Here is a 72,089-nt window from a genome sequence, read left to right as displayed (position 1 = left end):
GCTATTATATTTGAATAATTCCTTTTATACCATTCTTTCTATTCACTCATTATGGAATTCCATTTTACTTGTAATGCTGTACCCTTTCATTCTTTCCTCTATTTCTTTTAACAATACTTTTAATCTTCTTTTCCTTTTATTTCACTGTGACATATTGAGTATAATTTACTTGAATATATATCCTGCTTTACTATTGTTCTGTTCAGCTGGGCCTGTTCTGTGATTTATTTTTGTGCATTTAATCTTTGCTTTCAATAGCTTATTTGTCTCTTTCTTTGGTAGAATCATTTTCCATATTCTATGATTTTTATTTCTAAATTTAAGTTATACATACTATTTGATAGACTTTTATGTTGAGGATAGTTCTATTATGTGATATTCTTGAGATTCTAATTCTCCTACATGCTATTTCCATTTATTCTCATTGCTGGCAGATGGTTATCTCATTTGTTTTGCAATGGGAGATGGTGTGCTCAGAGACACAGGGCTTTTTTTTTTTTTTAATGGGAACAACCCAACTTTGTTTGCAGGAGTGAACTTCAAGTGAAGTTTACATGTGCTTTGTCAGGCATCCTAAAATTATCACCAGCCCAAGACCAAGCCTTATGATAATTTCTTAACTTCTGCATCCCAGAATCTATGAGTAGTACACAGCCTGTGTGAAAGATGGGCTACTCTGTTTCTGACATGAGGTTTTTGTGTGTATGCTTCTGCATGTGTGTTTTCCTAGAGCCCAATAGAAACAGATGAGGTGCCTTGCCATCTTTCTCTACGTTAGGTGGAATTTTTCCTTTCACTAATAAAGCAATTGAATGATTTCAATGTTATGTATAAAGGCTTAGTTACAATTTCTTCAAACTTTCCAGCTCAAGACATTGTCTTTTTCTTTTCTTTTCCTTTTTATTTTTCATATTAATAGCCCACTCCAAGGGTAGCTGTAATGCTAATTCATGAGGGTAATACATTTCTTCAAGTTCCGTTTTTACTTCTTACCTCCTGAGGATTTAATTTCCTATTGAACTCAGCTATGCATTCATATTTTTTATTGTTGTTACATATCATCTACCATGGCTAAAGATTTATTTCTGGAGTGATTTAGGTTAACTTAGTCTGCCATCCTGACAGATTCCTGTGCTATTCATTTGACATATTATTTTTCATTTAATCCTCTGAAAAGTCATGTGAGATGGGTAAATTGTCTCCACTTACAGCCGCAACGTTTTAATCTGCAGATAAATGTGGCATCATATTCTAAATTTTACAACTAGAAAGTGGCAAATTTGGGATTGGGACACTAATCCAGCAGACTACATTGTTCAGGTTTTTATTCATACATCAACAGGTTTCCCACTGCAATGAACTAGAATCATAGGCACAGATTATTAAGTTATAAACCTGGCAATTTTTATGGGTCTTTCCAATATTATGCTGAACAAATGATAATATCAATGCCCAGTGAGAAGAAATTATTTGCCCCATGTCCAAAATCTATTAATTTTAAAACCCTGAAATGAATAGGTTTATTCTTTCTTTCAAATGCTGGCATTTTTCTCCACCTCATCTTGTTTGCAGTTGACAAAGTACAGATGCTATGAAATACAATTCAGACACCAGAGATTTATGCCATCTACCTTTACATTCTCATAAGCAAGATTGAAAGGCGTAGTCACAACCTCCCTAAGTGCATGTTTCAGCTCTCAGATGTCAACACTTGAAGCTCCCAACAAACAAGAAGAAGAAATTGTAGGCAAGAGGTGTCTTTTCTTGAAAGGGTCCCATTGTGTGTCAGTCCTAAAGGCCTTAAAAATGATATCTACGGATGTGGTTAGAAATATCAACAGAAGAGACTGGTGCTGTAGAAATGGAAAATAATAGTTTATACACAATACACAACATCACAGTGTATGACTCAGAGTTTTCTGAGTAAAACAAATGTGTTTTCACTTCTCTATGGGTGGGGCCATTATTCATGGTGAACATAGAGAGTCTTAATAACAGTTTATGAACAAAGAGGGAACAATATCTAAACTGGTAAGCTAAAGCTTTGGTAAAATAATGCAGTCAAATGCAATGTTTCTTAAAAATCGCAACTACATTAATAATAATGTTCATGAGAATTCTATTCACTTTATTAAGGTTGTGGTGGTATGGAAATTAGAGAAATTGCAGCCATGTCGCTCAATCCTTGAAATAATTCAAACAGAGATCACAGCACAGATTGATATCTTCATTTTTCAGATGAAGAAATGAGGTTCATAGAGGTTAGCATCATCTCGTATAGATATAGACCGAGCCAGGCTTGGAACTGGCATCTGCACCAGGCCAGGGCTTCTTACTGCCTGGTGCACAAATTGATCCCCAATTCATGTCTGCTGTGTTTCAATAGGCCCACAGGAGCTCTCACTTACATCTACAAGATCACACACACACACACACACACACACACACACACATTGTTCATTCATTCATTATTTTATTCACTCAGTAAATGTTGAATTCCTACTATTTGTCAGATTGCTAGGTAATTTACATATATTTAATATATATACATTTATTCCATCCTTACCACTACTCTGACAGTTACTATTAATATACATACTTTACTTAGGAGAAAACAGGAGTCACAGGGTCCTAAGTTTGCATCACAGCTAAAACAGGCAGTGGGGATTCAAGACTATGCCATGGAAATATATACATTTCGAAATGCACCCTCCTTGTGGGGAAGTTGTGTGGATTAAATGGTATAACGCATGTTTAAGCTTGTTGTTATCACCCCATTATATTCCTAATGTATCTTCTGGAGCTCATGTCCCCACACAGGCTGGTGCATACTCAAAGTAAATCCATGTTCCCAAATATTCTATTAGCAGCCTCACATAAACATACCGTGCTTAAACTAAAACAGCATTTGCCTTCAAGGAGCTTACCCTATAGTGAAGGTGACAGAGAAGTACATGAATATTACAAGGACAGGAACACAGCAAGTCAGCGGCTATGCTTTATTTCTTCCTGATTCTATACGTCCTCAGCCACTGTGCCCTGATCTGCTACACAGCAGTCAATAAATATTTGTAAATGATTGAATGGATAAATGAGTTGCATTCTGATCAAATTTGGATTTTCTTACATCTTGAAATTTGTAAGATTCTTTTACTAATAGATTCCATGATCTTAAGTCAACCGTATTTTATCTTCATTCATAAAATGAGGTTTTGAAATAGATGGTTTTGAATACCTTGTACAGTTTTGACTTTTTAAGTTTCCTTTGGTCCTTAAATTCTGTGCTTCAGAAATATCAGCCCTTTTTTCAATTCCTCAAATATGCAAAGCTCTATCTCACACAAAGAGTTCTCTTTGCCTGAATATTCTTCCCCCCTTTTATAAAGAAGCCATCTATATTAACTTCCTATTATTGTTTTAACAAATTACCACAAACCTGGTGGCTTAAAACGGGATACATTTGTTATCTTACATTTCTGGAGGTCAGAAGTACCAGACATCTAAGGAATGGCAGGGCCATATCCTTTCTGGAGCCCCTGGAGAAGAATTTTTTTCTTGACTTCTCAGCCTCCAGAGGCTGCCTACATTCCTTGGCTCATGGCCCTTCTCCTTCCTGAGTACCAGCAGTCACATCATTGTGCTTCCCTCATCACATGGCTTTATCCACCTCTGCTTCTAGCATCACACTACCTTCTCTCCCTCTGCTTTTATTGCCCCATTGCTGTCTCTGACTTTGATCCCCCTCACTATTCTTGTTAGAAACCTTGTGATTACATTAGACCCATCTTGCTAATCCAGGAACATTCCACCATCCCAAACTCCTTATCTTAATCACATTAGCAAAGTCCTCTTTGTCAAGTCTGTAATGTATTTATAGGTTCTAGGGATCAGTATGTGACCACACGGAGGGACTGTTATTCCATAAACCATACTATCCTTAACCCCCTTCTCCATATTAACTCCTGCCCACCTTTCAGATCTCAGCCAAAGTGTTTCTTTCTGGAGGAGGCTTTCCTTAACCACTAGTGTCAAATGGGTATTATTGGCATATGTTCTCATAGAACCACCTTTCTCTCATCTATAGCACTGCTATTAGTTTTTTATACATTGAGAATCAGAGAATGTGTTCAGTTTTACTTACCCTACATCCTAAAGATACTCAATAAGTATTCCTTCTGTGAATGAGTGAACCATTAACAACTATATTCCTTATATTCCTTTTTTTTTTAGGAAGGACTTATAATTTTTGAGAAGGGTCTCCAAAGCAGAGGTGAGAGGTCAGATTTTAATAGTACCAAAGTATCAATAGTACCAAAGAACTATTCATAAACCGTTATCAAGTTATAGATCAATAACTTATTTTGATCAATACATATTATTAAAATATGTAGTTATTTCCTACATTTTCATAAAAAGCATATTAATCAAGAATCCATTAAACATATTATTCTTCCTCTAAAACTTGAACTTGCCCTCCCTATAGACAAAAATGCATTTAATGAAATAAATACAGCCTCTAGCTATGGTGTGTAGGTCTACAACATTAAAAATGCACACTATTCTATTGCAGCTTTTAAAAAACATACAGCTGCTTTTTACTTCTAGTTGTCCTTCTCTTTTTCCTTGTATGTGATGATGGCTGCAGCAAGTTGGAAAACAGATTCCTGTAGCATTTTGCATTATTTAGTGTGAATTTACATACTGTTCTGTTTTAAGTGCTTCACAAGTGTCCTATAAATACAGAGAATTATTTGACTGTCTAGGCAGAGAGGAAAAGCAAGTTTGGAAAAGGAATTTGCAGGAAGATTCAACGTGTCCTCTGGACAATTCTGAATTCTATTGTCTTTGCATTGATTGGAAAGTTTTATGGATTAAAACTGTACATCATACAGCTGTTTTATAAATATTCAGGATTTTACATAATATTTATATTGAGATATTTACATAGATAGATATAGATACAGTCAACCCTCCCTTGCAGCTTTATATTTAGTATTTTGTGATTATGTTAAATTATATTATGAAACAACCTATATGGAAATTATCTTCCAAAAGTAACCCATGGAAAAGAAGGAGGTAAACATAATCAAGATATTTTGGGATACATGCAGAAAAGCAAAATAATATTAGATTATAGATGGCTTTAAATGCCATCAGTAAAGTAATTGACTATTTTATAAAGAAAATCGGGTTATATTGATGGATTTTTAGGTAGGGAATGGCCAAAAAAAGAGTTGAGTTTTAGAAAGATAAGCATAATTGGCAGCGGATTAGAGGAAACCATTCAGGAAGCTATTACAAGCATGCAAGCCAGCTTTTTTAATTAGTGGCAATAGGATGGAGAGGAGAAAGTAACACTTGAGATGTTTTGGGGAAAAAAAAATTTTGCTTTTATGTAAAAGAAAACTCATCACTTTAATCCAAAGAGAACAAATTTTAAAAATTTACTAACTTAGAATTAGTTATTCTGGACCAATTAATTTTAAAGATAATGAAGATATATCTGGAAAATCACTGTTTAGTGTGAGGTCAAGTATAGAAAGTAAAATATTTCTGGTATTTAGCAATGAAGATAATATCTTGCCACCATACTCAAGGTACAACATTATGTATAATATCACCCTAGTCCCAAACCCCTCTCTTTGTCTTGATGCCCTAAAGCTTCCCTTGCTCTGTCCATGGCTAAGCATAAAGGCTGATGCCTGCTTTACATAACGTGGCAGATGGAGTTGTCTTCTTACTCTGTACCAAGATAAGATGATCAGCTCTATGTCTAATTCATAAAGCAAATATTTAATAAAATGTATATTTTATTCAACTCAAGCCCAAGACTTAGCTCAGACTTTGTCCAGAAGAATTCTCCATCAGAGAATGAAGCCAGACCCAGAAGGACAGGCACTGGCCATCTGACAGTGATGTGTGCTGGAAAGACAGGAATGAATCCCTCACTCACCTTTGATTCCATGACACAGTATTTGTACTTTTGAAAGGAACCACTGATTTCTTTCCAAAATCTAACTCCTTCATCATTTCATCCCAGTGCCTTCCAATCTGCCACAAATTATTTTGCATCTACTGTTTATTAAAAACATAATTGTTTGTTAATCCATTCAATGAAATATTGAGGAATTAAGTGACTGTGTATATTAAGTAGGATTCTCTTTACCGTAGAATGTTTAGAACTTAACCAAATAAAGAATGCTGGAAAAAACAAAGGTCTGTGAAGACATGAGCTATGAAAATCCTCTTTGGTCTTCCTTTACTATCTCACACAGTATATAGTGTACATCACCACCCATGTGGTTGCTGGAATGAATCAAACGGAACTGAATTGAATGGAGTGGTTGATAGATTGTAGGAACAATCTGAACTTCTGATAGCACTCTTACTGATGTGTATTACTGCTGTTGCTGGTGTATACAATTTAGATAGCAATAAAAATAGTTTAAGAGGCCCTAAAGAGATATGTGCTTTGGTTTGAAGCCCTCTGGGTTTCTAAGTGAATAGATTTGTTCGGGTAATTGTGAGTGAGGATTTTCTTGTAAACACGAGGGACTGACTGTTCAGTTTAATTGTGTTGCATCTGGTGCTGACTCTGTTTTTTTCCAAAATATTTTCCTCTTTTGTATTGTGTGCCTTGGATAAGGCCAAAGGATTCACTTCTGTTTTTCATCTTTCATTATGTAGGCTATGTTACTTCTATAATTTTATTATCTCTTTGTGTTCAATTATAATAACCTTTGCTGGGTTTTGATTATATGCTAGACTTATTTAATGTTATAATGAACTCATGAGGTCAGAATCATTATAATTCTCATAATACAGAAATGGAAACTGAGACTCAGAAAGGTTAAGTGACTTGCCCAGGTCACATAATGAGTAAGTAATGAAATCAGTTTAAAATTCCAAAGGTCATATTTTTCTCTATTAAAACAATTTTTTTCAACCTTTATTACCTCTTTACATCTACTAACCACATACTATAATATCATTTATCTAAATTATTTAATAAACTCATTTAAGTTAAAATTAATTTTGAATGCTGTGTTACTACCAAAGATGTAAAATTAATAATATTTGTCAGAAATAGAGATATCTCATAAATATTAATGCAATACATTAAAACAATTAGATTATATTTTGATAGGATATTGTTGACTATGGGCAAGCTCTAAACTTGACACTTGTCAAGATATAGGCTTATATAAAGGTAATTTTTTAAATGTTAGGTGTTAAAGATATTGTTATCATTGACACAATCTCCTAATCAAGAGAAAAATATAATTGAAATGAAAATAATTTACTTATGATTTAACATTTCTTACTGCTATGTATATGAGCCAAAATGTTCTTCCATCTAAATCTTTAATTCTCCCACCCACCCTTTGGAAGACACAACATACAACTTTCAGGCAAAGCTCATTAGAGGAGGCAGTGATTTGTTGGTTCAAACCATGTACCTCCAGTTAGAAAAATAATGGCTAATTCTGAAATTGAAATGGCTGATAGATTAATCTTTTGCTCCATGGATGTATGCTAATATTTCTATACAACCATCTAACTTCTGAACATTGTATTCCCTTAAAATAACAGCAAATAAAATAGGCAAAGTGATGGATGAACACAAGTAGAGTTCAACCAGTTCATAAAAAATTTACAGGAATTATAAAATTTTTTATTCATATTTGTTATGTGTCAGAAGTGAGACCTTTCCTAAGTAAAACCTTTCATTTCTATAGAGACTTTGACTCCCTTTAACTCCACATCCTGGACCTTGGGATGTGGAAAACCCCTGGAGAGAACTGGAGCCCAGTCCCAAATTTGCTGTGTGTTTCTGGGCACTTTTCTCACCCTCTCTGTGCTTTAGTTCCTTCACCTGTAAGATTGGGGAGGAGGCTCAATCAGTACAGCAAAGGACTTTTTAGAGTCAGAAATCTATTATGGCGGCCGGATATGGTGGCTCATGACTGTAATCCCAATATAATATTTCTACAGCCAATATTATAGCCTAAGATTTACCTTTTAATTTTATCTGACAAATATAGAAATATTTTCATAAATTATTAGCTTGAAAATAACATTTTACAGGAAATCCAAAACTCATACATTTACTGTGGACATTCCGTTTATACCTGTAAGTCAATGAGTCCCTTTACAAAGTCAGTCAGACTCTCTTTCTTTGAATCTCTGTCTCTATCTTTGTCTCCTTCTCTGTCTCTGTCTCTTACACACAGAGACACAATTTGAATAGAATTTTGTGAAATCAGTAAGGGTCTCTTCCTCCAGCTTGCTCATTCTTGGATTGTTCAAAGTACTGTTGATTTAAGTGTGCATTGAGTTGCCTTCAGTCTCTTACTGTCCTGTTTTGCAGTTTTCATGAACAAATTCTGGCTATGTGACAAGATTCTGGATTCAGGTTCACGCCACTAAAGATGTTTAGAGCACAAATGCTCGTTCTCTGATGGACTCATATCCTGGAGAGAAAATTCTCCAACTCCATCCATGTCTAAATCTGATATAGTTTTTGGGCCAACCAAATTGGATTACTTTTCTATCATATAAGGATCATTTCTGTCCATTCAGGAGCCTTCCCTGAATCAGATAAGACATTCTTGCTTAAAATATTTTAGAACATTTGGAAAGAATTCGAATATTAGCTTTTTAGCAGGCTTTGGAAAACCCATTCACTCTCTAGTCTCACAGCATTAGGGTCTGCTTACTCTGGGTTCCATTCACACAGGACTTCCTGTTGTTCTTTTGGTTTGCTTTGCTGCAGAACTGTTCTATTTCTTTGGTCTGGAATTTATGCATTGACTCAATCACAACTCCCACTACCTTAGGAGAAAGCAGTCCACAGTAGCATAAACTAGGTAAGGTCTCTGTGTTTACCTTTCTTTTTTTTTTCTTTTTTTTTTTTTTTTTGAGATGGAGTCTCGCTCTGTCACCCAGGGTGGAGTGCAGTGGTGCGATCTCAGCTCACTGCAGCCTTCACCTCCCTGGTTCAAGTGATTCTCCTGCCTCAGCCTCCCGACAGCTGGAACTACAGGTGCATGCCGCCATGCCACGCTAATTTTTGTATTTTTAGTACAGACGGGATTTCACCATGTTGGCCAAGATGGTCTTGATCTCCTGACCTCATGATCCGCCCGCCTGGGCCTCCCAAAGTGTGGGGATTACAAGTGTGAGCCACTGCGCCCAGCCTATTTTCATATTGCCTTTTACATTGCCTCCCTTGAAGACATTAAACCGCAATCACCTAATTATGTAACTTAATTAATATATTTCTCTCCTAGTAGACTGTAAGCCCATGAAAGAAACACCAATTGCATTTTTCTCTATTACCTTATTCCTAGTGCCAAGCACAGTGTCAGGTACGTAGTAGATTATTATTTCACTTAAATGAATGCACAAATGGATATGCAATCGAATACAGTTATTTATATTTAGAGAAGAAAGAACATTTTTCAGGTTACCACAATAGTTTACATAACTAACACAATAGATATTAAAGAAGGCATATTTAAAAGTGGCATCTTGGCCGGGCACAGTGGCTCACGCCTATAATCCCAGCACTTCGGGAGGCTGAGGCAGGTGGATCATGAGGTCAAGAGATCGAGACCATCCTGGCCAATATGGTGAAACCCCGTCTCTACTAAAAATACAAAAATTAGCCGGGCATGGTGACGTGTGCCTGTGATCCCAGCTACTCGGAAGGCTGAGGCGGGAGAATCGGCTTGAGCCCGGGAGGCAGAAGTTGCAGTGAGCTGAGATCGTGTCACTGCACTCCAGCCTGGGCGACGCAGCGAGACTCCATCTCAAAAAAATATGTGGCATATTTGGAGACAATGAGGAGAGATACAGGCAGCTATGTTGAAGCTGCAATTTATTTATTTATGAATTTATTTATTTATTTAATTATTTACTTCCCTTGTAGAGTAACACCTGTGCACTGTTCAGGCTAATTAGCATCACCTGGTGGTGATTGCTTAAGGAGACCCTATGAATTAAGCTCTTGATTGAATGACTGTTCAAGATATTTTTTTCAAATGTTTTGTTTTTCCTTTGTAAATAATCGGTAATTTTTTTTATATTTTCTCATTTATAGAACTTGATGATCTGCTTTGTTTTACCTTTGAATCAGCCCAAAAGATGCTATCAGTCAAAATTATTTGGCAAAGTATGATGTTGGCCATGGAACAGTAAGAAAGGTTTCAAGGTGAAGGAAGGCAATCATGGGGTTTTAAGGCCTAGGTGCTTGTCATTCCTGTGCCCTTCATCCTCTGTGACGCTCCTGCACTCCACCCCTCCCTTTCTCAATTTGCAACTTGCTCACCCACTTATCTCACATACCCATGTGTTTTGGACATTAGGTGAGGAGGTGGAGGAGGGGGAATGGGAATGTAATAGTAGGTTTGGGAGTGCAGGGGAATTGCAAAGCCAGAAAATAGATGAGAGCAGCAGGCGGCAGTGGGAAGGCCTGCTGAGAGTGGAGACAGGCAGCATTTATATCCCAACCTTATGTCTCCCAGGCCAGTTTTGGCTCTATGTTCTTCCTTGCCAGGCTGATGTTCCCTGTCTGGCATGTCCTTGTCACTTGAAATATTCATATTGTCCTCCAAGACCCAGCTCAAAAATCACCTGACACCCCCACACGCATCAATCCTGCTTCTTTGTTCCATTCTGTGTTTACATCAGTTTTGATGTGTGTGTTTACATGTCTCATGCCTAGTAGACTGTGAGTCCCTAAGAGGTAACAGTTTGAGTTTAATCACATACCTATTCTAGGAAAGTGCCTGGCTTAGGGTAGATGCTGAGTAAATATCTGTTGAAAGAATGAATGAATGCTATTTATGTCATATATTCAAAAATATATATTAGAGAGTGGAAGGGCCATGAGGTTTAGAAACAGATGGAGTCCCAATTCTCCTCTAATCACCTTGTTTTGTGCAATTTTCGTAAATGCCTAAGCTTCGGTTTCCTCGTTTATAGAGTAAATAAAATAGGTTATCCATATATATATACAAACACACACACATATGTGTGTGTGTGCATGTGTATGTGTGCTTGGGGGTGTGTGTATACTTATATATACACATATAGAGTAACTTATGTAGTCCGCAGGACAGATTTAGACTCACTTCCTATTTGTGTCTTTTCTCTGACAAGCATGTGGACCTGGAATTATGTATAGAGTTATGTTGACAACTCAGGTAATTTACATTACATTTATTTGATGCTTTTATCTTTTTTTTCTAAGTCACATTTGCACTCAATGGTTACAGGACTTACCACCAAAAAAAAAAAAAAGCAATTCATGAATATAGCCATTTAATTTGATAATTATTTTGAAGATATTGATCGTCCCTTCCAAAATCAGCTCATCTTTAGAAGCTGTCAGAAGTCCCCTAAACTCTCAAATGAGATTTGCATGAGGTTCCTCACCTAGTGGTTAACAGGTTCTACATTCTTTGCCAAAAATGTCACAGTTACTTCCAATGGCAATGAGTCCTACTAACGATCCGTAGCTTCCCCATAGCCACTAAACTTAGAAACAGAAATATGGAAACTGGCAGTGCCAGTGTGAGTAAGAAGCTCTCTCTATGCAGCCTCTGACTTCTGCTTCAGCATCTTATGCCTATTCCCTGAGCCTTACTTACCTCATCCTTTAAACTGGGATGATGTTAATACCCTTGCATACTTACAATGAGAAATAAATACTCAGAATATAAACACAGGTCCTGCCTGGTACATAGTAGGTGCTCAGTAAATATAAATTTTCTCTTATCTGACCTCTGACTGCACTGCTTTTAACCTTGCCACCATCATGTGGTCATAACCCATCCCTTCACGTCCTTTAATTATTTGAAAATCATTTCTCCATGCACATTTGTAGAGCCTAGGTGATTTCTTTTAAGTGTTAGAAACACACACACTTATTAAGGGTAAGGAGAGCCTGAGAATGATTATAATTAAGCTACTTATTCACAAATTTCATAAAAAAACACCAAACGATTTCTCTTTTAAGGCCACTAACGGATTAGCTATACAAAAATGCTGATTTTTTTTAACCACACAAAGACTAAGAAAACAACAACAGAAAGACTAACTTGCAGCACTCCTGAAAAATGGCAAGGATTTTTTTTCTGTTGCTAAAACAAGTATTATTTATTAAATATTAGTCATAAAATTAAATATCACAGTCCCAAATGGAAATAGCCCCTCTACCTATTGTGATACAGAAAATTATGATTTATTGATGGTGCCTATTCTAGGCATTCAGTTAAGGGTTTTAGATATATTAATTCACTTAGTTCTTACAAAAACCCTGTAAGAGAAGTATGATTATCCACACTTTCAAGATTAGGAGACAGACTTAGATAGTTTAAATGTATACCCAAATACGAAATGATAGAATATACTCTCAGCAAATTTTGAACCCATTTTTAAATTACTTTATAGCATTCAGCCTAACCAAATATTCAAAAATTGGGCTCAAAAAATCCCCTAGTGTATTTGTCTATATAATATGTGAATATTTGCATGCTCTTGAAGAAAAATATTTTACTGGCTGTGGAAAAAGCATAATGAATTCTCAGATGAGTAACTACCAGATAATTGTCATTTCTTGAAGATTCCCTACATAGCTCTATCTATCTATCTCTACCTCTCTCTCTGTTTCTCCTCCACCTGAAAAAATTCTTTGCAAAATTGAAAGACCTTTTATATGAAACTTCCTAAATCCAATCTCACCCAAGAGAGATTAAATCTATTGCAATTCTATAATCGTATAGTACATATTACTCTGTTAACATTTATTACCATGTAGATATTAATACTCTATATATAAATGTTACTCTCAATTCTACTAGATTACTAGATTTTTAGTTATTTGAGGGTAGATTTTAGGTTGAAGTATATAAATCTGTTATTTTTAGGTCAAAATGCTGAAATGGCAATAATTTTAGTAGCTCATCTTTATCCTACTCATATTTGTATCTATCACAGACCCTAGAATAATGCCCGAAGAAAAACATGTTTAAAGCAAACCAACTAATCCACCTGACATTTTAAACATTATCATCAGTCCGACCATTTAATCATCAGTACAACCACCTGAAGTTTTATTATAACAATTTTATAGATAATAACCATGTAGCTGAAAAAATTTAAGTAAACATTTTTAATTGTATATATTAGATGTTTACTGAGTTACTTGCCTTTGTTTTACTCCCAAACTTATTCCATTTCTACCATTGAAGCTTCCTAGATGTATCCTCATTGAATGACACCAAACACTATTGTGTTGAAGCAAAAGTGGGAGTTATTTTGTGAAATTAAAATATCATTTTTACATTTTTTTCTGAGATCTGAGGTAAAAATATAAATTCATACAGAATTTAGTTTCTAATATATGAACACAAGATAAAAAATCACTATTCTTCCTTAACTATTAAGATAGAAAATCCTGTTTTAACATCGTTTATCTTAATATTACTTCTGTAGGGCCTTAGCTGCTTCTCAATACATGGCATTTTGATGAAATTTTAATCCAAATGGGTAGCATAACTCGGCTTCCTGGTTCCACAATGACAAGTGTGTTTATTACTCAAGGGATGTGGCCATTACCCTCACACATCTATTGCAAGTGTCTCAACGTGTGTCTGAGGCTGTTTCAAAAGTCAGAGGTTTCTAGGGAAGAATTATCTCCATAAAGCTATATCCTACTCTCTCCTTACTGCTGCACCTCATACAAAATATGACTTTCTCAGTGAATCCTTCTCATTTCTTTAAAAATGTATGTGCTGAATAGAGACAGTTCAGAGAGAGGGAGAGAAGGAGGGGGATGGAGAAAGAGTGGAGATGGGGAAGAATTGGGAGGAGAAAGAGCCAGAGAGAGAGAGAGAGAGAGAGAGAGAGAGAGAGAGAAGGAGAGAAAAAGAGGAAGAGGGAGAAAGAGAGATTGACTTTTCAGGATAAGGGTCTGTTACTGATAAACCATCAAATTGCATTTGTCTTCATGCTAACTCAAGTTGAGCATTCCAACTATAAGATAGTAACCAGCTATGTAAAAATAATAAGTGACAAAAGAACTATCAAAATACTTGAATATGAAAAATGTGCCGTCTGAACAGTTTCCCCGCTAATTATGCGGGTATACAAATCAGCAAAAGCAGCTGTTTTGGGGGCTGCATTTAATTGACTTCAGATTAGCAAAGATTTGAAAAGGTATTCATTGACTGTGACATTGCACCTGTCTTTTTCAGCCCTGAAAGGCCGTTCTGTGAGACACTGTTTATGATTCAAATGTCATTCACACTGGAGTAGCAGGAACAAAGCAGGATTTCCAATAGAAGGAGATCTAATTAAGAAAATAATATTTGCTTATTGTCAGCACCTAATTAATTTCTCCTGTATTCATGTTTATAAAGGTGGCTCTGTTATAATTACAGTTCAACAAGAAGTAGTTACATAATATGTCCCATTGCAGAAAATAGAACTAAGATACCTGAAGGTTTTCTCCCTTCCTCCTTTACACACATCAACACACACACAATAGAGATATCAAATGGTTACATTTCACTCATTACTTTTTTCTTCACAGTGTGTGAGACACACACTAATAAGTTCAGTGAAGTATAAAAGTACTGTTATTTTACCATTCAATGAATCTGACTTGTCAGCCTATAAGCCTGTGAATTTGGGGGGTTATTGGAAGTTCACTGTATGTTTTCTTGCATGCTAAAAATGATACTTCTCTTTCATGTTCTGTCTCTCTCTCACACCAGGACCTTTTTATAAAAGGATAATAGACATGACATGGATTGCAAATGTGTGCAAAAAGACTCAAATTATAATATTCTACATTAAAAAGGGAGGTAAGCTGGGACCAAAGACAATGAAATGATTTTCTGTGCTTACATCTCAAAAGAGAATTTTGATCATGCTATTCACTACCACTTGTTTTTAAGAAAATTTGTTCAATTCAACCAAGAACACATAAGACCCTCCACATCTGACCCCTGCAAACTTGCATTTCTTTAATATCCTTCTGTCTTGCATTTCTTTAATATCCTTCTGTCTTGCATTTCTTTAATATCCGAATTTAAAGCAGTTTAGTACAGCTGCAGAAGGAGATAATGCTAGGTGCTACTACTAATAAACCTTAAAATTTCAGTTGCTTAACAAAATAGAATTTTATTTTTTATTTATGACACCCTAAAATGAGGATGTTCCTGATTTGCAGATGATTCATCTCCACATGGTGATTCAGGCCCCAGGCTGATATCAACCCCCAGGTTCTCAGATTTTGCTGCTAACCAAGATATAAGCAGCAATGTACAATAAAAACACACTTACAATTCTGGCCTGGAAATAACATACATCACTTAAGCTCACTTTCTGTCACAAGACATGTTTGGGAACTATAGTTTGTTGCTGGATAACCTTCTCCCAGTGATAATTTCATATAGTGAAAGGGAAAGCCCACATTCTGCTGCAGACCAAGTATCTTTTCTACATCATTCCTATGAAGCATGCTGTTTCATTACTCTACAACATTTCATTTGGTGAATTCTCACTCAACCTTCAAACTACGTTGAAGCATTATTTCTCTTTACAGCATCAGTGACCTGCCAAGACAAGATAAGAAATGACATCTTTCTTATAGCTATAATAGCTATAAATCTTTGTAGTAGAGTAGGTAAAATATTTGTATATAACTATTTAATTGTCTGTCTCTTATAGTCATTTCTAATATCATTTCTACCCTCTTTTTCCACTCACATTCCCGGAACTGTTTCATCCATTTCCATTGCTTCAATTATTATTTATGTTTTGATGACTTCCATATCTATGTCTCTAGCAACATACTTTCTCTAGATCTTCAGGCTCATACACCAGTACCATATGTAGTGTGAGTGTATGGTTGTCTGTTGTTGCATTTCAAACCACCCCAAAACTTAATGGCATCAAGCAGCCATTTTTGTGTACTCATGATTCTGTGGGTCAAGAATCTAAGCAGAACTAGGAGAAGTGTTCCATCTGTACCAGTCCTGACTGAATGGGGTCTTCAACTAGGCTGACTCACACTCCTGGAAATGGTTTGTTTTGATTAAATGGGTCCATCTGTCTTATCTGTCTTTGTCCTCAGTTCTGGCTGCCAGTTGGATTACTTGGTTCTTCCACTATTTTTGCTAGGATTGGAATATCCAACACATGCACAGAAAGACACTTAGAATAATCTCTCAATCTCTCTCCCTCCCCCACCTCTCTCTCTGCCTACAAATCTCTGCACACAGCATAACAGTCTCAGGATACTTAAATTTTCTACATGGCATCTGGTGTCCCTTAGACTTATTTTGTCAATGTCCTAGAATGCCATTTCTGCTACATTCTGTGGGTCAAGTAAGACAATAAGGCCAATCCACATTCAGGGAAAAAGAGATTAGGTTTCTTCTTTCAATGAGATAATTAGCAAGGAATTTGGAGACATCTTTCCTCTACACAGACCACCCTGTCTTTATAAATTATTTACTCCTAGTGAAAAGTATAATTACACTCTCCAAAACTCCACAAAAGTTGTCCCATTATAGCATTGACTCAAGTCCAGGATCTTGTAATAAAAATTATATCCAGGTTTACATGAAACTTTTCATAAGTGATTCATCCAGAAGATTCTTCTTGTTTGAGGACTTGAGAACTGTAGAAATCAGTCTCATATCCCACGTATACTCAACACTAAAAGGTGATACAGTAGGAATAATTTCCCATGGTTCTTTCCTCTGTTCTCTGTGTACTTCATTTTTTCATATGAGTCATCCTCATTTTCCCACAGTAAATAGCTCCTGTTTGCATTTTCAGCTTGCTTCCTGCCCTTAGAAAGTTTGGCAGTCCAAATATCTAATGTATTTGTTTAATATCTCTATGTCTTATAGTCCAAAAATGGTAATACTTCTCCTAATTTTATTCTTTCACATGGTGATAAGGTCAGGCTTTGTGTCCCCACCCAAATCTCATGCTGAATTGTAATCTCCGTAATCCCCATAGGTCTAGGGAGAGACCTGGTGGGAGGTGACTGCATCATAGCGGCAGTTTCCCTCATACTGTTCTCATGATAGTGAGTTCTCACCAAATCTGATGGTTTTATAAGAAGCTCTATTCCCTTCGCTCCTCGCTCTCCCTCCCCCACTACCACGTAAAATATGCCTTTGCTTCTCTCCTGCCTTCCGCCATGATTGTAATTTGCCTGAAGCCTCCCCAGCCACCCAGAACTGTGAGTCAATTAAACCTCCTACCTTTATAAATTACTCAGTCTCAGGTATGTCTTTGTAGCAGTGTGATAACAGACTAATACATTAGGGTTTCCTATGGATATTATTGTAGTTCTCTTAGGTAACAGCTATGCCCACTCATGTCTTTGAGATGGGATATTCTCTATCTTTGGCCTATATAGAACTAGTATGGATCAATGGCATTGAGATTCTTAGAAACTGTTTCATAATAGAGAGGATCTATCAGTTATTTTCTTGAAGTGCTTATATAGCAGGATTTTTGTATAGCTGAAAGTTTCTAGAGTATATACCTTATATATTTCTGACATCCTAACAAACAGAGATTACAGCCTACACTGGACATCTTTTATGCTCTAAAGTCATTTTCTACTATGTGAATCTTTTACTGGGATAGAGAGAGAGAAAAAAAGTCAGTTTTATTTTAGAACTAGCAAGGTTTACTTCTTTGTGATTCCATTAAATTACCTTCAAAAACTCAACATCTCCTTCTTTAGTTCAATTTCCTCTTGTTATATTTTAATATAGTAAGCTTGAAAAAGCTAATTGCCATTCTGAAATGTTTTGCCTATACATCTCCCACCCATGAGTCAATTAAATGCCCTTTCTATCTTCCACATTTCCTCACACAACAGTGTTGCCAAACATCCTGCCACTACATAACAATTGTCTCTTTTCCTCCAATCTCCAACAGCATTCCTCATTGTTCTTTGGTCCCTCCTCACCACTCATAAGAAATTTCTGACTTTCATCCACCATTTCAAAGTCAGTGCCACGTGCTTTAAGTTTATAGTTATTGTGATGGCGTGTCACTTACAGACAACACATTTTGTTGTGGTCAACTGTTGCTGTGTTACAAAGTAACCCCCAAATAAACTCATAATGCAACACGTGTTTTGTTATGCTCATGAATTTGTTTTGATCAAGAATTTGGGTAGTGGGGCCAGGTGCTGTGGCTCATGCCTATAATCCCAGCACTTTAGGGGGCCGAGGTGGGAGGTTCACTTGGACCCAGGAGTTCAAGATCAGCCTGGGCAACAATGTGAGACCCCATCTGTACAAAAAATACAAAAAATTAGTGAGGCATGATGGCACAGAACTGCAGTCTGAGCTACTGGGGTGACTGAGCTTGGTGAATCACTTGAATCCTTAGAGACTGAGGCTGCAGTGAGCAGTAATTGCCCTAATGCACTCCAGCCTGAGTGACAGAGTGAGACCCTCCCTTAAAAACAAAACACAATACAAAGCAAAACGAAATAATTTGGGTATGCATAGTGGGAATGCATTTTCTCTGCTTTGCAACTGGACCCTCGTCTGGGGTGGCTGAATTAGCTGGAGATGGCTGAGGCAACATGATAAGAGCCCCAAGCTTCCAATCTTACAACTTCACCTCATCTGTGGGTCTCAATTGAGAGCCTCTTTAAAGGATAAGAACCCTCTCTCATCTCACTTTGTATCCCCTAGTTTTCCCGTGGTAAAATGGACTTCCTTTTTATTACGTTACTCATTTTTACTGGAAAACCTGGTGACTTGCTCCTTTATCTTACGAAACTGAAACCTCTATAAAGGGAGAGATCGTATCACTCCCACTCACCATTACATCTCCACCACTAATACATTGCCTGTTACATGGCAGGTAGTCACTAAATGTTTAATGAACTTTGAAGCCATCAATTACTCTTTAGCTCCCACTGGCACACAGAGAATGATCTCAGTGGCAGTTCTTCTCAGTGAGGTAGATGTATATTTGTCCAGATCTAAACATACATAGAATTTATCAAAGATATATTAAGACAGGCTAGCCAGAGAAAAACTCAAGTCATGATCGAGAGTGAGGAGACAAAGGTTTTAACCAGTAAGACTAGGATAGAATCTGAAAGCCACTGCAAGGCCCTGGGGAACAAAGTCACAATATCAAAAGGTGAGTTGAAAGTGACATTGCAAACAAATAAACAAACGAACAAACAAAACAACCATAACACCGAGGCAACTGGTTCAGTAAAAAGGCTGTGGATAGGTGTGTTGTCCCATCTGTTTTTTGCTTAGGAGAAAAAGTTCACAGATATGACAGCTTAAGGGAGATTTTTACACTGTCCTCTATTAATTAAAGACTGTGGAGAGCAACCTAGCATTTCCAATATCATCTTTTTCATGCAAATATCTCTCTAAATAACTACCCCAGAAATCATTCACTTTGCTTTGAGTGAGTTTGCTAGAACGCTCATGGGCTTCAAACTGGTGGTAGCTTGTGATTGGAAATGGATAAGAGTTGAGCCTGTTAATTGGTTTTTGTTTGTTTGTTTGTTTTTAGGGGGGAGAAGTGGAGGATAGAAAATTGAAAAGAAGTCAGAGAAAGCCATCATTGAGGAAGAATAATGGGTAATGATAAAGTCTAAACCATTGCTATTTTTCTAAATCTCTTTTTTTGACATGGAAATAGCTTCTTTTATTATTGTTATTATACTTTAAGTTCTAGGGTACATATGCACAACGTGCAGGTTTGTTACATAGATATACATGTGCCATGTTGGTTTGCTGCACCCATCAACTCATCGTTTACATTACGTATTTATCCTAATGCTATTCCTCCCCCAACCCCCACCCCCTATGGGCCCCAGTGTGTGATATTCCCTGCCATGTGTTCTCGTGGTTCAACTCCCACCTATGAGTGAGAACATGTGGTATTTGGTCTTCTGTCCTTGTAACAGTTTGCTTAGAATGATGGTTTCCAGCTTCATCCATGTCCCTGCAAAGGACATGAACTCATCCCTTTTTATGGTTGCATAGTATTCCATGGTGTATTTGCGCCACATTTTCTTAATCTATCATTGAAATCTATCATTTAAATCATTCATTAATTCAATAATGAATTTGAAGAAAAGAGTACCTAATAATTATATTAGTTAGATACTGAGAAGATTGCTTTACCAACCAAAATAAAAAGTGATCTGAAAGCCATATTGTAAATAGTCTCTCAGTTTTTTTATTGAGACTTTTGACCAGTTATAATAATATATGTTCCATTACATCAGACACCCATAAACCTGAGTCCCTCTGTATAAATTCTTTGCTGATTTACCTGCTGTTTTTCTGCTCATTAAACCCTGTGTTCATGAGATCATAGCTAGTGTTAAATCTCTATACCATAGTGAGATGGACTCAGTGCCCTAGGTTTGGGCTGGAGTACTAAGTCCACAAATATTATTCCATGATTATATGCTGATTTTGCATACAGAAATATTGTTCTTGTTCTCACAGTTCTAGCTCCATCACTGAGCTGTCTGTGGCCAAAGTTAAATGAAATAAAGGACTTTTGGGGGTACCATAGGAAAACAGAGGCTTTCTAAATCAGAATCTCTCTATCCATCCTTTAAAAACCATACCCATTAACAAGGAGAACCAATAATCCATCACCCACACATACCATAAAACTACAGTATGCAGAATTAAACAATCTTTAAGCTACAAGCAGTCAGGGAATACATATAAAACCCAGCAGATTCTATTCCAGAGTTCATGCTGAAACAAGATCAGATAGAAACAATAAAAATTAAACACAGCAGATGTCCATCACTGTGGAACGCAGATAAAAATTGCCTTAAGAAAAAAGTTTCTACACTAATTGAAGAAATGATGAGAACATAACTGAGATCTAGTGGACCATGGCACTTGATATTGTGAAATTGGATGAAAGTGGTTAAAAAATGTGTGAGAACAGAAAAAAACAGTGTTAGGAAGATAGAATATTTTGGTAAGAAGTGGACTTGAAAGGGAGATACATATTTGTAGACTTGACGGCGAAGAGAGAGAAAGACAAAGAGAGAGAGAAAGAATGAATCATAAAATTGGAAGGCGAACTGAGCCTTCCTCCACGGGGTATCATTTCCTAAAGAATCTGCACTTAACTGTGACAAAGAGAAAGTTGCTCTTAAACTAAGAAACCTAGAAAACTACCCCAACTCTTCACTTTGTCAATATGAAATAATCTGTTGTTTTTTGTCCAGGATAAGATAAGGCATTTAAAATTTAATAAAAAGTTAAAAAAAGATGTCTAATGAGATATACCACTAGGGTATAAGAAGAAAAACAAACAACAGTAAATATTTCAATTGATGAAAAATTTTCTACCCCCAAAACTCAACCTCAGAGCAGAGGTGAGATACATCATAAGATCTCACCTTGAACTAAATATCTTTCAATAAATCTTTAAAGTAGAAAACAAAACATCTTGAGTCAGAAATTCATGAACTCAGAGGAGTACTGGCCAAACAAGAGAAACAGGCAAAGTGAAAATTGGACAAATTTAGGAAAGAAATTTTTAAAAAGAAAAAAAATCTTACAAGTATAGAAAAACTACAAATATGCTCAGTGCGTGCTCATTGTTAAATGGAATTAGCTAAAAATATCCTAAAAGGAATTAAAGAGAAGGATAAAATTGGCAAAAAGCAGTGAGACAGTGTTGGAGGTAGAAGAAAGTTAAGGATAATCTATTCCCGAAGATGAAAAACAAAACCATGGATGAGAAGTAATATTTAAAACTAGAATCCAAAAAAATTTGAGGGCTATAAAAGCAGAACTAAACATATATATTTATCTTTTTTAACTTTTATTTTAGGTTCAGAGATACATGTGCAGGTTCATTAATACAGGCAAAATCTTTTCATGGAGGTTTGGTGTACAGACCATCTCATCATCCAGGTACTAAGCATAGTACCCGATAGTTATTTTTCGTGATCCTGTCCTTCCTCCCTCTCACCTTTTTCAAGTAGGCCCATGCGTCTGTTTTTCCTTTATTTGTGCCTATTGGTTCTCATTATTTAGCTCCCACTTATAACTGAGAACATACAGTATTTAGTTTTCTGCTCTTGTGTTGGTTTGCTAAGTATAACGGCCTCCAGCTCCATCCATGTGGCTGCAAAGGACGTGATCTCATTCCTTTTTATGGCTGCATGGTATTCCATGGCATGTATGTACCACATTTTCTTTATCCAGTCTATTATTGATGGACATTTAGGTTGATTCCACATCTTTGCTATTGTGAATAGTGCTGCAATGAATGTACATGTGCATATGTCTTATGGTAGAACAATTTATATTTTTTTTGGGTGTATAACCAGTAACGGGATTGCTGAGTGGAATGGTAGTGCAGTTTTTAGTTCTTTGCAGAATCACCACGCTGCTTTCCACAGTGGTTGAACTAATTTACACTCCTACCAGCAGTGTATAAGTGTTCACTTTTCTGTGAAACCTTGCCAGCACCTGTTTGTGTATTTTTAAAATAATAACTATTCTGACTGGCATTAGATGGTATCGCATTGTGATTTTGATTTGCATTTCTCTAATGAGCAGTGACATTGAGCACGTTTCATGTTTTTTGGCCGCATGTATGTCTTCTTTTGAAAAGTGTCTGTCAGATCCTTTGTCTACTTGTTAATGGTAGGTGTTTTTTTTTATTTTGCTTATAATTTTTTAACTTCCCTATAAATTCTGGATACTAGAGCTTTGTCAGATATATAATTTCCAAATATTTTCTCCCATTCTGTAGGTTGTCTCACTATTCTGTTGATAGTTTATTTTGCTGTGCAAGAGCTCTTTAGTTTAAGTAGATCTCATTGGTCAATTTTTGCTTTTGTTGTAATTGCTTTAGGTGTCTTTGTCATAAATTTCTTGCCAGTTACGATTTCCAGGATGGTATTTCTAAGTTATCTTCCAGGGTTTCTATAATGTTAGGTTTTACATATAAGTTTTTAATTCATTTTGAGTTAATTTTTGTATATGGTGTCAAGAAGGGGTGCAGTTTCAAACTTGTGCATATGGGTAGCCAGTTATCTCAGCACGATTTATTGAATAAGGAGTCCTTTTTCATTGCTTGTTTAAGTCAGCTTTGTTGAAGATCAGATGGTTGTGATGGGCAGCATCATTTCTGGCCTCTCTGTTCTGTTCAATTCGTCTATGTGTCTGTTTATGTACCAGTACCATTTTGCATTTGGTTACTATAGTCCTGTAGCATAGTTTGAAGTTGGGTAATGTGATGCCTCTACCTTTGCTCTTTTTTGCTCAAGATTGCCTTGGCTATTCAGGCTCTTATTTAGTTTCATCTGGATTTTAAAATAGACTTGTCTAGGTCTGTGAAGAATGTCATTGGTAGTTGGTAGGAATAGCATTAAATCTGTCAATTGCTTTGGGCAGTAGGGTCATCTAAACAATATTTATTTTTCCTATCTATGAACATGGAATATTTTTCCATTTTCTGGCATCATCTCTAATTTCTTTTAGCAGTGTTTTGTAATTTTCATTGTTGAGATCTTTTTACCTCCCTGGTTAGCTGTATTCCTGGGGTGTGAGTGCGTGTGTGTGTGTGTGTGGCAATTAAGAATGGGATTGCATTCCTGATTTGGTCCTTGGTTTGGATGTTTTTGATGTGTAGAAATGATACTGATTTATGTACGTTGATATTGTATCATGAAACTTCCCTGAATGTATTACCTCAAGGGGTTTTGGGCAGAGACTATGGGATTTTCCTTGATATAGAATCATGTCGTCTGCAAACAGGGATAGTTTGACTTCCTCTCTTCCTATTTGGATGTCCTTTATTTATTTATTTATTTATTTTGCCTGGTTGCCCTGGCCAGGACTTCCAATACCATGTTGAATAGGAGTGGTGAGAGAGGGCATCCTTATCTGATGCCAATTTTCAAGAAGAATGCTTTTAGCTTTTATGAATTCAGTATGATGTTGGCTGTGGACTTGTCATAAATGGCTCTTATTATTTTCATGTATATTCCTTCTATGACTAGTATACTGAGGGTCTTAAACATGAAAGGTTATTATATTTCATTGAAAAACTCTACTGCACCTATTAAGATAATCATAATTTTTATTGTTCGTTTTGTTTATGTGATGATTTACATTTATTGATTATGTTTACGTGTATGTTGTATTTCAATGTACACACTTTTTATTGTGTCTCTGCTAGGTTTTGGTATCAGGATGATGTTGACTACACAGATTGAGTTGAGGAAGAATCCCTCCTTCTCAATTTTTCAGAATAGTTTCAGTAGGAATGGTACCAGTTCTTTGTACATCTGGTAGAATTTGGCTGTGAATCTGTCTGTAGTTTTTGGTTTTTTTGTTTGTTTGTTTGTTTGTTTGTTTGTTTTGCCAGGCTGGAGTGCAGTGGTGCAATCTCGGCTTACTACAACTTCTGCCTCCTGGGTTCAAGTGATTCTCCTGCCTCAGCCTCCCGAGTAGTTGGGACTAGAGGTGCGCGACACCACGCCCAGCTAATTTTTGTATTTTCAGTAGAGACAGGATTTCACCATGTTGGCCAGGATGGTCTCAATCTCCTGACCTCATGATCCACCTGCTTCAGCCCCCAAAGTGTTGGGATTATGGGTGTCAGCCACCACAACTGACCCAGCTTTTTTTTTTTTTTCTTTTTGGTTGATTAATAGACTATCTATTACTGACTTAATTTCAGAGCTTGTTATTCGTCTGTTCAGGGAATCAATTTCTTCCTGGTTCAAGCTTGGGTGGGTGTATGTGTCCGATAATTTATCCATTTCTTCTTGCTTTTCTAGTTGGGATGCCTAGAGGTGTTCACAGTAGTCTCTCATGGTTATCTACATTTCTGTGGGGTCAGTAGTAATGTCTTCTTGGTCATTTCTAATTGTGTGTTTGTATCTTCTCTTCTTCTTTATTAATCTAACCAGCATCCTAGCTATCTGCTTAATGTTTTCATATAACCATCTCCTGGATATTGTGATCTTTTTTTGTGATTTTTTTTCTGTTTCAATCTCCTTCAGTTCAGCTCTGATTTTGGTAATTTCCTGTTTTCTGCTAGCTTTGGGGTGGGTTTGATCTTGGTTCTCTAGTTCTTCTAGTTGTGATGTGAGGCTGTTAATTTGAGATCTTTGTAACTTTTTGATGTGGGTGTTTAGTGCTATAGAATTTCTTATTAACACTACCTTAGCTGTGTCCTAGAAATTCTGGTATGTTGTATCTTTGTCCTCATTAGTTTCAAATACTTCTTGATTTCTGCCTTAATTTTATTATTTACCCAAAAGTCACTACTGAGGAGCAGGTTACTTAATTTCCATATAAATGTATGGTTTGTGCAATTTTCTTCATATTAAATACTATTTTTATTGCACGTTTGTCCAAGAGTGTGGCTGGTATAATTTCAGGGGTTTTTTTTGATTTGATGAGGATTGTTTTGTGCCCAATTGTGTGGTGGATTTTAGAATATGTGCCATGTGGCAATGAGAAGAATGTATATTCTCTTGTTTTTTGATGGAGAGTTCTGTAGATGTTTATTAGGTCCATTTGGTCAAGTGTTGCATTCAGGTCCTGAATATCTTTGTTAATTTTCTGCTTCAATAATCCATCTAATATTGACAGTGGAGTGTTTATGTCTCCCGCTATTGTTGTGTGGCAGTCTGAGTCTCTTTGAAGTTCTCTAAGAATTTGATAAATGAATCTGGGTGCTTATGTGTTGGGTACACATATATATGTAGGATAGTGAAGTCTTTTTGTTGAATTAAACCCTTTACCATTATGTAATGGTCTTCTTTGTCTTTTTTGATCTTTGTTGGCTTAAAATCTGTTTTATCTGAAATTGGAATTGCAACCCCTGCTTTTTCTGATTTCTCTTTGCTTGGTAGATTTTTCTCTCTCCCTTTATTTTGAGCCTTTGGGTGTCATTACATGGGCGATGAGTCTCTTGAGGACAGCATACCCTTGGGTCTTGCTTCTTTTTTTTTTTTAATTTTTTTTATTTTTTTATTTTTTTTTATTTTTTGAGTTGGAGTTTCACTCTTGTTGCCCAGGCTGGAGTGCAATGGCACGATCTTGGCTCACTGCAACCTCCACCACCCAGGCTCAAGTGATTCTCCTGCCTCAGCCTCCCAAGTAGCTGGGATTACAAGCATGTGACATGACGCCCAGCTAATTTTGTATTTTTAGTAGAGATAGGGTTTCTCCATATTGGTCAGGCTAGTCTCAAACTCCCGACCTCAGGTGATTCTCTCGCCTCAGCCTCCCAAAGTGCTGGGATTATAGGCATGAGCTACTGCACCCAGCCAGGTCTTGCTTCTTTATACAGCTTGCCATTCTTTGCCTTTTAATTGGGGAAGTTAGCCCATTTATATTCAAGGCGAGTATTGATATGTGTAAATTTGATCATGTGATCATATTGTTAGGTGGCTGTTATGCAGACTTGTTTGTGTGGTTGCTTTATAGTGTCACTAGTCTGTGTCTTTAAGTTGAACATGTATATTTTAAAAGTGTATTGGTACATGGGAAACTGATCTGGAATGGTCAACTCTGAGATATAATCTAGCAAAAATACTAGACTTAAGGAATTCTAAATAGCTGAGGTTATAGTGACCATAATTTTATATTTCCAAAACTTGTATCACGTCCTCAAAAATAAAATAAAAAATATGAAAAAAGGGAAGAAAGGTAGAAAGGAGGAAGTAAAGGAAGGAAGGCAACAAAAACAAACACAGCTACCTAAACCTCATTCTTGTAGCATAATTATAAGACAGAGAACTTCAAGTTACTAAAACATGTAGAATAAATAAGGATGAGGAATATCATACTATGTCAGAAAGTAGGAAATATTCAAGGAAAAATAGAATTAGTGTGTCAAAAGAGACAGAAGTCAGTTTAATCTGGCTATCCTATCACTGTCCAAATTGTGAACAGTTTGACATCAAAAATAATACTAGAAGTACTAGAATATAATATATAGTAATATTCAATGTTAATTATCAGAAATAAAAAGAGGAAGGAAGAGGAGGAGGAAATGGGAAAACTTACTGGGGGGGAAAAGAATGTCAGCTAGTAATTATATAAACAGTGACATAATTTTTTATAAAAATCACCATTATACAACTGCCAATTTATCAATTATTCCAGACAATGATTATTACTGAATGTTAAATGTTTAAATAACATTATTTTTGGGACATAGAATATTCACATGCTCTCAATTTATAATCTCATATGAAATCCCCTTAATTGTAAACTTCTCAAAGTATAAGACCCCATAGTATAAGACTAAAAGTGTATTTTTTTTAAGTATCTTGGAATGGAAAAATCTAGCAGAACTTAACCATGCGATATTGAATAATCAGGGGAAAGTTGATATCATCCTCTGCATTGTTGGAAATAAAAATTCTTGCCAAACTTTTGAACTCTGCTACAGATGACACCTTTTACAAATGGAAAAACTGGCTCAGATATTTCAAGAACTTAAAAAAAAGTTTCCATTGAAATCTGGGAAGCAAAACAAACTTTAACCTTTCTGGTTCTGAAGCTATTCATCACAGGTCAGTCCAATGTAAAAACTTTGTCAGGGCTTCCAGTAAGGTAAGTTATCTACTACTGATCCTCTACTACTGATCATTATTGTGTCAGAAAGTAGGAAGTTCTTAAAGAAAAATAGAGATAGTGCATCCTAAAGGGTTGTAACTCATATACTTGAAAATTTTGGAGAAGTTCCTTCATAATTAGACTAAGTAGTATAAACTTCTATCCAGGCAAAAGCTTAAAATAAAATATTGCATATCTAAAAATTACCCTTAGTGGATTTTCCCAGTCTTCCCTCTTAGATTCTAAGCTCTAAGAAGGAAGGGTGTTTTTTTTTTTAACTTTTATTTTAAATTCAGGAGTACAAGTATAGGATGTGCAGGTTTGTTACATAGGTAACATGTTCCATAGAGGTTTGTTACACAGATTATTTCATCACCGAGGTATTAAGCCTAGTATCCATTAGTTATTTTTCCTGATCCTCTCCCTCCTCCCATCTTCCACCCTCTGATAGACCCCAGTTTGTGTTGTTTCCCTCTGTGTGTCCATGTGTTCTCATTATTTAGCTCCCACTTATAAGTGAGATCATGCAGTACTTGGTTTTCTGTTCCTGCTTTGGTTTGCTGAGGACAATGGCCTCTAGCTCCATCCATGTCCCTGCAAAGGACATGACTTCATTCCTTTTTATGGTTGCATAGTATTCCATGATGTATATGTACCACATATTCCTTATCCAGTTTATTATTGATGGACATTTAGGTTGATTCCATGTCTTCGCTATTGTGAATAGTGCTGCAATGAGCATACACGTGCATGTGTCTTTATAACAGAATGAGTTATATTCCTTTGGGTGTATACCCAGTAATAGGATTGCTGAGTCTAATACTATTTCTGTCTTTAGGTCAGAGTGCTGGTTTTATCTACCCATTGCCACTAATGAGTAGAATTTCTGGTCCCATGCATTTACTGGCTCACTAATATAAATTTAATTATATCAATATATTTTTTTCACCACAGAATTAGGAGATACTAAGCCAAGTCACCCATTTCTTCTACCAACAGCTTCCTTTTTACACTTCATTTTTTCCAGGCTATGTCAAAATCAATCTTTCAGGGTTCTAGTTCAATACACAACTAATTTATGAAGTCCACTTGGATCATGACAACTTCTATTCTAGGTGGTAAGGCACTTCTTTTTTGTGTATAAACTACAGACTATATATATAACAAAATGTAGTTAAGGGAGAAATATACATTTTCTTGTAATATCTACCAATATCATGGATAAGAAGTAAGTACATGTGAAATCTCTAGGTCTTACTTTTAACCCAGATTTAAAGCTCTACATCTTAATGATTAAATTTTAGAAGTATTTACTAGCCAGGAAAGGAATGCAGGGGAACAAAAAGTGAACAAATATAAAACCTATGTTCTACAAATGTTTTACATATTAATATCACCTCAATAAAGTAGATATCACAGATCAAATTTTCTAAATGAATAAACAACAATTGGGAAAGATTTAGTAATTCACTCTTGATCACATAAGAGTAACTGAAAAATTTAAATTTAAATTCTGGCATAGTTCCTCATGTTTCTACCATATCAGAATGCTTTGACAAGTCAGCAGTTTTGAGCTTGGCATTGTACTCTAGTTTTGATGGAGAGCTCTTACCTCAGGCTAGCATATGCACAATCATAAATACATTTGAAGGTACTTATACTCCTTGAGATAAATGTATACATAAGTTCCTATTTATTGAATAAATGAAATGCCTGAACCACATAGATGCTCTACTGATCTTAAACTTCAGGATTATGTTTTGTACTAGAGGATACTTCAGGTATCTTTGTTCTAGTGTAACAAGTTCTAGACCACATGCCATAATGCAAGACCCTGCTTCTTCATCTTCAGCTAAGAGAACAACTGCGTTTCCTTGTTAGTCACTCTCTTCCAAATTGTTCTCATTGCACATTTGCAACTACATCTCTAAATATCTGAGTCACAGTGAGAAGTAGCTGATACAGATGAATTACCAAGATAACCTTCTGCTGAGGTTGTTAACATGATTGATAGAAGTCATTTTGTAAGTTACAGATTCATTAATTTTTATTCATAAAATGAGATTTTCCCAACAAGCCATAAGAAGCTGGTTCTAACTGAGATAGAGGGAGGTCTCCTTTGAGACAGTAACTAGATAATCATGTGTCTAGATGTCAGAGAGTTTTAGTAGACAATCCTAAAGTGAAGGAATAATGTGCAGGAGGCAAGAAATAAGGCTGTAGAGCACTGGTTTTCAGAATGGAATGTACATCAAAATCACACGGAGGTTTATTTTATTTTATTTTATTTTATTTTTTTCATAGATGAGGTATTGTTCTGCTACCTTGGCTGGAGTGCAGTGGCATGATCAATAGCTCACTGCAGCCCCAAACTCCTGGGAGTAAGTGATCCTCCCACCTCAGCCTCCTGAGTAGCTGGGACTACAGGTGCATGACACCATGCTGGACTAATTTTTAAAGTTTTTGTAGACAGAGTCTCCTTATGTTGCCCAGGCTAGTTTCAAGCTCCCAACCTCAAACGACCTTCCTGCCTCAGGATCCCAAAATGCTGAGATTATAAGTAGAGCCTCCATGCCAGGCATATGGAGGCTTCTTAAATCATATTGCTGGGCTCTACCTCTAGAATTTCTGACTCAGCAAGTGGACCCGAGAATTTGCATTTCTAATAAAGTTCCACTTAATGCTGCTGTTACCAGTACTGTGACCATACTTTGAGAGCCACTTCTTTAAAATAATTCCCTCTAGGGAATAATAAGAGTAAGAGGTAAGATCCCACAAAGGAAAGGAACTACCAAAGGATGAAGGACACAACATTTTCAGTCATTTCTTTGGGCCTTTCTAAACTGGTACACGTCTACCCTGATGCTTGCTTTTAATCACTCTTTTATTTCTGTGAAGAAGACTGTGAAGTATTCTCCCCTTATGAAGATTATTCATCCCTTCACATTCCTTTCTGAAGCATTGTGTGACAACTTTACTTAAGAGAGAAATTCTGGGAAGTGCCAACCATGCCTGAGGATTCAGCACATTTTTTTAATATGTGAAAAAGGAGAATTATGTAATCATTTATATTCCCCCTTTCACTTGGATTGCCAGGAAAATCAGACCAAATGTATACCCCAATTACAGGAATTCCATAAGACGTCATAAATTGTTTTTCTTTTTTTTTCGGTTATCTTACTTGATTTCCAAACTCCATTCTAACTCTTCACTTTGTCAGGCCTGATACTTTGCTTAAACTTACTTCATGTATTTTACATAAGCTACCCACCCAAAATCTGTTGTGAAACGCAGTACTCTTAGGCTTACCTTTAGTCAACATTCTTTTCATGTCATATATGTGATATTCTATTAAAAGGTTATAAGGAAGTTTTCTTTGCCAAGTCAAGATCTCATGATTTCCTGAAGTCGATTCCATTAGAAAAGTTATGGAAAGATAAAGAGATTCGGTATGTAAAAAATTGATATATATTAATGGAATGTTTGCAAGTTCCAGGGAAGCCAATTTCCTTAAAATGATGAATATCTAAGTGCTGCCCATCTTGTATGTGAGAGAGAGAGAGAAAGAAAAGAGCTCAGCTGAACTACGGAGAGCTGGGTGCCAGGTGTCAAGAGTAGTTGTGTTACCGGAAAGGGATCCAGACCCCCAGAGAGGGTTCTTGGAATTGGTGCAGAGAAAGAATTCAGGGCAAGTCCATGGGGTAAAGTGAAAGCAAGTTTATTAATAAAGTAAAGAAACTAAAGAATGGTTACTCCATAGGCAGAACAGTGTGATGGGCTGCTCAACTGAGTATACTTACAGTTATTTCTTGATTATATGCTAAGTAATGGGTGGATTATTCATGAGTTTTCCAGGAAAGGGGTGGGCAATTCTCAGAACTGAGGGTTCCTTCCCTTTTTAGACCATATAGAATAACTTCCTGACATTGTCATGGTGTTTGTAAACTGTCATGGCACTGGTGGGAGTGCCTTTTAGCAGGTTAATGCATTATAATTAGCGTATTAATAGCAGTGAGTACAACCAGAGGTCACTTTCATTGCCGTCTTGGTTTTGGTGGGTTTTGGCTGGCTTCTTTTTTGCATTCTGTTTTATCAGCAGGGTCTTTGTGAACTGTATCTTATGCTGTATCTCCTGTCTCATCCTGTGACTAAGGATGCCTGAACTCCTGGGAATGCAGCCCAGTAGGTCTCAGCATTATTTTACCCAGCCCGTATTCAAGACGGAGTTGCTCTGGTTCTAAGGCCTCTTACAGTTGATTCAAAGCCAAAAAATGAAAGCAGTGGTCAGGAATGGAGACAAAGCTGGCTCCTTCTTCTTTCATTTCCCTTATGGAACAGCACACTGTTAGAGGGTCGGGTCATGTGGATCAGCCCAGATGCGGGAGTGGGCTCACTGCTGGGGAAGTCTGGACAAAGGCTCCTATAGTTTTATGGACCCAAGGGCTAGGGAGAGGTAGAGGAGGAAATTCTAGGGGTGGAGAATTACTGAATACTGAGTCAGAGGGGAGAAATGATGTTTCAGATCAGAGAAAATGAGGCTAAGATATTAGTTGACTTGTCTATACCAGCATTGTCAGATAGAAGCAGATTTGGTTTATTGGCTCCCAGACAATAGTTTGCAATGAACACTGCACTTTTTCTGACATGTAGTGAATCTCCTTCATTCCTCAGTTATCCCCTGTATCAATGCCACACTCATTCATGGTACGTAAATGACCTTATATAGCTTGAGCCAGTTCTTCTCATTCGCATTCAGAAGAGATTCTGCCAATAAGCATGTATCTATACATATATATGCTTGTTGAATTTGTTTGGAAATTCCAAATGACTTGCTGATTGTGCACATGGATATAAAGAATTTTTAAACTTTTTAGAATACATTGACTTCATTACATAGCTGGTAAGTGGGAGGTTTGGACCAGAGCTGAGGAATAAAATTCTGGGGCAGGTAGAGCAGGAAATAGAGTTTAAGTAGTTTTCCTTATTTCTTGCCAAGGACTGGGTTATTTTAGAAAAAAAAATATTTTAAAAAGAATAAAATCAGTACAAAAAGATGGATTTGCCTTCACTACAAGGAGGATATTACCGCTGAGAAGAAATATTTATAGTAAAGATTGATACAACTGTTTTTCCATGGAATGTCATAAAATATTTCATAGGTATACTGGGAAGAGAAAAATCACTTGCATTTTATAATTGAAGAAAGATGTGCTACATTATCTAGGGTTACCTGGACACTGTATTTCTCAAAACAACATAGCCTGATGAGACAAAAAAGTATTCTGACTTCTCCAGGGATATTTTTTTACCTGTACTAAATGTCCAGAGTTCCCCCAGCAGTGAGCCTATTCCCACATCTGGGCTGATCCACCTGACCCTCTAATGGTGTGCTGTTCCATAAAGGAAATGAAACAAGAGGGATCCAGCTTGGTCTCCATTCCTGACCACTGCTTTCATTTTTTGGCTTTGAATCAACTGTAAGAGGCCTTAGAACCAGAGCAACTCCATCTTGAATAGGGGCTGGGTAAAATAATGCTGAGACCTACTGGGCTGCATTCCCAGGAGTTCAGGCATCCTTAGTCACAGGATGAGGCAGGAGATCAGCATAAGGTACAGTTCACAAAGACCCTACTGATAAAACAGAATGCAAAAAAGAAGCCAGCCAAAACCCACCAAAACCAAGACGGCAGTGAAAGTGACCTCTTTTTATACTCACTGCTATTAATACGCTAATCAATGTCTATCTTTCTAAAGATTCTACCTTAGGCTTGAAAGGAGAATATGATGATTATCTAAGTGGAATTCTTCAAGTTTAAGTTTCCTGTTTGTTGGCTGTAGGTGATGTGCTTTATTTGTGCCTATCCAGTAGCCATGCCCACTTATGGGAGCTACTCACCTCCAGTCCTGTAGTTTGAGAGGTGAAGCTACACCCTGCTGAAGAGGTGGGCAATCAGAACATTTCCTTTTCCTAATAATGATTAGTTAAGGAATCATCCAATCAGAGCCAGAAACCATCAAAGCTAACATTAGGACCCTTTCTAGAACTAAAGAAAAAGACTCCTTTTCCTGTCAAAGCTGGAAGGAGCTAAAGGTGAATCTCAAGGTAGTGATGGAAGAGTATCAGTTTGAGAAATTTTCTTACTTCTATAGGAATGAAGCTCAAAAAGAAGAAAGGATATTGGATGGGAAAGGAAGAGACAGAGAGGGAGACGGGAGAAGGTTTTTATATAATAACTGATTTATTCATTATATTCATTTCAACTTTAATAGGTACATTTTTAAAGTGAAGAAAATAAATCTGGTGGAAACCAAAATCATAAATTTGTCTTTTCTGACTTTTATAATTAATAAAATATTGACCAATTTATTTGTTATATCTTTTAACAAGTTAATCAAATAAATTCTCAATGTCAGTTTTGTGTGACATCACATGGAAACTGAAATCAGTGTCCCATTGCGGTAAAAGTTACTTCAGGAAATAATTCGTTTCAATAATGTTATTTGTCAGTCCATTTTACAAGATGTAATTGTATGATTTTCCTGCTTTTACATTTTCTTCATTGTTAGTGAAGTATTTTCTCTCAATTAATCAAGCTGCAACATTATCAAAATTTTCACATACAGAATGGGAAATTTCCACACATCTCAATAACTATTTTGGACACTTGCAGTTAAGCACATTAAGATGCTTATTAGTGGAGAGTTGTGGAATGAGCCTCAATTAGTGAATTAGACTGTATTCATTACACTTCACCAAATGCTCATTAACAGATTGTTTGATATTTTTCCCTGCCCATGCTAGAAAAAAAAGTGCGCAGGGAGCAGGGTGGGGAGGCTGGAGAGCTAGTCTGCCTTAGCAGCATGATGGAAATGAAGTCACAGGGTAATCTTTTTGCTTACAGTTGCCTGGAGTAAAGAATGCCCATAGCCTTTATCAGTGAGACTTTGTTTGGAAGGAGGCATTAGGATGGGATAATTCTTCCGTGCCACTAGGGGGACCCTCTGGTATATTTTTTATAAAGGATCTTTATTGAAGATTAAAAAAAAGAGAGAAAGAAAAAGGCAGATCTACACGAAGGCAAATCAGTTTCCCAGAAAAACAACTCATCTGACAGCTCTCATTTTGGCTAAAGGACACCCAGATGGCTTCACCAAATCTTTAGGGTATGCACAGCAACTTAAATCTAGGATGCTTTAATCCAACATTCCCTAGCTTTCTCCTCCATCCAGAGACAGAATTTCATCATGAGCTGAAGGCTATCTGAGCTTTCCCACCCCCTTCCCGTTTCTTCTCATACAGGTCTTTTCCCCACTCTGCATGTTTAGTCCCATCTTGGTGTCTGTTTCTTGGAAGATCCAGACTAACACAATAAGCATAGATATTTATAACAACAACAACAACAGAATCCTAGGAAGTCTCTGGAATTAACAGCACACATTATCTCTGAAGATGGAAACGGAAGATGGAATAAAACAGGAGGAATGTTTTCAAATCTTTTAGGAAAGACGTTAATATCCAGGTCCCCCCTGCTCACTCACGTAGCCTGCACTTGCTGGTTGGAAGGTCAGAGAGTACTCAAGTTAGAGCCACATGCTAAAAAGTCACAGATCTACCGGCTGTTCCTTGCCACTGTAATTTTTTTTTTTCAAGAATAAACAACAAATCCTTTGGAAAGCTTTGTTTTTGATGAGATTCTTTTTACCCCAGGAACTTAAAGCAATTGAGTCCTATTGAATAATTATATACATTTTTATTGTATACCATACATATTGAAAGTGACACCTTTATTCATTTATATTAGCTCACCTATTCATTTATATTAGCTCCAAAATTGCAAATGATTTTTAATATTAGACATTAAATAAATGTTTGATCATATTTCATATTATATAATTTTAAATATTAACATTTTATATAAATATTGCATTTAATGTCATAAAATTGTAAAACAAAAGGGATTGTGGAAAATACAGAAAACAATCAATTAATAAAACTAAAAATATATTTTAAACTTCAACAATAATATGATATAAAATATAGTAATATATAATTAGACTATATTAAATATATAAACTATATACAATTTACATAATTGTTGACCCCCTATATAATAATAGTCGATTATTTTAATTATTAAACCTTTTTAAGCTGTTTTTAGAAATAAAAGAAAAACGAGGTGACCTCTGTAGATCTGTAGATGCATAGAGGGATAACCAATGTTAAATTTCACAGATAACCCTATGTCTATTTTATATAAACTTTCATAATTGCCATTTTGAACATAATTCACATAAAATTTGATATCCTGCTTACAGGTGACTGAAAAGTTTTAAATGTGCCTTTACGAGAAATTATTTGAAATTGTTTTTACTTCCATTAACATATATCAGCCATTACTCAGCAAAAACATCTGGAGTTGTTTCTGGTGAATGCACCACATTTTCTCTGTGTCATACAACCTCACCCCAGGCCTCAGCTAATTGCACTCATGGTATAAACCAGACCTGAAAAGGGGCATTCTTATTGGTCATTGGCCAATAAGACTCATAAGGCTTTGTCTGGTATAAAACAGTGACAAGCTCATCTGATCAGATTATTACAGAAACTTGAACTAAGAGACAGAGAAGAAGGTTGACAGCCATAGACCATGAATGTGAAAAATCATGCTGACATAAGCAGGAAGAACATGATTGTTCATGGACCAGCTGAATTTATGGACATTCTAAACAGAGAATAACTACCACAGTAGCAGCACTGACAGCATTAGCAGCAGCAGTACTAGTGACTACAACAACAACAATAATAATGGCAGAGAACAGTGGAGATAACCATTTACTTATTTCCAAAAGCCAGAGTGCCCAAGTTTCAACAAGATTCCAATTTCAAGTTGCCTCAGACACCCTGGCTTCCCAGCCCCTGTGATGCACAGCTCTCCCTAAAATTGTGCAGTGGTACAGCCTGCAAAGCCATACGCAGCAGCCTTGTCCGTAAAGAGGGAGCCTCATTTAGAATCCCTATATCATTTCAGTAAGTTTCAGTATGTTTATGTGTCTGGAAAAAAGAAAAACCCTGACTATGATACTAGTTAAACAAACATAACCAAGTTATTTATCCTGCTTGCTCATCTATAAAGCAGGGGTAGTAAAACCAACCTTTCTTGTGCTGAGGTTTAAAATGTTAAAGTATTGCCATTGGGCTAGCTTAGATTCTTGACTTCACCACACAAAAGAATTTGAGAGGGAGTTTAAAGTAAAAGAAGGCAAATAAGTTTATTGCAAAGCAAAAGTACACTTGAGAGGCAGAGCAGGCTGCTGAAAAGGAGGGAGGACAGTCCCTAGTGCCCTAAGGGAATTCCCTTTATGGGAATTGCACATAAATATTCATAAAATCCTGGGGAGGTCAAGTATGCAAAGGCAGACCTGTGGTTGGCACATGCGGTCAGCATCTACGTGCTCTAACATGCACTGCATGTATCATTAGCGCATAAAATCTCCACCTAGAGTGTGTGTTTTACTATTAAAATATAAAATTTTACTATTAAAATTAAAATATAAAATTTTACTATTAAAAGGCCACTATCGGCTAAATCTTGAACCCAGCTGCACATGCGGAACCCTGGAGAAGTCTCTATCCCCTCCAAGGCAGGAATTTGTAGCTAATAGCTCTTTGGATTTTTGATGTTGATTAGCTGGAGATTAGGGAAGCTGCATCATGAATAAAGGCCTTTTGTTCTCTTTTCTGGGCTCTATTTGGTATCAGAAACTTGTCACCATCAGGCAGTCTGCTGGTATCCTGTAAGACTGTTTATCTTGCAAGAGAGTTAAGTGCACAACAGTGTAAGGGACACAGAACCCGCTGCAAAAGGAGCTCTCGAGGCTTCACACAAGGGGTAAGTCAGGATGGCCCCCTATCCTTACTTTTCCTGCCTCAGAAGCACATGGAGTTATGTCAGTATGAAAGAAATGTTGATTCTCTTCCCTTCTCTGTACCACAGAATTTCTGCAAATCCTTCTGTTTGCACTTTCAATTGTCCTCTTACCTTTCTTAAAGGATTCTAAGAAGCAAAATTATACTTTGGTTTCTATGCTCTTATTTCCCTTAAAAGTGTTAGTCACGTGCCCTAACTGAAACCCCCAAACTCAGAAGATCAATTTTATAAAGTCCCACATGAGCAGTTTGCTACTTAATCTGTGGCTCATGTACACTAAATTTTACAATTTGCCTTTTTTCTTTCCTCTTTCCTTTTCCAAAAGGCAGACATTTTACAGCATCTAACACCACTCCCACTGTATCCTTCATAGTCACAAGGGGAAAAAAAGAAGAGACACAATCACCACTTCCTTCCAAAATAGTTGTGATTGTCTTCAAACTACAAGCTTATGAACAGAGCCATAATTTCAGTATAGTTTCTCCATTGTCCTTGAGTTGAATGCCAAATATTTTAACTTTGGTAATGGTGTGTTGTTTTCCTTTGTTTTTAAATAATCAGTTCCCTCAAGCCCCCTACAGTAAAAGTAAAGGTGTGTTGTTAGAGTGACAGTTACAAGATTTAAGTACAGATCATATTTGTATTGTAACTTTTACTTTCAAATAAATAAAATCTAGGTAGAATAGTAGGAAAATTTGAAAATAAAAATCTCACATGCTTGCTATTTCAGATAGACTAATTATTTATCATTTATATATTATTTATTTATAAATAAATATATAATATATAAAATATAAATATATATTATATTTATTTATTATTATTATGTATTTTGTCTTCTACATATTAAAACCAGTTATAGGTCCCATACTATTCTTGTCTCTAACACACATAGCAATTATACAGTCATAAAATAAATCAATCCCTATTGTAGAGATGAAGAAATTAAGGCATAGAGAAGTCAGGGAAATTTTGGTAGAACCAGAATTTTAAAACTCAATATAATTTTTTCAATTCAATAAATATTTATATAAAATTCTCTGAGTTGCAAGCATTCTGGAGAATCAAAGAAAGATTATAATGTTGTTCTGATCCTCATATTCTTATAATCCAGTATAGGAAAGAGTTATGTCACTAACTGATTGAACGCCAGACAATGCAAGATATGTAAGAGGAACATGCTGAATTTTCCTGGTGAAAAGAGAGAAAGTTTTATTATTGCAACGGCATCTGGAAACACAGAGTAGACTTTCACTGGACCAAATTTGATGTCTGAGTGAAGAGACAACATGAGCAAAAGTTCATCATTGTGAAATTTCAGGTATCCAAAAAAATAGAATTTTTTTTAAAAAGACAAACTTAAAGCAACATTATTTAATTTTAAAAAGTAAGATCAAGACAATAGAGCAATGATAAATTTGTACGCATCCAACACAGGACCTACAAAGACTAAAGCAAACACAACCAAACAAAACCCTGACAGACTGGAAATGAACAAAATCACAATTATAATGGGAGTTTTGCATACACTTCTATCAGATATTGATCAAGTAGACAAAGGATTATAAGGCTATAGATTTAAAGAAAAATATGAATAGGCTACTTTTTGAGTGGCTATAGTATGCAGGGCTTAGAAGGCCTGAAACATAAAGTAAAGCTAGGTTTTAAAAAATCCGTGCTATTCAATATTTAAGGCTTGTTACTCATAGAACCAGAGAAGTAATGTGACCAGATCTCTTTTCAAGACATAACAGTGGCAACAATGAAGAAAAAGGAACTTTCAGATATAGTACAACTAGAGGCATATATTAAAAAGAAAACGAATAAGTGAATCCATGTGAAAGATGATGGGGAACTCAATTAGAGGAATGGAAATAAAGCCTGAGAAAAGGAAATATATACAATATATGTGAGTTTTATCAACAAGAGGTGGCATAAAAAAAGAGAAAGTTATAATAAATATGACTCCGAAATTCGTCTGCTTGATGGCATACAGCAGTGTTTCACAAAACTCACTAATGCTAAGGACTGAAGAAAATGTCAAAAACTTGGTTTCCTGGGCTTCTAAACATAGACGTAGTGAGTCAGAATCTCCAGGGGGAGTGCTGGGTGATCTAATTCTACAAGGGATTCCTTTTGGTGGGTGAGTTTAGAAACACTGAAATAAAGATACCACGAACCAACGAGAAACCAGAAGGAATAAATAGGATAGTATTTTTGACAGGTTTAATTAAGATGCCATCAAGAAATCTATGGAAAGATATCTGGGATACACATGCAAAGGCATGTTTGGAACCTGAGAGAGTGTTCAGAATAAGAAATACGGATTTGAAAGTTATCTGCGTGAAGGTAAAGGTTAAGGTTGCATGACTAGAGGTTTATAAGGAAAAGAATGTATAGACCAATATTTACAGTGTCTACAATTAAATTTCAGGAAGCATATGAATCAAAGAGATAATTAAAATAGTATTATAGATGTAGGTAGAAGCCTAGCCATGGGATATTATAGAAGAAAAAAGACAAGATACTTTCAAAAGAAATACAGCAGCTAATGGTGTTAACAATGCAAAAAATAATGATAGGAAATAAATACTGGATTGAGGTGAGTGAACCAGGCAATTAGAATATCTTTGAGGATCTTGGAGAGGGCAGAGTATAGTGAAAATTTGCTCATTATGAGTTCAGGGGACTATGATTACAAGAAGTAGAGACAGGAGAGGAGACAACTTTTGCAAGAAGTTAAGCTGAGAAAAGAGAGTTTGGGAGGTATCATGAGGGAGAAAGGTGTTCAAGTGAAATTATTTTGTTACCTTTTTTTCTTTATTCAGTGTAGGAGATGCTGTGATGTGACAATCATACTCCTTTCAGGACTGAACGACTTAGCTCCCCAGCTGCTGGAGGGGCTGCCCACAGAGAGCATCCTGCCATCAGCTCTTTTCAAAATCGCCTTGGCTGAAAAGAATGGCCTGGTCCAAGGTCATGCTCCTACCCACTGACAGCTCACATCCAGTGACCATTCAGCGAGGATGAATAACAGCTGAGGCAACCTTTAGCCAAGCTCAGAAAAACTCTGAAGTGCGATTTGGATTTTCAGGCTCCCCATTAAGATAGTTGAGGAGAGTCATCCTGCCTGAGGTCTTGCCTCTGCCCATGGCAGCCTGCACCCAGTGACCAGGAGATGCATGCACATAAAACCCCAGTCACCTCACACCAAGCTTGCAGGACTCAGAAAGCCCATCCTGCTTTGAAACTATTTGTAGAGTTGGCTGAACTCTTTGTTGAGATTTCAACACAAACTTTCCCCTTGCCTAATTCTCTGTTGCCCCTTCCTTTCCACAGGTAGTAGTCCTCAGACCACTATCTGATACACCACCCGCGTGCTAATTTTTGACTTAGAGTCTACCATCTGGGGTATCCAGTTTGCGACAATGGGACCTTTTCAGATTTATTAGGCTGACAAGAAAGCTATGAAGCTATGTCAAATGATAGGTAAACTTCACTCACTTTAAGTATCAATAACCTAAGGTGAATGAAAAAGTAACGTTGGGGTGAAGTGGAAAATACCTTAAGTGCAGAGATTTTGTTTTTTCTTCCTAGAGATGTGTAAGAGATCTGAACAGACTCTTTCCTTTATTTCAATACTCATGACTGGAGGTAGAAGCGGAAAAACTGGTGAAGGGGATAAGGGTTAGAACAGAAATTTTGGTCTCATATTTTACTCATGTCTGATATTTTCTGACAAATTATTCACTCCTTGTAATATTCCTATCAGGCTTACCCCACAATCTGCTGTCTGCTCTACATGCATATCTAAGAAGACAGGAATCATAGCCATTTTGCTGTCTAGCACATTCTCACAAATGACCATTGTACCTAACAAAAAAAGGTGGTCAGTGGCTAGAAAATTAAAGAATAAATGCAAAAGATTAACACATGCACAGCTAACACCCAAAACACATTATTTGTATTTAGATATTCACGTTTTCTGACAGAAACCTAGATGTTCACCTTACAGACCTGATCTTCTGTATTCTCTTCTTCATGATGATTAAGACTGTTCTTCCAAAAGTTACCGTAGGTAACTTTGATACTGTTTGGCTCTGGGTCCCCATCCAAATCTCCCCTCCAATTGTAATCCCCACATGTCAAGGGAGGAATCTGTAATCCTGAATTGTGGAGGTGGGTGTGGGGTCAGTTTTCCCCTTACTGTTCTCCTGATAGTGAGTGAGTTCTCATGAGATATGATGATTTTAAAAGCATCTGGCATTTCGCCTGCTTGCAATTCTCTCCCCTGCCACTATTTGAAGCAGCTCCTTGCTTCTCATTCACCTTCTGTGATGATTGTAAGTTTCCTGAGGCCTCCCAAGGCATGTGGAACTGTGAGTCGATTAAACCTCTTTCCTTTATAAATTATACAGTCTCGGGTAATTCTTTACAGCAATGTGAAAACGGACAAATATACTCATCCTTGTTATTCAAACTTCTTCCCTCACCACTTTGAAGGTGTGGGTAACATATTTTGATTCTACTTTTAAATGCTTCAACAGCTGTTTCATTGTTTTTAAGAGTATGTGCAGATTTTATATGAAATCTTCTCTGTCCACTCTGTATCCACCTAGGCCCATTTCTCACTACTGACAAGAGATCAGCATGTCACATGCAATAACATCAAACAAAACAAATATCATGAAAACACTATACTTGAGATAAAAACATTATTATTACAGCAGATGTTTATTAAGTGTTTACTAACTGCCAGACACTGGGTCAGTATTGTGTATGGATTTTCTCGTACCATTTTCACAATTCTATTATTATCTGTGTTTTATAAATAAGATAAATAGGGCTAAAATAATTGAAGTAATTTGTCAATTCAACTCCAGCATCCGTTTTCTATTCACTCTTATCTCCAAAGTGGTCCAGTACACATTACCTTCATTTTCTACCAAAAAAAGAAAAAAAAAATCCTTCCTCTGTCATCAAAACTCATCTCAACTGACAATTCCTCTACAAAACTGGTATGAAGTCTTAAAAGGAAAATGTCAATCCTCCTTTCCCCATGTTCCATTTATGCCTGTACACATCTATTTTATTAACCACATTTCATTGCCTATGTGCTTATCTACCCAGGAAGTAGATCGGCATTATCTAAAGTAGCCCTCATAGATGTCTAGGTCTAATTATGAAGTAAAATATTATAAAATAAATGAAATGTTTGCCTGAATGCCCAATAAGGGATATACTTTCCACTAATTTGATTATGACCATGAACATTTAGGGTGTCCACTTTCCATGAACTAATAGCCTAGTACTCACTTTCCAAATAGTTTGTTTCTGCATCACTTAACTCAATAGCTGTAATATCAAAGATGTTCCTTTAATCATTCAACATTCAAAACCACTCTGCAATAAAGTTGTGTTGATTGGAATTGATTTCCAGAGATTTGCAGTGTTTAAGAATGTCTTGAAGAACTCTCTTGTCTTCTTTTTATCATTTCACCTGTAAATAAACTAGATAGTTAAGGGGAGGATTTCATTAAGGAAAGTCACATGGGCCTGGAAATTTCGTTTTGAAATAGCACTAATTAAATTGCTTTAATCCTACTGAAGCTTTCACCTAGGCAGTGCAGCTATTTCACGTGAAATTTATAAGTCTGCTATTTAAATGTCATGCTTCTTTATTATTATTCATTTATATCTAATTTATTACTAGATGCCTCTCTCTAGCCTCAGGGTATAAGTATCTTTAAGTTTAATTATGAAACCCATTCTGAATATTATCACTCCCAACCAAACATAAAAGACAAGAACATAAACACAGAAAATACACGCATACACAAGCCCATACACCCTCAATGGATCCAACCTACCAGCAAGTTAGCACATGCAGAGGGACTAGAAAAGACGCATGACAGGAGCCATCTAATTAGAAGACTAAAACTTTTAATTTTTAATTTATTTCAAATTATAGACTAGAAACTCATAAAAGAAATGCTCCATTGTATAATATGATGTATGCGTGTGAACATACATACAGATTCTTCTGCAGGCCGTATTAGAATCTCCACCACAGCTAAAAGACAGCTCTCCTCTTACATCTCTGAGACTTCCTTATGTAGCAATCAGTCCCAGCATTAAGCCAAATCATTCTGTTCAAGCACTGGAAAGGGAAAAGTCATCCTAAGTTTGAAAGGACAGATTATAGTTCTTTCAGGTATGGATGAAACAAAATTAATAATGTTAAGTCATCTTTGTCAAGATCATGGAGGGCATTAAAGAAAGGCTCATTTATTAGTCCATGTCCAACTTGGAGTTTCATTGAAAATAACAATAATAATCACATCATCAGCATTATCATCAACAACTCCATTGATTTATATCACACACTAGGGTTTAAAAGATCTTAAATGTCTATTATCTCACTTGGTAATAAGAACACATATCTTTTAATCTATTGTAAAATGTGAGATGCATGAAAATATGTATATCATTTGAGTTATAAGCTGCATTTGAAACATAGGATAATGTTAAGAACACTTCAATCTTTTTATAGTTGTCTTTTACTCCTGTCTGCCAATCCTTCATTTAACGTCACTATTCTGCACTAGCAATACGCTAAGTTTTACTTAAATAGCTTTAATAGACTAGATGTGAGATGAGCATAGGTCTCATCTCACAGTTGACACTGAGTTTTTTTTTAGGACACCATTGATCCACGTTTACTTCTTTAAACAGTTTCCATTTATGATCGCTTGCCAAACTTTCACCCACTGTGACCCTCCAGGGGTTTCTCTTTCTGAAGAAGTGGAGGTAAGATGTTGAGACATGTATTTTTACATTTTATTCATAGTCAATCTCCTCTACTTTTCTTTATACCAGGAATGACAACAACAAAGTGCCAATAGACTAAAAAAAAGGACATCTGTTTTATGTGTTTTCCATCATGAGACCATTTGAAGTGTGAGATTGTTTTTCAGAAAGATCAACACTTTAAAAATCTTTCTGATGACAAACTGTGCCTACTTCCAGATCATGTGGCAGTAAAACACTATTACATAGCTCATCACACCCAGGATAAAGTGTCAGCTATGAAACATTATGATTTATGTGTATATTGAACATTTGTTTTTAGAGCCAAACTGACTTCTCTCTTAATTTGTAGCTACCAAAATGATCTCTACTTAATTCTCTGTAATTATCAACCCTTAATTCTATCTAATAATGTGGTGATACAGAAAGCATTTGCTACACTTTGTTTTTTCTGCAAAAAGTCTCATTTGTGCCCTTAATTACCTACTGACATCACTATGTTGTGGTTGTGGACTTTCACACGTTACTGTGTATAGCATGGCTCATAAAGTCTAATGAGAATAAGTTCCTTGAAATTAATCCCAATAATTAACAAACTTGCTGCCTGCTTCTCAGATGTCTAATTTGTGACACAAACTTGGCAAATGTTTTCAACTGTGGAAGCAGAATTGAATTAAAAAAAAAAGAAAACTTTTTGAGAGAAGTAGAAATTGGTCTTTAGCAGAATTTCTTTATCAAATATACAATCCATTGGTGATATATCTGATTTATCAGCAGCGAAAATAAACATAAAATAATATGAAATGTTGACCAAATGATAGAGGGTTCTTGATGGTAATTTTTCTCCTCAGGGAGCATTCTTTTAAATAAATTTTAAAAAGAACAGAAAAGAAGCTATTTTGTCTTCACATCTCAGTCATTCCATTTTTTTTCTGTGAAAATACTTATTCCTATCCACTCCCAACTACCTCTTACTTCCCAAATTACTGATTCAAATATTTTCCTAAATTGCTCCATTTACCCGAGGCATTTGTTGATATGACCAAAGGGTACACTAATAGGCCTTTAGTAGTACAAGTATTCATTACTTGATGGTCAAATTCACTCACTAAATAACCCTAAAATTATGTGATGATTTATGTCCAAATCCCATTCAAATCTAAAGTTCAGGTAAAAAGGTGGAGTAACATTTAACCCTTTGCATTCCTGTCTCTTCTGCCTCATTTTAAATTTCTGGGATGTAGAACAGATTCTGGCATATAGTAGGTGTTTAACCATGTTGGCCAAGTAAATTGGAAAAGAAGTCAATAATACTTTTAAAAACTATTTCATTCTTATCACTGAATTTATTTTTAATAGGTGATTTTTTTCTTTACATTCTATATAAATTTCTGTGTTTTACCATTTCTCCAGCAATTTGTTATTTAAATCTTTACTAAATTAAAAGTGAAAACTAAATAAATCCTCCCTTATTGGCTTCTCTTCAAGAGGCCTCTTTTAACCCACTACTCTTTTGGGTCATAATTGTATTTATTGGCAATTTTCTCTGGAGCCTCTTTTTTTCCATGTTGTTAACTTTTTTTTTTTTTTTTTTTCGAGACAGAGCCTTGCTCTTGTCATCCAGGCTGGAGTGCAGTAGCACAATCTTGGCTCACTACTGCCTCCCGACCTCCAGCGATTCTTGTGCCTCATTCTCCAAAGTAGCTGGAATTATAAGCACGTGCCACAATATCCAGCTAATTTTTGTATTTTTAGTAGAGTCAGGGTTTCGCCATGTTGGCCAGGCTGGTCTCGAACTCCCAATCTCAAAGAATCTGCCCAACTTATTCTGCCAAAGTGCTGGGATTACAGGCGCAAGACACCACACTCAGTCGTTGTTTTTCCTTTTTTACCCAGCAAGGATGTGTACCAGACCTGCTTACATCAGGAAATATGTAGTGGGGCTTGAACTCAAGGAAGAGCCCTACAATAAAATAAATAAGAATTATCAAATGATAAAGCAAAACGGATATTTTGATAACAATGTCATATCTATTTTAACTCCCTTGTAAAGATAAAGTTATTGCCTTTGTTTATTTATTTGCATTCTGGAGCCTGAGTTTTGCATGATTATTTTGAATATGAAATTTCCTGCAAGGTGTTTATCTGTATCTTTGCTGACTGGCTTTGCATGAAAATTAGTATAGGGTGAAGTTGAAGAATATGGGTTTTACTATGAAATAGATGTACGTTTGAATCCTGGCTCCTACACGAGAGCTGTGTGACTTGTACTCAACTTTCTGCCTCTCAGATTTTGCTGCAATAAAATGAGAATAAAAACTAAGAATATTGACCTCTTGGGGAGTTTGGAGATAGAATAATAAATTTTTACATGAAAACTGCTCAATACTTTATAGCCACTTTTAATATGAGAGTGACTATTTAACAATAAATCATGGAAGAATAAGGAGGAGAAATGAGAGTTTTAAAGGTACATTAATCCTATGTTTCACCCATATTTGAAGGGGAGAAGGAAGGGACATATAGAATGCAAACACAAATCATGATGCCTAAATCTTATTTTCATATTGGTCAGGAAATCCCCAATTAAATCCCAGTTAATCCTAATACAGACATCTAGGACTTGACTAGACACAATGTAGACAAAAAGTAGAAATGTATCAAAATATAAGATATAAGCAGGGTGATTTTTTTTTTTTTTTTTTTTGAGACAGGCTCTCACTCTGTCATTCAGGCTGGAGTGCAGTGGTGCGATCTTGGATCACTGCAAGCTCCCCCACCCGGGTTCATGCCATTCTCCTTCCTCAGCCTCCCCAGTAGCTGGGACTACAGGCGCCCGCCACGAAGCCCGGCTAATTTTTTGTATTTTTAGTAGAGACAGGGTTTCTCCATGTTAGCCAGGATGGTCTCAATCTCCTGACCTCGTGATCCTCCCACCTTGGCCTCCCAAAGTGCTGGGATTACAGGCGTGAGCCACCGTGCCTGGCCAGCAGGGTGATTTTTTTTAAAGCATACATTAAATCATGAAACACAGACTATGTAAAACAGAAAGATCGTTTATTTGAGTTTACTATGATCTGTGAAATCCCTCTAACCTGAGCTGATATTCCAGATCTTCACTTAAAAGCCTATGACCTTAGGCAAATTATCTGACATCTCAAGGCCCCAGAAGTTACTTCTAGGACATCAGAGTAGAACATGCCAATTCCACTGAAGTATTTGAAAGCAGCAAGAATGTTTGCAATTAGAAGTACAATTCTTATTTGGTAAACCAGATTCACAGCTTATTTCTGAATAAAAATTAAATCTTAACTAATTCTCAAATTTCTGAAAGCCATAAAATTGTGAGCAAAATGTTTCTACATACTTTATCTCATTTTAATAATACAAAATTCTTTAACCTAGTATAGTGACTCTCAGCTGAGGGAAATTTTGCTTCACCAGGGAATTTTGGCAATGCCTGGTGAAATCTGCGGCTGTCACACTGGAGAATACCACTAGGTTTTAGTGAGTAGAGGTCAGGGATGGTACTCAACATCCTGCAATGAACAGGACAGTCCCCAACACAGAATTATCTAGTTCAACACGTCGATATCGCAGAGGTTGAGAGATTCTGATTTAGAAGAACAGGAATCTTCTGAATACTGGCTTATTTGCAATGAAATATATTCACATTGCTTTTATTTTCACCTATGTTTTTGCTCCAGTGTCAACCTACCAGTGAAACAGAAACTTTATTCCTGTGGGTCACTTGTCTGAACTAATATTATCATTTATGTGGGAATATTTTGCTGATGGGCTACTATGTATCTATGATACTTAATTTTATGTGTCAACTCGACTGTGCCACAGGATGCCTAGATTATTTCTGGATGTGACTCTGAGAGTGTTCCTAGATAACACTAGCATTTGAATTGGTGGACTCAGTAAAGTAGATGGCTCTCCCCAGCATAAGTAGGCCTCATCCAATCTATTTTAGGGCATAAATAGAATAAAAAGGCAAAGGAAGGGATAATTCACCCTTTTTAAAAACTTTCTGCCTGCCTCTTAGCTGGGACGTTGGTCTCCTACCCTCAGGCTAGGATTTACATCATTGGCTCTTTTGGTTCTCAGACCTTCAGACTCATACTGGAATTAAACCACCAGCTTTCCTGGGGCTTCAGCTTACATACGGCCCATTCTCGCACTGCTGTAAAGAAACACATGAGACTGGGTAATTTATAAAGAAAAGAGGTTGAATTGACTCATGGTTCTACAGGCTGTATAGGAAGCATGATGCTGGCATCTGCTCAACTTCTGGGAGGTCTCAGGAAACTTATAGTCATGGCAGAAGACAAAGGAGAAGCAGGCACGTTTTACATGGCCAGAGCAGGAGCCAAATAGAGAGAGAGGAGCAGGGTATGTCCTAAACATTTTTAAACAACCAGATCTCACGAGAACTGACTACACATTCACTCTTAAAAGAACAGCACCAAGAGAATGGTGCTGAACCATTCATGAGAAATTGCCCCCATAGTATAATCACTTCCCACCAGGTCCCATCTCCAGCACTGGGGATTATAATTCGACATGAGATTGGGTGGGGACACAGGTCCAAACCACATGAGCCTCCATAATTACCATATGGTAATAGCAGTACATATGTGGTTATAAGTGAGGAATACCCCTTCCTTCCCATCTTTTTATACATATATGGTAATATATTTGTATATATGGTAATAGCAGTATACATATGTGTATGTGTACATATATATTATATATAATACATATATTACCCAAATTACATATATGTATGTACCCACACACATTATTGATTATATTTCTCCAGAGAATCTTAACAAATACAATATCCATGAATAAATAACTAAAATAGTAGGACCATCTAAATTCTAATCTAAATTCCACCATTATAAAATATTTATAATAAAGAGCTATTGTTTTGTATCCTTCATATTAATTAATTCATTAATTATGAAAATAAAATGTATTGAGTACCTACTAAGTTCAAGAAACTACCTTCTTTACATATTTTAATCCCAGTGCTTATCAAGGGGTAGGGAGCAGAAGATGAGAAAATCTCAAATCCTGGAATTTATAAAAGACTATTTTTTGAGTACCCTGGACCTGCCAGGATACTACCACCTGGAGTACTGCCTTATCACAGGCAGTTTTCCTCTCTCATCAGATCTGATGGGTATTTTGGGTCCTTTCTGTATGTCTTGCATTGCTGTTTCTATGATTGAACCTACCAATGCTACTCCAAACCTAGGCATCTTTCTCAAATCTCTGTGTCCATCAGAAAGTGCCTTCTAACACTGACTGAAACTGAGACTGACCATTTACTCCTACCCTTCAGTGGCCATACACATCAGGAATGTAACCAGAGACTGCTGGGTTCAAGGCTCCAACTCCTAAGGCTGGGTTGTGACCACCCACCTTTTACTAGCCCCCACTGATGCAGGATTTTTGCTCTTTAGCTCAGCTAGGTCCAGGTTCTTGTCTCATAACCAGGAAAAATTAGGCACGTGGACACCAGAGAGTGAGTGGAATAGAATGTATGAAGTGAAAGGAAAGCTCTCAACAAAGAGAGGGGTCCTGAATAAGCAGGTTGCTGGTTGCCTCCTTCACAGTTGAATACCAGGGCATAAGGTGCAAATTCCTGGTGGCTCCACCTGTCCTTCCAGTGTGTGGGGGAGCCCTCAGACTGAGCTGCTCCATATTTATGTGTTTCCCTTACTGTGCGTGTGTTAAGCAACAGAATTTTCTACTGTGGGCATGTTTAGGCAAGACCCCTGTGCAAGTTCCCTTATCTGCACAAAACATCTGGTGTAAGCACTTGTGGGGCGAGTCAGAGGTTCTCTGAGGACTCCTCCCTTACTGTCTGCCTAAGGCAAGCTGGCTAACTCCTTTCAACACCAAGTGACACTCTGCTCTCTGTCTGTAGACTGTCTGTGTACCAAACTGCGGCAAAAATGGTTATCATAAGATTGACACACCTTCTCATCCATCCTGAATTGGGTTCAGTGAAGAAATGTTGAAATTTTATAGAAACATGACACACAGGTTGTTGTGATTTGTGAGAGTATCCATATCAAATGAGAGAATGACAGTAGGAGAACTGCCACTCTTTTTTAAAGCCCAGCTTTGTGAGAATACAAAGGAAGGCATCCTGAACTCTTTCTGAGGAGGCAAAGAAAGGCAATAAGTAAGCACCAAGCTGAGGTGAGAAGGTAATAAATAGACTTCTAGTAGATCGAAGGAAGGGCCTTCTGGGTAGAGGAAATAGCATGTGTGCAGATGCACAAAACTTAAGCAAAAAGTACAAGCAGATTGGCAAGGTATCCAATATTGTCAGAGGGCAACAGATGTCAGCCAGTTCAGGAAAAGGCAGGACTGGAAATACAGGGAGGAGACCAATTCTGAATGAACTCAGGGATTTGGTTTCATTCTGAACGGAGAATAATAGCAAGAGTTTTCAAAAGAGAGTTTATGGCATACAATTGCATTTTATTAAAAAAAACTATCTAATATTTTTATTAAGAAGGATGGATTTAAAAAAGAAGGTAAAGCTAGAAGCCAGACCAGTGAGCTGGAGGGGTAGGGAGAGAGTGGAGAGGGAATACCAACAACAGAAATCCTGAGAAGTTTTAACCCAGGATTCTTAGCAGAAAAATATGAATAAATATGAGATAAATAAGTTTAAAATAATTGATTGAGTATTCTAGTTTTCTTAGTGTGCCTGAGGGGTTAGATTTTGACATGAGTGTTTTAAAGAACATTTATAATATTCATTGATATAATTGTCAAATCTCTAATACAAACTATGATATTTTCCCATGTTTTTGTTTTAAAACTATTAACAGATTTTGCTCAAAAGATACTTGAGGCTTTACCAGGTCTTCTCTTCAGAGATGGTCAGTGATTCCAGGAGTGACCATAGAAAGGAAAAAATATGATGATTTATCAGTATTTTGGCAAAGAAAGACAACATTGATTAAATTCTTGCAGTTGAATACAATATTAACAAAACTTTTCTGGCTCATTTGGAGAGGATGAAATTAATTCACGAACGAGAGGGTAGCTATAGGCAAGATTCCATGGACAAAGAGACAAAATGCAGATTATGGCTTAAAAAAATTAACTAGTGAATGGGATGTTAACCTCCAACTGGGGAAGTAATTGTATTATAATGGTGATGGAAAAAGAAAACTATCAACCAAAGAAATGAACCTGAACTGAAATGTTTCTAAATGGCAAGTAACTTTGGTTACCTTTTTGGTTTGTGTATGCTTCATTTTTACACCACTGCCCTGTGTTCTATAATCTCAGCAGCAACTGGAAATGGGAATTCTGCCATGTTTGGCCTTGACACCTATTCAAGTTTTGTCCACGGACAACTTACTTAAACGTGCCCAAACCAGGATTCCACTGCAGCAGAGTTCCTGCCTCCCATGGTGGTTTCATATCTAGGTACCTCACTTGGTGGATTCAAGGATCAAAGGAGACCACTTTTAATTACCTTGAATGGTGCCTGGTACCTTGCAGGTGTTTTCAAAGTCTGATTTCTACCATTCTGAGCTACTGCAGGTTGACCTTTATTAATGCATCTGAGAGAAACAAGAAAGATTTTGACATGCAGCAAGTTAAGGAAACTTTTGGGCACTGAAGTTCAGTGACTTCACAGGAATAGTGATAAGAAATATGTAATAGCAGTACTCTGCCTCACAGGTTTTGGGTTTTTTCATGATTAAGGCACAAGATGAACTGAATGTCAGGGGCTTCCTGCAGGACGTGCCCATGAGTACCACTATTTAGAGAAGGTTCTGATGCCATGAGCTTCAGAATGATTTATTGAGATCACAAATTATATTTTGAGTAGAAGTGTATGGATATTTACTCTCCTTATACATGAAGGTAGCTAAGTCCTTGAGTCCTCTTGCTATAACGTGATTCATGTTTCAGGGCTTAAAGTAGATGAAACTTGCAAATAGAACTGAATTTCTCACATATGGTTTTGTTTGTTTTGAGAAAATTATGCTGGTGTATCCTATATAGTAAGATAAAAGAGGTACGTTATTTTTGCTTTTTGTTTTTTTAAGTAGACTTTATTTAGAAAGTGGCTTTAGTTTACAGCAATATTGAGCAGAAGGTACATAGCATTTCTATAATCCCCTGGTGCCCTGCCTCACCCTCCCTACTATCAACATTATCCCTCATCAAAGTGGTACATTTGTTAAAACCAATGACCCTACACTGACAAATAATCATGTTTTTAAAAAGCAGAATTTTCTATTAGCAATTTTTATTTTGGTGTACAGCTTTAGAAATTTGAGTCTATGTATAGATTCATGTAACAACCATCAAAATCTAGATACAGGATAACCCCCAAATAACTCCTCCCTTCCATTTCTTTATAAACATGGCACCCCCTGACCAATAAACCCTGGAAACCACTATTTATTCTCTAGTACAATAGTTTTGTCTTTTCAAGATTGTCACATAAATGAAATCATAAAGCATAAAATTTCTTGAGACTGGAATATGTCACTTATAATGCCTTTGAAATTTATACAAGGTTTTGTGTATCTCAAAGCATATGTCACTGGCGACTGACGTGGACAGAAGATTCATTAATATTGCTAAGTAGTATTCCACTGTGTGGATGTACCACAGTTTGTTTATTCACGCATTGAAGAACATTTGGGATATTTTCAGATTGGGACAATTAAATAGGGCTGCTATAGGCATTGGTGTACAAGTTTCTGTGTGAACCTGTTTTTATTTCTCTAGGGTAAACACTGTGGTGTGTAATCTCTAGATCCTATGGTATTGTGTGTGCTTAAGTTTATAAGATACTGATAAACCCTTCCAGAGGGCTGGTATTATTTTGCATTCCCAACAACCACATATGAGAATTCCTGTTACTCTTCATCCTCATTACCACTTGATATTTTCAGATTTTCATTGGTTTGCTTGTTTTTTGTTTGTTTTTAGTCATTCCAACAGATGTGTAGTGGTGCCCATCATGCTTTTAATTTGTATTACTTTAATGGGTGATGATGTTGGAAACCATTTTATGTGCTTATGTTTTATCTACGTTTGCTCTTTGCTGAAGTGCATATTCAAGTTTTTTAAAATCTATGTTTATTTTGACTTCTTGGAGAAGCCTTTTATCATTATATAATATCCCTCTTTATGCATTTAGCCATTCTCTGTTCAAAATTGGAGTGTTAGATCATCTGTATTTGATTATCACATGTGCAGACTTAGGTTTACCCGTTTATTATTTGTTTTCTAGTTCTTACCTCTGTTTTCCTTTCCCTGCCATCTTTTGAGTTTCTTCTTTTGGACTTCTCCAAGATTGCAGTAGGGATGGTGGTTTGGGGCTCAGCAAAAGACGCACGACCTTCTCCTACCAATCATGTCTGGGAAGGTAAAGACTTCCCTATCTCCTAGGAGGGTGAAGAAATGAATGACTTTGGTGTATTTTCAGAGACCAAATTTTAGGTCAGTGGTCTCCCAGAATCAATAAAGAAGATCATGCTAAAGATCTTCTTTAGCATGAAATCTAAAGAAACCTGAATCATTGGAAAATATGCTCAATATACTTTGGCTCTGTGCCCACACACAAATCTCAGATTGAAATATGATCCCTAATGTTGGAAGTGGGGCCCAGTGGGAGGTGCATGGATCATGGGGACAGATTTCTCAGGAATGATTTAGTACCATCCCCTTCATAGGGTCCTCACTATAGTTCAAGATCTGCTGGCTTAAAAGTGTGTAGCACCTTCCTCCTTGCTTTCTTGCTCCTGTTGTCACCATGTAAGACATTCCTGCTCCCTCTTTGCCTTCTGCCATTACTGTAAGTTTCCTGAGGCCTCCCTAGAAGCCAGGCAGATGGCAGCATCATGCTCTCCATACAGCCTGAAGAACCAGGATCCAATTAAACCTCTTTTTAAATAAATTATCCAGTCTCTGGTTTTTCTTTATAGCAATGCAAGAACAGCCTGATACAAAGCTATTCCAGATCATGAGCATATGTTGGTGGTGCCTGGTGTGGACAGAAGATTCGAGGTATTTCCTAAATATTCTGTATAAGACCCCTGTGTTGGTCCTTCAAATGACCCCAGGAAGAGACAACAATGACTAGGATTTAATTTTCTGCCAGCCACACACATTTCTGATAAAACTGAGTATAGATTAAACTCAAATCCCCTACTCTTTCTTGGTAAAAAAGAAAAAAAAACCTGACTGAAGAATTTAAAGAATATTACTCTTTTGCCTCTCACCTGGAAGTAGTTGTTCTGGCAATAAATTGTATCATTGTGATAATAATATTTGTTATGGGATATTATTGTACTTTTTGAAATGATTGACACATTTCTCAAATTTTTAAAATTTTTTCTTGATTTTTTTTCCCTCAGTTCAATTTAATTGTTCGATTAAGAAACCTTTACAAAACTTCTAATTTGCACCAAGGGCTTCATCAAGTATAAAAAATAGATGTAAATATTATATATCCATACTTTCGTAGCATTTACTAACAGAGAAACATATTTATTCACTGTATTTTATCACCTGTGACAAGAAGTGCTGATCATCTCAAACGAGCTTTGATAAAAGTGGAATTCATGGCTCATGGTCAAGGGAACTTTGAAGAATTGACCTTGTCTAAAACACTAGTGGTTTAAGAGGAAAAAAGAAAGGGGGGTCATGGTTCTTTTCCCCCCTAATGTCTTGATGCTCCTTTGCTCAGTGGTACATCATTTTCAAAAACTCATCTTTTTTCTTGGGAGGAATTACAGGCAATGACACCATTAGCATCACATGGTTCTTTAAATGGTAACTGAATAAAAAGAGAGAGCTTTTCCCAAAAGGTACTGAAAAGACTCAAATTGACCTGAATTAAGTCGGATAGCTATCCCTGGAATTAGAGAAAACTGAATGAAAAAGGCATGCTTCCCCAATGAAAGAAATGCTTGTCATAAACTAGTAAAAACAAAATGCATTGCAGACTTACTTTAAATATTTGAGTGCATTATGGCCATGATCACTAATAATCCTAAAGAAATTTTCAAAAGAATTTCCCACCTACATAATAACAATATCACCAAAGAAAAGAGAATTATTCATAGTAATGAATAAACACACATTCATTACTACTCAAGAGTGTACTCAAATGAATACTACTTCCAGAAATTAAAATTATATTGTTTTTAGATACATCTGCACTTAGTGATGAACATCAGCACTCTCATTTCATTTTTCATAGTTATTGCTTTGGCCTAGTTTAGCTGATTTTAAAAAATAAAAAAGATAGAAACAAGAGAGTTTTACTTAGGAACATGATTTGACTGAACCATCTTTCAAACATAAGTTCATATTACAAGGAGCAATAGGGAATCATGTGAATGTCAAAAGTGAAGTGATTTTTTAAAAATATATTAGGAAGTGGATTGGGTTAATGCAATGCATTATGTGCAGAGTGATGGACCATTTCTTCCCAGAAATGGTGTTTTCTTACTTAATGGTATCATCTTGTGAGGATGTCTATTTAAGATGATCAATAAGTAAATTTTTATATGGGATGTGTAAACATTCAAAAGCCCTGAGCTTTTAAAATATAATGCTAGTTGGTCAAATAAAAAAAAGAAATTATTTTACTCTTTCATACATATGTCTGTGGGACATAGGACAAACACACACACATACAATTCTAAACAGAAAAGAGAGAATGCAGGAACAAATTTTGTAATATTTTAATAAATAGATGTCTTATAATCTATGAAAAAGAAAGCAAACAATATTTTCTGTTCTGAAACATATGCATAAAACTGATTAATGGTTATTTATCAAATATTATCTATTAACATAATTTGGATTAAATAGGTCTATGAACTACAAAACAAACCTGTGGTTTCCTAAAAGTATGAGCAATGGAGAAGGAGGTGAAGGAGGTATAAATTACTGTTGACTTGAGTGAAGCATATAACAAAAGTGTCAGTTCTTAGTCGGTATTATTTTATACTTTTAAAGCTGTATTTAGGATACTTGACTCATATATGTATACAGCCATACATTTGTTTTTGTTTACTTGCAAATATTTAAGCACCTCTTACCTGCTAGGCACTGCGCTGATTGTTGAAGATTAACAGAGACCAAAGTCTTATCCTCATATATCATAGTACAAATTTGCATTTGTAAATTTTTTCTTTTTTTTTTTTTTTTTTGAGACAGAGTCTCACTCTGTCGCCAGGCTGGATTGCAGTGGCACAATCTTGGCTCACTGCAACCTCCACCTCTCGGGTTCAAGCGAATCCCCGGACTCAGCCTCCCAAGTAGCTGGGACTACAGGCATGTGTCAACATGCCTAGCTAATTGTTTTTTTTGTATTTTAGTAGAGATGGGGTTTCACCATGTTGGCCAGAATGGTCTTGATCTCCAGACCTCATGATCCGCCCACCTCGGCCTCCCAAAGTGCTGCAATTACAGGTGTGAGTCACCATGCCCAGCCAATATATTTGTAAATTTTACAGAACACTTTGCATTTTGTTTTCTAGCAAAAAGATGTGACAGATTCTAAACAATCTATTCTTATTTTTGCTCATTGTGTAACTGAAGCAAGCTAAACAAGATCTCTCCTAATCAGTCACTATTAATTACATGAAGGAAATTAAAGAGTTTTGATATGTTATTCTAGGAAAGCATTAAAAAATCTCTCAAAAACTTCTCATAAAACTTAAGCTTGTGAAAGGATGGCTGCATCATATTTTTGTACGGTGCTCACTCACTTCTATGTCTACTATGACCTGAACATCCTAGCCTGTACACTTAATTATTTCACTTCCTTTTGTTGGTTAATGAATGTTTCAGCATATTTGTAAACCTCTTGTTCTTTGTTAAATTTCAGGTAAGTAAACAAGTTAATTGTAATGTAATTAGTAGGCCTTTACATGTTTAAAGTATCTGTATCACTATAAATATGGTTATACCTATTGTTCTCGTCTACTCTTTCTCTATGTATATGTATATGTGGAAGAAAGGGAGAGGCTTGTGTTATCATTAGATATTTTATATGCATGAGAAAATTTTTATCTACATAAATCCATGATCTTAAAAACAGCCTCACACTATTCCTTTGAGCATTGAATGTTGGTCAAAATCTCACTCAACCCTACTTAGCTAGAGAGTTGTAGAGCAGGGATTAAACTCCACCTCTGACTAGCATGACAGCCCATGATTCTCCAGCTCTACCAGACTGAGACACGTTAAGTGAAGCAATTAATAAAAGACCATGGGGCCCTGGAACTAGACACCCATACAGAAAACATATACAGAGCAGATCAATCCTCACTCTTGCTAACCCTCTGTTGGCTGAGATGCTCATATTTTCTGTTGAGATATGATGTACACAAATGCTCCCTTTTTTTACAGATAACTTTAGACTTCATTGTTATTTTTATGTTATGTTGAAGTTTAATATTTAGATAGAAAAGTATATCTGTCAAATATCTGCAAATGAATGGACCTGCATAAACTTAAGACAATTGGTACCTAATATATAGACCAAGAAACAAAACTATTACTAGCCCTCCATAAGAATTCTTCATGTTCTCTTCTATCATGCTTCGACACCCCCAGAACAGGCATTGTCTGACTTTGAACAGCATAGGTTAGTTTTGCCTGCTTGCATATTTTAGGTAATGAGAATCAATATAGTATCTGGCTTCTTTCTCTTAACATCATGTTTTCAGGAATCATCTTATTGTGGTGTAATTGTACAATATTTATATTTATTGTTGTGTTATATTCACCTGGAAATATATACATCTTAGTTAATTTATCCAGTCTCCAGTTGATGGGCATTTTGGTAATTCCCAACTTTAGCTATTTTGAGGTGTTACTATGAACATTCTTGTACATATTTTAAAATAAATGTATCTGCACATTTCCACTGGGTGTACACCAAGGAGTTGAATTTCTATGTCACAGAGCGAGCATATGTGAAGTTTTAGTAGATACTGCAAATTACTGTCTTTGAAATTGACCTTTATTGTGTAAAGAGTGATCACATTTTTCAGCCTTTTCTTCCTGTTTTGAATGTAATGCCTTTTTTCTAACATCCTCCCTCTCAATTGTATACAATTCATTTCCTGCTTTGCCAAGTTCATAGTTCTAGGCTTTCAAAAGATTTCAGCCTCATTAAATTCCACATCATTGAGTATCTTGCTGATAACACTTTGGTTTTATGTATACGTAAAGAATTTGCTCTCTATCCACAAAACGGGTGAATAAGGAAGGCATTTGATGGCTGAACAAAATAATAAGACTAGAAAAAGCCTGTATGTTGATTTACAATTGTTTGGTTTTTCAATAATATCCATTTATTTCCCAGAATCCCCTGCACCTCTATTATTTTTTTGGTGGTAGGCAGTCACTAAGCCTCAGAGGGAGTCCAGCATGCTAGGTAAACCACAAAATTGAATGCTGCATTGTGTCCCTACAGACTAGGGAAAACTCTGTAAATATCAGCTACTTGAGTCTTCCTGCAATTGAACTTGAGAAAAAAAAAGTGCCTGAAAACATTCAGTGAGGGGCAGCTGATCAGAAGTCACCTTATATCATGTTGGAGGAAAGATTACATCTTGGCAGACAGGTAAAAGCCTTGTGAGTAAATTTTAAACCAGTAAACTGCAAATACAGTAAATTATAATTCACATTGTTTTACATTTTCACTTCCTTTCATTCATATTTTAAGGATTAAAATCAAATACAATTAAACTTTAAAACTTGACTTAGAGCTATCTTATAAAAAGACAGAGTAAAGTTGTGTACTATATATATTAGATATACTATATATAGTACATATAATATATAAATACTATACATATTTTAAATATATAAATACTATATATTTACATATTATATATAAATACATAAATACTATATATTTACATATTACATATAAATATATATAGTATATATAACATATATACTATATACACTATATATAAATATATATATATATTTTTTGAGATGGAGTCTTGCTCTGTGGCCAGGCTGGAGTACAGTGGCACAATCTCGGCTCACTGCAACCTCCGCCTCTCGGGTTCAAGTGATTCTTCTGCCTCAGACTCCTAAGTAGCTGGGACTACAGGCACGTGCCACCACGCCCAGCTAATTTTTGTGTTTTTAGTAGAAACGGGGTTTCACCGTGTTGGCCAGTATGGTCTCAATCTCTTGACCACGTGATCTGCCCGCTTTAGCCTCCCAAAGTGGTGGGATTGCAAGTGTGAGCCACCACACCTGGCCCGTACCATATATTTTTGAAAAAGATGAAGATTAATGAAATTCATTCTGTGCCTTCAAAAATTATTATCTAACTCCCACAATTCAAAATTCTAATGTCTACATAACAAAGACCATTCAGATTAAAGATGGTGTGTGCATAGATATTAGAAAGTGAAATACTGTCACCAGTAGAACACTCTTTCCACATAATTTTCAAAACCCTTCATATGAAAGTACTAAAAATATTTATATTGAATTAACATCACTATTTAATTCGAGAGGCAGTGTATATGCACCTAGGGTTTTGCTATAAACTATCTGCATTCTAAATTCAGTTCTTTTAATTCTTTAACCTCCCTGATCTCAGTTTCCTCATCTGTAAGCTGTGGAATACAATAACTTTCCTATTAGATTGTTGCAAGTATTAAATAAGGTTATATATTTAAGAAGTTTATCACAGTGCCTTGCATGTGTTGTATGTTCTATATCATTATTTTATGTTTTGTCATTATTATTCTTTCTATTATGTATATTTTTTGAAGCACAGCAACTATAGCAGGAGGCAACCCTTTCTTAGGACATGGAGATTATCTCCCCTCCATAATGAAACGGGAGAGTTCCCTGACCTCCCTTGCAGGATGTGCAACAGGGGTGTGACTCGTCTGTTTGGTCACCGACACTGCTCAAACCACTTACAGGAGGGGCAGCACACAGACAAACAGGTGCAGGAGCCCAAGTGGGTGTATATTACAGTGAGCTCTTTTAGTCTTGCTGTCTGCCAACAGCTTAAGTGCTAACCAGCTCAGTGGACCCTCTGCCTTTCTGCAAGGGCTTGAAGGATAGTGAATGCAGGGTTTTATTGGGTGGTGGAGGTGGCTTTCAGCAGGATGGATGGGGAGCTGGACAGGGGGTGGAGTGGGAAAATGATCTTCACCTGGAGTTTGGCCATCTAGCAGCCGATTCTCTGTCTGCAGCCGAACTCCTCCTGACATTCCTTCTCTTCTTTCCTTGTCTGCCACACGTTCTGCTCCTCTGCTTGTCTCCTCATTTCCTTCTGGATCCTGGGGTCTGGAGTTTATATGGCTACAGGATAGTAGGGTGTGGTGGGACAAAAGGCAACTTTTTGGGCACAAAAATAGGAATGCCTGTTCCCATTTAGGGCCCTGGGTATCCAGGCTTGAGGGTGGGGCCTTTGCTGGGGAACTGCCCTCTTCTACCCAGTATTTCCCTGTCTCCTGTCTGTACCAATATGAGTGAGCCAAGGAAATAGCAGTCACAGCCTGAAGTTTTATACCATCCCTTCTTTCCAAAACCAGGACTTGCGCAATTATGACATTGGAATGACTTTGATTGTAGCTATATTTCTGTTTTAACCACTGTTGTCTATTGTACTCAATTAATCAAATTATTCCATAAAAATGTAAAATAATAGTGCAAAAAAGTATTCCAGCAACTTATATGAGCTGAACACATTACAAAATATTTTACATTAAATATTTCAGCTCTCACCATGAATTTGCAATTCTGGCATTTTTTTTTCATTTCTCAGATGAGAAGATTGGCAAATGCACAGATTTAAAATTGGCCAAAGCGTTTGAGATCAATCTACATTGTTGCATGTACCAGTAGTTTGTCTGCTGAGTATTATTCTATTGGATATAGAAGAGTTCGTTTCTATATTCACCACTTGACATTAGATTTGTTTCTAGAACAGGCCAATTATCAATAACACAGCTATAAAAATTCAAATGCAGGTTTTTGTGTGAACATGGCTTTTTATTTTACTTGAATATGCATTATAATAAGAGAAAGAAGCTAAAGTCAAAAGGCTACCTATGGTTTAATTTAAACGATGCCTTGGAAAAGGAAAAACTAGAGATGGAAAACAGATCAGTGGTTACCAGGGTACAGGAGAGGCATTTGACTACAAAGGGGCAGCAAAGATAATATTTTGAGATGATGGGAATATTATATTTCTTGATTAGATTGTTGTGGTATTGAAACACACTATGCATTTGCCAAAATTCGTAGAACTCAACAACAAAATGATCGAGTTTTACTATATGCAAATTAAAAAATAAATAAAGACTGTGCTGAAGGACACACTACTAGGAAATGGCAGAGCCAGAAGCAAACTCAGGGAGATCTCTCTCTATAGCCCATGCTCATTTCATCATGAGTACAGTCCTCTGTCAAATATTTGTTGCCCTATTAGGAATTATCACCTCTGGACATGTTGGCATGTGCCTGTAGTCCCAGTTATTTGAGAAGCTGAAGCAGAAGAATGACAGGAGCCTAGGAGTTTCTGTCTGGTGTGTCCTACAATCGCATCTATGAAGTAGCCACTGCATTCCAGCCTGGGCAACATAGAAAGGTATCATCTCAAAAAACATTTTTTTCAAATAATTATTTCCAAATGAGTTACTATTAGAAGGTTCTTCTATTTGTATTCTAATGTCCAAAAGAAAAATATTTTCCCTTCTAAACCATCAGATAGGAGATGTCTTAATAAAAAAATTATATTCTCATTGTGTAAATTCAACGTAAGGGGCATCTGGGTGCTACTTGTTTTCAACAGGGAATTGAACAAATTAATACTTTGGATGTGTTACTTTTTTCAGAATCGGAACATTTTTAACATTAATCAAATCTATTCTAGTATTCCCATATGTTCCTCACATCAGAGTTTCTTTAAGATAGTAATTATAGCTCTAATTCTATAATGCTTTTCTTTCCAAGAATGCAGGTTGATGTGTGCACCATCTCTTCTTCTAGTCAATTAATCAATAAGCATGCACAGGCAGTAATCGTGATGAAGAGTCCCGTTAATACTAAGAAAGCTAATGGTCCTTTTCATCAAGTGCTGATTAATCAGAAAATATTTTTCCTATAATTGGTAACTATTTTTATAATTCCTTAGAGATTTACTGAAATTAACAGGTTGAATTTTCTCTATTATGTTGAACAGTGATTTAGAAACCTAAATAATAAAATAAAAACATGGAATCAGAATGTAGCAATGTTTTCTATCATAAATTGTTTAGCAAATGAACATGCAGATTATTCCAGGCTCACATTGCTTACTTGGATATTTGAAACCACTTAAAAATTCAGTACTTACAAATTATCTATAAATACATTAAACTCTCAAAGAACCTGCAATATTAATTGTTGACTGGGGATTTCATCGGGCAAACAAATTATTCAGACAGAATAATGTGTGTCGTTGTTTTCTGTATTTCCCCAGGAGGTAAAACAATAAATTCCAAACCTTAAAGTCACCAAATTTATTTATCTTCTGGAATGAGTCCTTTTTTTTCTGTTCCACAGTGAAACCAAATGAACCCTGCAAAAATAAAGTGCTTTGAAATTTGTTGTTTTAAACAAGAGAAAATTCTTTTCTAACTAGAATTTGGATACTATGGTACAAAAATATTAAAAGGGTCTTTTTCTCAATGATTTGTGCTTGGATGCCAAAATATTTGAGTACGAACATGCTGGAATGAGAAAACAAATATTGTCATCTTTTGAAGATCTGCTGTGGAAAATATCATGGGTTTGTAATCAAGTCATTTATTCATCCTTTCTAAAGATGTTTGTTGAGCACACACCGCATACAGGATACATTTAAAAGAGTCAAAATTCACTGAGACAACATGAAATCGGAAATGCCAAGAGACAGAGAACTTCGGCAGGTTGTCTCCAGACCTCTGGGACTCGGATTGTTAATGTCCAAGCCACACTAGAACCCAATTTTTCTCCAGTTTTCTAGAAATTTTCCTAGAGCATCTTGCTACAACAAATAAGTCAAATTATTTCATTCCAATAAATGGCAGATTCCATTAGAACTTAATGTATTTACTCATAATTTGTTAAGTATTGCATTTTTTTAGTGTTTTAAAATATCATGCAAATGTTGTTAGTCTGGACCAAACTAGGGAGTCATTATTGCCAAGAATAAGGGGTTGAGGATTCAAAAGAAACACAGTTTAAAAAGGACATGGAGACGGGCAGTAACATGCTGTCTAGCAATTTATGTACTCTTGTATTGTGAAAAATAATGAGGCATTTAAATCAGATAGTTCTGTATTTGAATCCAAGCTCTGAGACTTTTTAGCTCTATGACCTGGGGCAAGTTACTTTATCCATAAGCACAACTGTCCTTTCATCTGTCAAATGGAATTAATATAACCGTTAGAGTTCAGTAAACATTAGTTGTTTTTATATATTAGCCACGGTAATAAGCAACTTACATGTAATTTACACATCTGAGGTAGATAGTTGATATGGTCTGGCTGTGTCCCCAACCAAATTTTATCTTAATTTGTTATCCTCACATGTCAAGGGAGGAACCTGGTGGGAGGTTATTGGATCATGGGAGCAATTTCCCCAATTCTGTTCTCACGAGAGTGAGTGAAGTCTCATGAGATCTGGTGGTTTTAGAAGGGGCTTTTCCCACTTCGCTCTCTCTTCTCTATTCTGCCACCATGTGAAGAAAGTCCTTGCTTCCCCTTCACCTTCCACCATGATTATTAGTTTCCTGAAGCCTCCCCAGCCATGTGGAATTGTGAGTCAATTAAACCTCTTTCCTTTATAAATTACCCAGGCTTGGATATTTCCTTATAGAAGTGTGAAAACAGACTAATACGATACTATTATTACCCAATTTTGTTGTTGTTGTTGAAACTGAGACATAGTAACCATTCTCCAGATTGCGTAGCTGTAAAGTATTGGAGAAACCTAGGCAGTCCTGGACTACAACCTGTAGTGTTAGACCGGTGTACTACATTTAAGAGCAGGGGAGATAAAGGAGATAATAGGTATTAATAATCTAGTCATGCTCCTGGCATATATAGTGGACATCCAATCAATTTCACAATATAGTTAACAATGAATGTAATAATCTGTGTGCAGGATGTGCAAGAAAGTGAAAAATTGGTCTTAGGAAGAATCATTACGGAATAAAACTGGTCCTGAATGCTCAGGGACATCATGAATCCCTCTTTTCATCTATGTTAGTTGTTCTCAACAGAAGGCAATTTTGCCTTTCCCATCACACTATTTCTGATTGTGATGACTAGGGAGATGCTATTAACCTCTAATGTGGCCAGGTGCATTGCCCATAATCCTACAATGTGCATAGCTATCATCCCTCATGCCAAAAAATTGTCCTGTCCAAAATATCAGTAGTGTTGATGCAGGGTAGGTGAGCCCCCAACTTTGGGGCTTATCAGAGGGGGGTTCTTGGATTTGATCAGGAAAGAATTCAAGACTGAGTCAGAAGTAAAAGATAGAAGCTTTTATTGAACTGGTACTGCACCTTACGGAGCAGGGCTAACCCATAGGCAGTGTGCTCAGGGTGAACACTTGTGGACTCCTGTCTAGCTGTATTTATTCCCACTTTTAATTACATGCAAATTAAGAGGTAGATTATTTATAAATCTCTAGAAAACGTGTGGTAACTTCTGAGCTCTTGCCATACAAAGAGGCGGTAACTTCCGGGTCTTTGCGATGGCGTTGGTCGTGGCGCTGGTGGGTGTGTCTTATGCTAATGAGCAATGAGAGCAACTAGAGGTTGCTTTCTGCGCCATCTGCTGGCTCCTGCTGGTTTATTCACTTCATCCTGTTGGGGTTGGGAAGTAAGTCCTGTCCCTCTCCTACCTCGTGGTTGCTGTTGAGAAATTCTGATTTATGTCATCTCACAGTTTTAATTTCTCACGCTGGGTTAGAAGTAGGCTCTGTTGAAAGAGATGCTTATCAATTTTTATTTTTATCAGAATCATCTCCAAATTTTGTTGACACATAGTGCTGTCAGGAATTTTAAGTTTGAAGACTTGGATTTATCCCAGAAATCTACATTTTCAACAACTCTCACCTTCAGGCAATTCTTTTTTAATTGATACATAATAATTGTACATACTTATGGGGGAGTACCTGTGATACTTTGAAAAATGCATACAATATACAGTGATCAAATCAGCATATGTAGAATATCCATCACCCCAAACATTTATCATTTCTTCGTGTTGAGAGCATTTCTTCTCTTTTAGGTATTTTGAAATACACAATACATTATTGTTTATGATAGTCACCATACACTATTGAACACCAGGACTCATTCCTTGTATCTAACTGTATTTTTTGTACCCATTAACCAATCTGTCTTCATTCCCAACTCCCACCCTTCCCAGCTTCTGGTAACTCTCATTGTACTTTCCACCTCTGTGAGATAAACTCTTTTAGCTCCTGCATATGAGTGAGAACATGTGATATTCATCTTTGTGTGCCTGTCTTCAGGTAACTCGGAAGTAGATTGTCTCATTGATCCTGCTAGGGAAAACCCCCAGCCTTAACTCTGCCTTATCTGATACTGTGGGCTGGGAAGTGTAGCAGTTCCAGAAGAAGCCAGCTTAATAATAGCTATCACCGTAAACACTTAGCACTTATGTTTTGTGACTCCTCGTGTTCTTCTCAGCCAGCTTCCGTATTAGACTAGCACCCTGTGGTCGAGGAGCAGAGACATATTATAGGCAAGGAAATGTGAGATACGGTCTGACAAGGAGGTGCTAATAACTCTGCTGAAACTCGGAATTATTCTCTTCTTTCTGTGCCCAATGGGGAGGGAAGTGAGTGGAAACAGGTGTTAAAAGAATTCAGTGTGAAGCCAACGTCTGTAGTCAAGCCAAGACAATATGTGCTAGGGAAAGAAGGGACAGCAACTGGCACAGTGAAAAGAAAGAATATGGAGTTAGCATTACAGAGAGTTTAAGAGTAAGAGTTTTTCAGTGGCAAGTTTGGAGAAGTCTCTGTGTATGTGAGTAATTTTCAACAGGCTACTTAAACTCTCCAAGGCAAGAGTCTTATACTCTGGCTGCAAGTTAGAATCACCTGGGAGCTTTAAAATAGATACCATTATCTGTGGACAACCAAAGACCAATTAAACCAGTATCTCTGGGGATGGGTGCAGAGTATCAATATTTTTGAATGTGCTCATGTTAATTCTCATGCATAGCCAGGGTTGCGAGCCACTGATCTAAATATTACTTTTGTTCTTTCGGAAAATAATGAGACAATTAGACAATACGTGTTATGTATTTCAGCAAGAGATCTGGAGCTTAGTAAGCTTGCCGAAGATATTAGTTGTTGTTGCTATGATTATGATTATCATTATTGTTATTGTTACTGATGCTGCTGCTGTTGTTTTTATCATAGTTCTGTCTGTTGTCTTATGGCCTTAAGTACCTTCACTGGATCTGTTTCCTCACCTGTAAAATGGGAATTGTATAAGTTACCACCTAAAGATGTAAAAACACTAAGGTGGTATACTGTTTTATGAGGTATTTTTGGCAAACAATTCTCATAAATACTCATTTTTTCCCTAGAAACTTCTGCATTAGCTTACATTGAAAGGGAATTTGAAAGTCTTCCTAGTAAAGATGATATTCTAAAGTGCCAACAGCCTAATAACATCCTAGTAAAGTAGTACAAAATATTTCATAAGATGAACAATTATTATTACTATCATTATTATTATATGTAAAAGGAACTGTGTGTGTTTGTGTTTATCTCATTTAATCTTCCAAGCAACTTCATGAGGTATTATGTTTCCATTTTATATATGAAGAGAATTGCTTACACAGTACCTGGCAGAATCAGAATTTGAACATAGAAATTCTATGCTGAATCATTTCCCAATACTGATATTTTGGTACTAAGGAAATAATGGCCTATACAATAAAGTTGGGTGGACAGCTAACTGCACTATCGTCTTCCTTTAATGAAATGCTGGGAGGACAGCTAATACCCACCCTGCTGGGATGAAGCTCTCAGAATTTTAGGCAATCATTCCTTCCTTTTAGCTGTGGTGGATACATCTATGAGAAAATAGCTTGAAACAAGGCACTGAAGTATCCATCAACATGGGATCTAAAATTGGGAAGTAAGTTGCTGCAGAAATTCTCAAGGCCATGTGTGGGTACACTTGGCGTTGTGTACAGTCTTACATTGCTGACAGAGTTGCAGGCGCCAAATTTAATTAATGAAATGGAAATGATAAGATTCTAGAGTTTAGCCAAGAACAAGACTTTTTGTTCTCAAACATAACACTTTTGCTTTTTCACATATCATAGTCACCAGCATGGCTTTTGACTAATGGATTATAGCAGGAACCTCTGGTTTGGGGAAATAAGGTGTCTTAGACTCAGTGAGCTGGTATTTCAGATGCCCAGTATGGCCTTCTTTTCATTATAACATATAATGTCTCTGTTCTTTCCTTCTCATCCTTGCCTTTACCTTTAAAATGTTATCTATGGCAACAGGCACATATGCTATGGATTATAATCATTACTAACATTAACCATATTTTAACTTGAATGAAATGGAAGAGGGTATCTCTATAGTTCTTTTCAAAAGGAAATAGAAGTCTTGGTGTCAAATATTGAGAATATGATCCCCCAGAGACATAAAGATTAAGAAAATTTGAAAATAGTATAGTTTTACACCATAATATTTCTGAGGTCTAGAATGTTACTATCCATATATGTAACACCTCTTTCATCAAAAATTGCTTTTATCCTTGAAATTACTATGGGAGGAAGGAGAGGATCGTAATCTCCATTTTGCAGATAAAAGAAATTGAGGTTCCAAGAAGCTAAGTCACTTGTTTAAGGTTACTTAGCTTAATCAGAGTAGAAAAATACAGTAAAAACAACAGTGTTTACTCTGGTCTGGAAGTTTGGTCTTGAAAAGGGAAACAGCAAATTTTTTACTGTCTTATACCAAATTTTCACATTAATCTAATAAAATATGAAACTTTTAATCTGACTTAATTTTTCCTTTTTGGGAAAAGGGATAGGGAGGTTATCTAGTTATATGTGCATCATTTATTAATCTGTTCTTACTTTTCCTTCAAAAAGAAGGATAATATATTAGCCAAAATAAATAATAACATGGTACCCAGAGGTGAGGAAGAGGTATTAAGCTGTAATCCCTCCTGTTTCGGAATTTTCCTGTCTGGTTCCATTGTTTACCTGTCCTTCATTGGTACACAGATGCTTACATTACATTATATTACATCTTTCAACTTATAGAAATGTTAAAATGTACTATCCATTTTAAACTTTCATAGGTAAGCTTTTTAAAATATATACCCAACCTGATTCTTCGATCTCTCACACTAGATCTGAGATAAAATTATGCACTTAATAGTGTCAATTTGCAATGATGATAAACAGGCCCATCTGCCCAAACCAATAGGCTCACAAAATTTAAGTTTGGAGTAGAAAAAATACTCCAAAATACAGGAGGAATTTGTTTCTACTCTCTGACATTGCCAAGGGGGGATTCCATAACACACAAAAATTTGACCCCCGTTCAGTGTTATGATAAGTGTCACACATTTTGTGTGAGTGTTTCAGCCTCAACCCCAGCCCCAGCCTCTGAGAGAGTTTGCTAAGAACTTTGGATGTGCTATTTCTCTTAACTCTTACAATAAACTTACAAGGTTATTGGCAGTATTATCTCATTTTATAGAAGAGCTTATATTTGGAATTCAGAGTTATTAGTATACTATTTGCATATTATTCCCAGTTTTATTATTTCAGATATAAATGGACTTTGAGCCTCAAGGGATATCAGCAGATCATGTGGTTCACAATGTCAGTATTTTCCACATATTTTATTTTAAAATCTAGTTTATACATTTTATTTCTCCCGTACAGCTTTCTGAAGATCCACAGCTTTCTGAGGATATGTCTGAGGTGTGTATGGGAATGATGTCCTGTTTCAATATTTTAAAGGAGCAGAAAGCATTTGAAAATTAGTCCTTATAGGCTTTTTTTTCTGTCTGTATAGCATAATATTCACTGAATGTTCTTTACAAACCTGTCTCTATGTAGAATCATGGTAAAAACTATCTAGATATAATTTTTAATTTCCCTTTATAGTAACCATATGTATGTAAAAGATGACACTTTAAGGAACTTTTAAAACTCTTTTTTTTTTTTTTGAGACTGAGTCTCGCTCTGTCGCCCAGGCTGGAGTGCAGTGGCGCGATCTTGGCTCACTGTAAGCTCCGCCTCCCGGGTTCACGCCATTCTCCTGCCTCAACCTCCGGAGTAGCTGGGATTACAGGCGCCCGCCACCTCGCCCGGCTAATTTTTTTGTATTTTTAGTAGAGACGGGGTTTCACCGTGTTAGCCAGGATGGTCTCGCGATATCCTGACCTTGTGATCCACCCGCCTCGGCCTCCCAAAGTATTGGGCTTACAGGCATGAGCCACCGCGCCTGGCTCAAGAAACTTTTAATGCGGTGGCTCACGCCTGTAATCCCAGCACTTTGGGAGACCAAGGCGGGCGGATCACGAGGTCAGGATATCGAGACCATCCTGGCTAACACGGTGAAACCCCGTCTCTACTGAAAATACAAAAAAATTAGTCAGGCGTGGTGGTGGGCGCCTGTAGTCCCAGCTACTCTGGAGGTTGAGGCTGGAGAATGGCGTGAACCCGGGAGGCGGAGCTTGCAGTGAGCCGAGATCGCGCCACTGCACTCCAGCCTGCGTGACAGAGCGAGACTCCATCTCAAAAAAAAAAAAAAGAAAAGAAACTTTTAATGAACATTTAACAGGTAAAAGTATGAGTTTAGGCTCTTTGGTTAGACAGGGTAATCCGGTATATTTCTTTCCTGTCAAGCTCCCTGAGGAGCTAGAAACATATTTTGGTGTGTGTGTGGGTGGGTATGGGTGTGTGCATGTGTGTGTGTGTGTCTGTTGGGGAAAGGATTGAGCTGTTCATAGTTAAAGTATATTTTACGATAATCACCTATTTCTTAAAAGGTGATGCAAAAGTGTAGGCAGGGCATTTCAAACAAATCAAACAGTGAGGGGAAAAAAAGGTACAGAATATTGATGGACACAGAAGGTCTTGGGGGAAAACATCACTCCTGAGCTGAGTCTTGAAGTTCAGTGATGTGGTTCTCAAAGTGTGAACCCTGGACTAACAGCTTCAGTATATAAGGTATAAGAAATAGAAATAAATCTTGAAATAAGTCTTGAAGTTCAGTGATGTGGTTCTCAAAGTGTGAACCCTGGACTAACAGCTTCAGTATATAAGGTATAAGAAATAGAAATAAATCTTGAAATAAGTCTTGGGTTCCACCCCAGACCTATTGATTCAGAAAACTCTGGGGGTGGGGACCAGCAGTGTGCACTTTAACATGTTATGACGGCTAATTTCATGTGTCCACTTGACTGGGTAGGGGCTGCCCAGACATTTGCCTGAGCAGTATTCTAGGGTGTGTCTTTGAGGGTTTCTGCAGATGAGATCAGCATTCGAATCAGTGAATTCAGTAAAGCACATTGTTCTTCCCAATGAGGGTGGGTATCATCCAACCTAATGAGGGGCTGAATAGAACAAAAGTTTGGAGGAAGGAAAGATTTACCCCTTTTTCTGCATAACTGCTTTCAGCTGAAACATCACTTTTCTCCTGCCCTTAGACTGAGACTCACACCATTGGCTCTCTTGATATTCAGGTGTTCAGACTCAAACTGGGCCACACCACTGGCTTTCTGGGTCTCCTGTTTGCAGATGGCAGACTGAGGAGTTCTCAGCTTCCATAATCATGTGAGTCAATTTCTTATTCTCTCTCTCTCTCTGTCTCTCTCTCTACACACACACACACACACACACACACACACACACACACACACACACACACACACACACATACAATAGTTCTGCTTCTCTGGAAAACTGCTACTACATCTGCACATCTACACGTGTTCTTCAGTTGATGCTGATACGGGCTAAAATTTCAGAACCACTAGTGTAGCGGATGTCTACAAAGCAGAATTCAAATGACTACAAATTGCACAACTCCTCAATTTCTTCATCTATAAAATAATACTGTATATTTTGGCTGTTGTTAAAGTCAGAGCTGATACCGTAAACATAATTCCTTGGTTCAGACCTCTCTAAATAATAATTCCCTATGAGATGTTAACATTGATTTCTATATATCATATTAGATATGCATATAAATTATGACTTATTATCTAAATACCCAAGAAGGTACAAATATAGATAAATGAGCATATGTGTGTTTAATTTATATATATTTAAATATATGTAGATTACAAAATAATAATCTGAATCCACACTGTTCCCTTCAAAGAATAAATACTTATAAGGCTACACATTCTTTCCTAGTATAAGGCTGTTTTCCATAAACCTAGATACCTAAATGACTATTTTGTAAAAAGAAACAAAGAAAGGAAGGAAGAAACAAATATAACAAAATATTAACTATTGTTGAATTTAATCAATTGACTATGAGTGTTTACTTGCCAGTCTTTCACTATTTCTGTATGTTTGATGATTTTTATAACAAAATTTTAGAG

Source organism: Gorilla gorilla, chromosome 18, assembly GCF_029281585.2.
Source record: "Gorilla gorilla gorilla isolate KB3781 chromosome 18, NHGRI_mGorGor1-v2.1_pri, whole genome shotgun sequence".
NCBI classification, from domain to species: domain Eukaryota; kingdom Metazoa; phylum Chordata; class Mammalia; order Primates; family Hominidae; genus Gorilla; species Gorilla gorilla.
This window is presented reverse-complemented; position numbering follows the sequence as displayed.